At 32.2% G+C, this 72,089-nt stretch overlaps 2 protein-coding genes and 1 long non-coding RNA gene across 12 annotated transcripts; 1 reads left to right on the top strand and 2 right to left on the bottom strand.

Moving 5' to 3' along the window:
• Positions 1 to 16,858: 16,858 nt before the first annotated feature.
• LOC103502414 (uncharacterized) lies at positions 16,859 to 20,047 on the bottom strand. Of its 10 annotated transcripts, none has more exons than XR_007822415.1 (5): positions 19,771 to 20,018; positions 19,168 to 19,313; positions 17,869 to 17,887; positions 17,493 to 17,607; positions 16,859 to 17,192 (listed from the first exon to the last, which is right to left on the bottom strand). XR_007822415.1 is itself a non-coding variant. In XM_051087582.1 (5 exons), the coding sequence occupies exons 1-4, from the start codon at positions 19,798 to 19,800 to the stop codon at positions 17,495 to 17,497; spliced, it is 339 nt and encodes a 112-aa protein (XP_050943539.1). In that variant the 5' UTR covers positions 19,801 to 20,018; the 3' UTR covers positions 16,859 to 17,192; positions 17,493 to 17,494. The 10 variants fall into 10 exon arrangements, 6 of the variants coding, with proteins under 6 accessions (XP_050943539.1, XP_050943540.1, XP_050943545.1 ...); XM_051087582.1 differs by having other exon boundaries at positions 17,797 to 17,887; positions 19,168 to 19,272; XM_051087583.1 differs by having other exon boundaries at positions 17,537 to 17,607; positions 17,797 to 17,887; positions 19,168 to 19,272.
• A 16,553-nt stretch (positions 20,048 to 36,600) lies between these two features.
• Positions 36,601 to 37,437, top strand: LOC127150241 (uncharacterized). The gene is made up of 3 exons (XR_007822414.1): positions 36,601 to 36,672; positions 36,746 to 36,809; positions 37,418 to 37,437. It is a non-coding gene; the product is annotated as an uncharacterized LOC127150241 (long non-coding RNA).
• A 902-nt stretch (positions 37,438 to 38,339) lies between these two features.
• LOC103502415 (agamous-like MADS-box protein MADS2) lies at positions 38,340 to 47,032 on the bottom strand. The gene is made up of 8 exons (XM_008466354.3): positions 46,268 to 47,032; positions 46,037 to 46,115; positions 45,852 to 45,913; positions 43,608 to 43,707; positions 39,580 to 39,621; positions 39,430 to 39,471; positions 38,766 to 38,902; positions 38,340 to 38,688 (listed from the first exon to the last, which is right to left on the bottom strand). Exons 1-8 carry the CDS (start codon positions 46,450 to 46,452, stop codon positions 38,595 to 38,597), a joined length of 741 nt encoding a protein of 246 aa, XP_008464576.2. The 5' UTR covers positions 46,453 to 47,032; the 3' UTR covers positions 38,340 to 38,594.
• Positions 47,033 to 72,089: the final 25,057 nt, after the last annotated feature.

Genomic DNA, 72,089 nt, shown 5'->3' with positions numbered 1-72,089 from the left:
GAGTAGAAACAGATAGTATACTACTCGATGGTTCTACCTCTAAACACATGCTAAACAAAAATCGAGATATGAAAGAATGAGATGACCTCGAGTCAAACAACATAAATGCGAAGTGCCCCAAGATTGGGAGCATACCTGTCACCACTGTACCAGCTTGCTCAGCCTCCTCACGAGTAGTGGCAAAAACTCTTCCCTGGCTGCTTGCACTTGTAACAAACTCTACTTCTTACTAAGCAACGTCCTCCATGAGACCTCCCACAGCTACGACAGGTAGGTAACTCTCTCAAAGTCCTTCCTACTGCAGCAAGCTTCTAATGATGTTGCTGAAAAACACTATGGATGCAGCTCACTCCGTAGTTAGTACAAACGATGTAATACTGAATCGTTCATGTATAGACATGGGAGTGGAGGCGTCTTATGTAAATGGTTTGCATAAGACTGGAACCACGAAATAGTCACTTTTAGTTATAACACCGTAAACTATATAAACTGACTATTTCAATTATGATGACCTAGGTAACTTGCTCTTAATCCTGAGCTAACTATGAACTTTTGTTCATTCGGTAGAATCCTTAGATCTGCATAATTGAAGGCAGCTCATCTTCGCTGGCCCAATAAGCCTCTCATTTCAGAGATAAGACCGAGTTGATAGCTAGGGACATAGGGTGCAAGACACGATTCACTCCTATTCACTTCTGGGATAGTAGATAGGTTATTCCCTTAAGGACTGAATCCAAGTCTTGAACAAGGGACCCCACCTACTCATTGGCCCGAGAAGGATTTAGGTTTATAGGCTGGATCTTAAACCAATTGTTCAATAGTGGGTCAGTGGGTCTTAAGGAGCAAGATGTAATCTTGGTGGTAAAACGATATTTTGACCCAGCCAAGATTATGAACAACCTATGAAGGATCAACTTACTCATCATGGTTATATTAGGTGGACAGAAATATATCTATAGTAAGGGGAGTGCAACTAAGAGTCTTTAGTGGAATGACTCATTAGTTAACGAATGTTGATTAAGCTTGGTCTAAAAGAGTTTAGCCAGTTAATCTCGAATCGTTGGAGTCCATGATCTATAGGTCCATTAGGTTTCCCTATTAGCTCATATGGATTCAACTAAGAACAATATGTTGGAATAACTCGAATTGTTCGAATTAGGTAGAGAGAGAGAAACCGACAAGTGTATATGATATAAGTCGGTAAATATAAACTTCAAGCTTTATGTTTAAATATGATTTAAATAATAAAAATATAAATATGGATTTATATTTAGAAGCTTGAAAAGTTTTGAAACGGTCAATGTTGTAAAAGTCAACATGTTGACTTTTCACTTTGAAAGATAAAACTTTGACCGGATTTATATTCAAATATGATTTGAATTTTAGAAAAATGAATGCGGATTCATACTCGAGAGGTTGAAGTTAGTCAAGACAGATAAAATAGCAAAAAGTCAAAAAGTTGACTTCTAACTAAGAAAAGTCAAATTTTGACCTTGACTTAATTGGTCTAATGACCAAATTGTCCTTGGACTAATATATTTATTACTAAATGTTAGTGGGAAATGTGGCAGCTTGTAATGAACTTATAAGCCACTAATTCCATTAAGGGTTAATGGATTAATTAGCTGTTGAGATTACATAAAAGAAAATTGCATGTAATTTTCTATATAAACTTCCATTAAAGAATGCGAAGAGGATGATGAAAATCTCATGAATAACCTCTAAACGATACACCTTCCTCCTTCCATTTCTCTAAGATATCCTTCATAAAAACGAGTCCCACAACTCAGTTCTTAGTCCAGAGATTAGTAGGTCGTCATAGTGGTTGTCCTTTGCTCGTGATCTTTAGGTAAAGTAGAAGTTTTGGAACGAAGAAGAAGTTGAGAACTACAAAGGTAAGCTCATCGTTTACCTTCTTTATTCTTCGTTTTGGTCTGTCGTTTAGTTACAGCATGTTAATTTCTAAATCGTTTAGATGCATATAGAGTAAAGCATGATCCTTGTCTTCTGCTACATGTTTTTCTGATGTTTTTTTTCCATCAGTTGTGCTCCTGTCTGTAAAAAAGAATATTGCACACTGAACTTTTTGGTCGTTAAGGCACTTCATGTACCTGAAGATGGTCTCTACAGAAGTTAACCACATCTCAGCCTTGGTGGGATCATCCATGGACCCGTCAAACGTCTTGGGGTTGTACTTTCTGAAGTCTTTCAGATGCTTAGCCTGTGCTGACAATTAGTCTGGCACGATCTGGGGTTCCATTGGGTCTGAACAAGGGCTGGCAGGGTCTGTTATGCAACATGCAACTATGCCAAAGCATCTCTCAGCATATCTTGGTATCTCTTCTCCATTGCAGCGAGGTCTGCTTGAGTGACAGTTGCAGTAGGGTTGGTAGTTAGTACAACAGATTGCTCTTCAGGCTGGGTACGTCCAGCTCCTCTGCCTCTCCTACCACCTCTACGTGACGACATTTTTCCTAAATTCCATCAGCAGAAGTTTTCACAATGCGATCATAACATTCATACATTATCTAGTTTAATTCAGGCAAGGTTATATTCTTAACATCATCATAAATTATAAAACATACCTGACGATTCACGAAGGATCGTGTTAGCCATAAGGTAAAAACAAAAACAAAAACTTACTTCGTAAATCAGTCTGCAGAACCTAAAACTTAAGCTTTGCCACAAACTATAACGACCCAACTCTTTATACTAAGCTGAGATCATTACTACTCAATACTACTTAAAGGAAAATAAAATTTCTTAAACTAAAATAAAAAATATCAAATTTTCGTAATTAAAAAACTCAAATATCCAGTAAAATCATAAATAAACTAAAGTAAGTAGAAATAAATCTAAAAGTAAGTTCCTAGCTCGGGCCCTATCTATTTTTAAAATAGTAAAATAAGTAAAAGTGCATAAATACTGAAATCAAAATCTAATAACATAAAGCGAAAGCAAAAGTGTTCCCCTATGGCATGCCACGGTCACTTCTTGTCATTCTCCAACTTTCCTCTACTCTTACCTCTACCTCTGCCTGAAAAATTAAATATAAAAGAGTGAGTATAAAAATATACTCATTAAGGGACCTACTACTAGTTGCGTTAGGTGACTGTTAACTTTCTATTAGAGTCTTGTAAAGTGGTACCCTAACTGGCACGTTCTCGAACACGCGCAATCTGTGGTCCGGTAGGAACATCTGTGGTTTTTAGGGAACTCAAAGAAACACCTAGGACAAAATTGGTCTTCGATGAACACAAGGTACACCTAAGACAAACTGGTCTTTAGTGAATCTTGAAAGAAACACTAAGACAATCGGGCTGTGAGTGACCCCATCAAGTCACTTGTAACATATCATCTCATATTGGACTGGTGATCCTGTCAGACTACACAGTCATAAAAAGTTGGTGATCCCGAGGGACACCCGTGGGTATGACTTTAATAGATAAAGCTAACAGTACGATCTAACCATAACATGTAACATAATATAACATCATGGCATGACTATTAACCATAGCATTCTTAATCATGAGAATAATAATTCATGCGTAACATCAACATCAACAGTCATCATCAACATAACTAAGTCAAAACTAACTGTCATCATAAGCATAGACTAGTCATGGATATCAATCATCATAAGTCATAAACACATTATGCATATTAGCTACTTTAATGCATAATGGAAAAGGTTACATACAAGCTCATACTTCAATTCGAAGGTCTAGTAAGAGAATCTCTTACCTAGAGATTAACTTAAACCAAAAAGTATAATCCTGACAGTAAGGTCAAGCTTCCCAAGAAAATCCTAAACAATAAAGGTAAAATACTAAGATAATCAATTTAATGGTTGCTTAAAAACCCAAAAATCCATTTATTTCAACTTACCCAAAGTTGAGGTCAAATTGAACTTAACCTTGGTTGGGTAAATTCCATGGCTCAAACTTCTAGTTAAAATCTAAATAAATAAATCCAAAAATTAAATTAATTAGAGTCCAAAAGTCAATATTTGTTGGGCATTAACCAAAACCCGATCCACCTACCAAAATTATCTAAAAAAAGGTGAAAATGCCAAAAATAAGCTTGATGGCTCAAAATGACTTGACTAGAGGGGAAACTGGCTAGGCAGTTTGGCTGAAGGAGGGAATCAGCTGGGGGCTTGCTTAAGCATGCGCAACTCGGACGCAAGAGGACGGCTCGACTAAGGCACGCATGCAGCTCAACTCGAACGGTGATGGAGGAGATGCGGTGCGAATTGCGGTGGCTTGTGGAGACGAGGATCGGCTTAACGGTCGACGAACGAAGAGCATCGGCTTGTCCTATCATTCGTTGACGGTGTCGAGCGAAGGCCTGTGATGAAAGACGGATAACCGGTGACTTGCGACAGAGACGAAGATGCTTGAGACGAACGACTTGTTAGGGTCCTCGGCTCAGGTGGCTTCAACTTGGCCAACGATCGACAACTACACAGTGGACGACGGAGACGACATGATTCGTGGTGAAGGCTTCAACGGTGGTGGAGACGCAACGACTAGGGTTCTTTTTCTTCCTTTGTGATATTAGGGTTTCACCAAATGGAAGGGATGAAGTGCACAACTCCTCACGCCTTATTTAAATAAAGATAATAATATTATTACTATTACTATTTTTGTGATATTAGGGTTTCACCAAATAAATCTTCTTTTTAACTCTTCTCAAAATAAAATCAACACTTCTCTCTCCTCAACCAATCACATCACTTTAACCTTCCAAAATAAATAAATCAATCTAAATAATTATATTATTTTCATGATACAATTATTTTAACCTTAAATTCAAATAATTATATACTCCTATATAAAATTATTCAAAATTCTCTCAAATACTAAATCCCTCAACACAAACTACTTAAAAACAATCCAATTCAATCATTAATTCCAAAATTCAACTAATTAGATATTTTCCTAAAGTATCTAATTAATTCTAATTTCTACCAATCAAGGATTTCCACAGTTAAATCATATAACACCCAAAAATAATTTCAATAGTTACCAAAATTTAACTTAGGATAATTAAACTTAAAATTACTTACTTTTGGGCATTACAAATATAGCCCATAGTTGCACTTTTCTCATTGTAGATATATTTGTGTCCATATGATATAACCATGATTAGTAAGTTAAACCTTTACAAGTTGATTATAATCTTGGCTGGGTGAAATTATAGTTTTATCTCCGAAATTACATCTTTTTCCTTAAGCCTCAGGTTAGAATGAACTATTGGTTTATGATCCAACATAAACTGAATCTCTCTCGGGTCAAACAAAGAGGGGCCCATTTTTCAAGACCTAAAGTCAGCACTTAAGAAAACAACCTCTCTACTAACCCTACAAGCTGGTAGGAATGAATTCCACTTTGCACCCTATGTCCTTAGCTACCCACCTAGTTTTACCCTTGAAATTTAAAGTATATTGGGTTGACGTTGTTGAGCTACTCTCATCTACTTAGATCTAAGGATAATATTGAGTAAACGAGAGTTCATAATTAGATTAGGATTAAGTTCAAGTTACCTAGGCATCAAAGTTGAAGTAGTTAGTTTTAAATAGCAAACGATGTTACAATGTAAAATTGACTATTTAATGGTCTGGTCTTATGTAAGCTCTCCAGGAATGATTCATGATCACATGACTTGTACGAAATAAAAAGTGGGTCAATCTATAGTGTCTTCACAATAAAGCGTCTAACCTCATTTCTATATCATAGACCATTTTGGCTATTGACTTGAACTTAATTCACATTTATGTTACTACATAAAGTTCGGTACTCAGACAATTGTCAAGGAACTTTGTTTATTGAATTATGAGTTTATAACGAGAAAATTTCTTATTCAATAACAACTTATCAAACCATACGTTAATAACAAATTTATAGAATAATATAATAGTTTAACATTCACAAATCATGAGTTTTAGGACATAAAATCTAACATATGCATCACTATTAAGCATAAGAGTTGAAATCTTAGTCAAATTCAAAAAACAACAAGTTTATTAAAACTATAGCCCCATTTGGTAACTATTTTGTTTTCTTTTTTTTAATTAAATGTACAGACACTACTTCCACCTTCAACTTTCTCTTTATTATTTACTTTTTTACTAATGCTTAAAAAAAACCAAGCAAAATTTTGAAAACTAAAAGCAGTAGCTTTAAAAAACTCATTTTTATGTTTTGAAATTTTGCTAAGAACTCAACCATTGTACTTAAGAAATATGTAAATAATTGTATAAAATGGGGAGAAAATAGACTTAATCTTTAAAAGCTAAAAACTAAAAACAAAATGCTTACCAAATGAGGCCTAAATTTTTATTTTTCAAAATGTGACTTGATTTTTGAAAACTTGTGTAAAAAGTAGATTAGAAAACAAAAAGGAAAAAGAAGTGGAAGGAGTGTTTATAGCTTAATTTTCAAGATCTAAAAACTAAATATGAAATGTATACTATGTGGGGGGGGGGGGGGGGGAGTAGGAAAAGTTTTACATTCACTTTTTGCCTCTACATTTTTATAAATGACTACTTTTGACCTTGGTACGACTTTTCAATTGATGTCCATTGAGAAATGTTAAAACAGTAGAGACAATCTTATGTCGACTAGACACAATTTATTGGGTAATTTGTTGATTGTTTCTATTATAGGTGGTTAAACATCAAATGAATGTTGTTCATTCATGCATGGATGTGATCCACATAAAAAAGTAAGTTATCGTGTTTAGGTACTCGTTGCAAGATGTTAAAACAACAAAGGTTGTCAAGTATTTACAAAATAGATTTATTATATGTGAAAGATAACTTTGAAGTTGAATAAGTACATTTAATTATGTCAACATAACACTATTTGGGTGTAGTTGGTGTTACACATGGAATCCTGGCATCCATTGTACTAATTCTTCCAATTTTTATTTTTTTGGTCTATAAAAGTGATTTTTATATTACATATAATTATAAAGTACAGAATTATTGGAAGTTATTTCAGTATGCTCGAAAAGCATGATTTAAATTAATAAATATAAATGAGTTTTCAACCTTGACACTAAACCATTAAAACACAAATAATAATAATAATAATAATAAATAAAATTATAAATTATAAAATTTCGATAAATCATTACTAGTAATTAGAAGGCGAGATTAAAATATTATAGTATCACATAAAAATAGCTCATGTAACCATGTCCAATAAATATGTGGTTGGTAAAGTAATAATTTAGTGAAAGAAAATTCAAATTTTGGTTCTATTTGAGTTAATTGAGAGGTTCTGAGACTCAGAAAAATGTTTGAGTGAGGTGGAGATTGGCATCTACAATGCATAAAAGAAGTTTGGTAGTAGTGGTTTGATGAATTTATGAAGCTTAAGTATGGTGGGTGATCCTTTTTTGTTTAGTTTTTACTTATTTCAGTAATAATAAATTAAATACTTTCTGAATGGTCCCTCTTTCTGATTTTCTTTCTTCACGTATCCTTGAGCTGCTTTGGTTTTTCTTTTCATGCTTTTCAAATATTTGTTTCCTCATAGTTGAGATTGTTCTTAGGTTTGGTCCCATGTAACTTGTCTTGGTCCCATGTAATTAGTAGTACCTCTTTCCATAACTATTTTAATAATTATAACATTTTTATTTTCCAAACGTTATACAAAAGCACGGGTGATAGTTTTTTAGTATAACAATTGGGAGTGATGGATTTTAACCTTCTCTCCAAAATCATGTTTTGAAAACTAAAGAAAACAGTCTTCAAAGACTTGTTTTTGTTTTTCAATTAGGAATCAATTCAGAAACTGTAATACCCACGTTTTCTATCTCATTTGCTTGCTAAGAGTTGAGAAGAGGCTAAGAGTTTTGTCCAAAATCTCAGGACATAGTATTCAGACTCGATCCTGTTCGAGAGAGAGAAGACAAAAATAAGAATTTTAGGGCAACCTTGAGTAATCCTGGGCATGGTGGAAAAAAGAGAGCAAATCCTGGTACTAAAGTAAGAGCATCTCGGTGCTGTCGACCGAGTTGAAAAATAGAAAGGTTTTAGAGATGGGTCTCGAGCCATCTCGCCTGAGATCACTTATTGGACGAGCAATGAACAAATTTTCAAAAATTTCTATCGTGCGAGGTTAGCATTTTTCAGACATAAGAAGTGTTTTCAAAGACAACAAACTCGCATTTCTCTCATTTCTCACCATTTTCACTCCAAGGGCAAGATAGAGAGAAGAGGTAAAGAGAAGTTGAGTTGCTTGTATGTGTTGGAGCAAAAAAAGAAAAAAAAAGGCTCGTTAGGCGCCAAGTTTCAGTTGGGTGTTCAATCAAGGGTGTTGGCGAGCTTGAGCTAAACAGGAAGAGTAAAGCTTGAGGCTAGATCCAAGTAAGTCCAAGTTTCTCTTCCTTGTTTAAGAAGCTTAAGAGCAAGTTTGCTAAGTTAGGGCTTGTTGTGTTAGGCTCCAAATTTATTGGGAGCTCGTGTGGAGCTAGGCAAACTTGAAGAATCGGTCTTGAGCAAGCTAAGACCAATCAAAGAGTTCAAAGAAATCAAGGTTAGTAAGAAAAAGTTATCTTGAGTAGAAAAGGGAAAAAGCTAAAGTAAGGAAGTTGAAGAAGTTTCTCTTTGTTGGAACCAAAGTAACTTGATGTTTTCTTGTTATTTCAGGGCAAGAAGAAATATGACAAATCCATAAATCAAGAATCTAGCCAAAATTTGTGAGTGACTAAAATGAATTTCTAAGCTTGATTTAATAATTTATGTTCTAAAGCATTCTTTGAGTTTAAACATTTGAATATGCTAGACTTATGAAATTATTTACACAGCATGAGTTTTAAGTTTAGAAATGAGTTATGAGAAAGCATGATTGAGTTAAAGTTCTAAAACATTTAATTTGAGAAATGTTTCTTAAATTTAACATGAGATTTATGAGAATTTGTTTGAATCCTGAGTTTCTGCAAATATTTCAGCAAAGAGATTATTTGAACAAAGCTAAATTTGAGACTTGCTGAATGCAAGAGTTTTTCATAAGCATGCTAATTTAAGTGAGTTGAAGTTTTAGCATGAGGTTTCTAAATCTACTTAAGTCTATACCTGTCAAGCTTCCCCAAAATGCCACTTCTTGCAGCCAGATGGGGGACGTGCTACGTAGACACTTGCCGCGTATCTCACCACGAGATGATGCGATGAACGTCTAATAAGTGGATCAACTTACTCTAATTTGTTCAATCACAAGGCCTTCGCCTCAAACCTTAGACACTTAACTCATTGCAGCGAAAAAATCTGCACCCTTTAGACTTACTTCATCGCTTAGCACTATTGTCACAACAAAGAAATTCATTACTAAGTGTTAAGTACAAATAATAAGTAACAGAATAAACATAACTTCTTTTTTTATTAACTTGACACTTTACATAAAGTTCGACATAACGGTTACATTCCTTTCCTTGCTAGACACAAAATTTAAAATTGAGTTTTAATCCACTTTCCTTCCTCCACCGCTCAATGTTGCTCCTTATGGCTAGGTATTTAGATGTGCAAAGACCACATTTTCATCCTTCTCCTCTGTTGCCTAACAAGCATTTCAGGACAACCATCAGGGCTTCCTTTTTCTTACTTAGTTCCTTCACACTTATCGTCTTCAGCCTCTCCAACCTTAACGTATTAGATGGCCTTCTGATCTAAGCGAGAGCTTCTTGCATTAAGGAGTGAAGTTCTTACCTATTAACTCCTTAAACCCAAGGTAGAATGACATGAATTGGACAATGCAGAAGTTTGCATAACAACCCTCCTTTCCCTCCTTTACTTGGCTTCTACGCCCGACCTCCATTCCTTACTTGGTCTCTAATGCCTAACAACCTGGAGAGGAAAAACTTAAAACATAAGTCCAAGGCTTAGTGAGTGATGGGTTTAAGAAAACTTTTTTGGGAATAGAATAGATTTAATAACAACAATAACAACAATGACAACATCAACAACAACATTAAGCTTCATAAACTTGAGCTTTTTATCGCATCAAACACAGCCACGATAATTAAAATGATTCCACGTAACTGAAGCCATTAGAGCAATCGCTACTCATCACCGGAACCTGGGATTCTCCCAACGTCTAGACTCGGGATTCACCCTCACCAGAATCTCGCAATTTACATGGAATTTCTATCAGTATCTAGTAATATTCAATCTCATCTCTAACCTGAGATTCTCTTTCACTAGTGTCTTCACATATCATCTCTCCCTTAGATCTTGGATTCACTTTCACCAGCATCTAGCATTTCAAGAACAACTCATACTCGCTCAGACTTAGGACTCACTTTCACCAGCATTTACCTGCCTAGACCTGGGATTCCCACTGACCAGAGTCTTATGTTAAACTTAAGATCTCTACCAGTGTTTTGCGATAGATCGGTCTCCATTACTCATCACAACACCAACATCACACGAGAGGCATTAGCTCAACATATCACTTTCAACACATAACATAGATATGATACAACAAGCATCAACGAAACGATTACAAAAGAATGTTATTCATACAACATTCATAAGATAATTATCGGTTTGTTAAGATCATAAATTACAATGCTTATGTGGTAAACAATGTGCATTCATTTAGAAGGATATGAAATTATTTACAACAAACATTCGTTTTATAAGAGTCACCAAAACAACACTTAGCCTCAACTTTTTCTCTTTTTGACATCCGACTTCCTCTTCTTGTCTCGTGGTTTCCTTTAACTAGCTTTTGAAATCTACTCTTAATGACTCAATAGAACGTTTAGTAAATGTCTTTTCTTTTTTCATCTATTCTATAAGGTCCTATTTCTAGTGACCTTTCACACCCAAGGGTCATTTCTCTTCTTTACACGTGTCACCTTTTCATTTCGTCATGTTCTGCAGTCAACCCAAACTTGACACATAAGTCAAACGTCAATTACGAATAGACACTTTCCTTGAGATGCCAAAGTTATCTCCTTGAAAAGCTAAACTTCTTTAAGTGGCTTAACTCTCTACTCGGTAAACATGAGACTTTTACTCTTTCCAAAGGGTCATCTAATCACTTTAATAGAAAACATACCCCATCGCCACACTCTTAGGCATAGGCACTTTTCCCCGCATTGCTACTCCAATCGCCTAGTCCTTGGCGTTAAACAGAACTTCTTCTTTTTTAAAAGCCTCAACGAGTTACACGATGTCTCTTAAACTCAATTACTTCTTTTCACATCACACTTTCTCCAATCGCATCCTTCTTTGCAAAATGCTTCTCTCTAAACTTGGTCAAAATAACTTATCTTAACGGAGTTCTTCTTCAACAGGACTCCCTTTTGGAATCAGGGTCTCACAGTACCAAGATATCTTGATCTGATAGAAACTCTATGGGGGAGATTTTCGTATGCACAGAGGTCGTGGAATGAGGGTATCCAGTAGATGCCTAGAGTTTCCATCACATAGACTAGGTAAGAGACGAGGGCCTTTATGGATGCGTAGATTTTCCATCTTAATGATAGCTATAACGAGATAGGGTGCTACTGGTGCCTAGAGCTTCATCTCGCAGGTATCGTATCGAGGTATAGGGCTTTCATGCTTAAAATTTTGTCTCGTAGATACAAGGGGTTAAAGGTATAGCGAGACAGAAAAGAAAGTTTTAAAGCTAAATTTGAAGAGAAAGTTGTTTTGCTAAGTTTACATGTATTTTGCTCAAATGTTTTCACTAACATGTTTTTTTAAGTTGTCGCTCATTGGCATCCTTTCAATGTTTTATTTCTTTTACAGGTAGAGATCGTGGTTCTAATGCCTGTTAAAACTCCACCTATTCTGCTAGAAGTTTAGCTAGATTTTTGTACGACTCATTTTATGCATGCATGACAATTTGTAATTAAACTAATAAAAGGTTTAGTTGTCGTTGTCTGTAATAGACTAGTATAAGGGTTTGAGTTTTTTGAGTTTTTGTTTTGGTGTTGCCATGGTTGGAATTCTGAACTTAGTTTTTTCTATATAAGACTATGGACAGGTTGTCCCATGGTTTGGTAAACCCGAAATTTTGCAAAGATTTTAGTTCATCAATTTCAAGTTAAACTTTTCTTTTTGCATTTTATGTCTAAGTTTAAAGAAAAGAGGTAGATAAGAATTACAAGTTAATTAGGGTCAATAGGTGTTGTTAGAAGAAGAATGATGTCAATCGGCTTCACGCCACATCTCGAGCCTAGTGAGGAGGTGCCCCGGGTTGGGGTGTGAAAAAACCATGACCACCTTTAAATTTTCCAATTTGTTATCTACTTTCTACTAATGTTTTAAAAAACTATATAAAATTAAAGACTTTTGTTCTCCTTAGGGAAATTTTCATAAATATAACAAACTACTAAAATATTTACGGCCCGTGTAACAAAGCCCATAAAGTTAGCCATTTTTAAAATATTCTATGTTTGCTCTACCATCTTTCTTCTTCTCTCTAAGATTTTTTTATCGTCTTTATTCCTTTACTCTTCTTTTTTTTCGCTGCGATTTCTTTCCATCTTTCTTCTTTTCCTCTTCTTTTTTTTACTTCGTTTAGATTTATGTAACCAAGTTTGATTTCTTTCTATTATCTTTCTTCTTTTTCTCTTTTTTTTCGTTGCGTGCATCGTCTTTCTTCTTTTCCTCCTCTTTTTTTACGTTGTTTAGATTAGGATAATCAAATCTAAAAGATCGTGTATAAACAAAAAAATCGTTTAGCCAAATCTAAACGATCGTGTAACAAAATTTAAACGATCCTGTAACCCAATTAATTAAACAATAGTGTAACCAAATTAAACGATAGAATTGAAAAAATAAATCATTTAGATTTTGCTATCCAAACCTAAACGAAGTACCAAATATATTACGCGGTTGTTGACAAGACATTTTTTGTATTTTTCATTGTAGATCTGTGGACTTTTTTTGTTTTTAAAATTATTATATACAATGTAAATATTTTACCGCTTTGTTATATTTTTGTAAAGGCCCTTTTTCTTTACCCAAGTAGAAGAAAATGACTTTTTTTAATAACATATTTTATTTAGTTGATGAAATGGGCTCTTAACTTCTATTAATTAATTGGTTAAATTATAGGTCAATGAGTTTTTATTTTCTTTTTTTTTTTCCTTAAAAAAACAACTAATGAATTCAAAAATTGAAAAAACATAGACAACTAGTTTGACATAAAATTTGTATTATCTACTTTGGATTCCCATATGCAACTCTACCGCTAAAATATTATCAAGATAAACAAACAAATAAATAATGACATATAAATGGCCCAGGACATGAAATAATGTAGAATAAATTCTTATGATGCATGACTTCAACAAGTGAGAATGCTTATAATTTATATATATATATATATATATTATATTTACACTCTAACTTAGGTTAGGACATCGATTTGCAATGGCTAATTTCATAGTTTCTATATATGTCGAAACATCAAATCAAAACAAAAAATAACAATAAAGTTTTTGTATTAAATAAAAAGGAAAAGTCAAGAAAAGAAAATATATTATTTTTTCTTTAATTCTTTTTCCACACAAAAATAGTAACATTACCATCTCGTAATATTTTAATGCTTAAATTCCCTGAAAGTGTAACTTTCTTCTTTCATGTGTCTTGAAAATGATTTGCCGGATAAGGAAAAAGTGAAAGAGAAGAAGTTTGAAGGGCATCTCTCTTTCATATAATATAATATAATAACGTTTGTTTGTTCATTATGAATGGTTCATAAAAGCCAACCTCATTTTATTCCTTTAAACCCTAAAAAACAAAAAAAACAAAAAAAACAAAAAAAACAAAAAAACAAAAGAAAAAAAAAAGCTGTCATTAGCAACTTTCTTTCTTTTTCCATTCCTTTGCTTCTCCCTCAACATAAATTTAATAGGATAAGGACAGTTGCAAGTGAAATTAAATGTTATTGTTTTGTATATGTGGGTTCCTAATTCCATTGTTTATGAACTTGACTTAGGGGCTCATATTTTGGAAGAATTGGGCCAACTAACATTTATACAGGTTCATGTCTTTATACAATATTTTCTTTTCAAGCTTAAAATGGTTGTTATGATATTAAATCTTAGAATTCCTTCAATGATTCTTGAGTTGGGAACAAACTATATTGATTTTTAAGATAGCAATTAGCATTTGATTACATGAATTATGTTTGTCAAAAAAACGAAGGGATGACGTCACACACTTGCGAATGCCGCACGAAAAGCACAAGCAACAATAGAACAAGTAACAAGTAACAGTGAAAGAGACACAAAAGTTGGTAACTCAATTCGATGATATACCACGTATGTTTTGGGTGATAATATGCCCAAGAAAGATAATCTACTAATATTGAAAAGTTAATTAGTAGTTTACAACGTAATATTTATATGAAATACTCCTATACTACAATGACTCACGTAGAGCTCAACTTAATGATCATCTAGGTTCCTCTTAGATGTGAGACTTCCTTTAAGTATACCTAGGCTCCCTCTAAGTGTGTGGGCTCCCCCTAATAGTAAGTGTTGTAATACTCAGTGGTGAAATACATAGTGTCTTCACTTTGACTTCGACAATAAGCATGAGACACCTCTCATAGGAATATCTTTCCTTTAGATCAGGAAATTACCTTCACTGATAGACCTTAGGCTCCCCACTAAGATAGAGAATCTTTTCTCGTGGCTATGTTTTAGACACCCTTTAAGACTAAGAATCCATTCACAAGAATATTGGTTTAGGCTTCCCCTAAACCGTAAATATTTTAGCATGTTACAATCAACGAATGAAAAAATCTGCACAACGGTACAACGAATGAAGAAATCTGCACAACGGTACAATGAGCAATGAGTAAGAACACGGTGAAGAACACAAAATGGTCATAGAACAGAACAACCCTTACTCAAAGAACAAATCTAAAGTTTTAATTCTATCATTGATAAACACTATTAGTGATATTGATAGACACTGATAGAGGTCAATCAGTGTCTATTGATATTTATCATTAATAGAACGTGAATTTGTGCTATATTATATTTTGTAAATATTTTTAGGAGGTTTATCATTTACAATAACTTTCCAAAAATATATTAATGAAAACCAATTTAAATTTTAAAATTAATTAATAAAAAATAAAAATAAAAAATTCTAAAAGTGACATTAACGAATAATAAAAGATAAAAGCGTAAAATTTTGAAGCTTAACTACCATATAGGAACTAAATTCAAAGTAGAATTGTAATATTATCAAACTTATAAATCCAACGGAAATTAGACCCAAAACAAGTATTCATAGATAAATTTGTAATATTTTAAAACTTATGACTAATGAAAACCATATATACTCAAAACAAAGACAGATAGAAAGAAAGAAAGAAAGAAATAAATAAGAATTTCCTAGCTATGTACCAAGTGCCAAGAAAAACTTTATTTTTACGATATTAATTTTAATTTGGCAGATAATTCATACATCATATTTTTCTAAAGATGAAAAATGGACAATAATTGTATGAATACTAATTCAGTATATAGCGACATTTAAAAAAATACTGTAAATATAGTAAAATTGAGTGTAAATGATAAACTTTTATCGTTGATAGATTCTTACGATTTATGACTAATAGATCAATATTTGCAACATCAGTGATAGATTTCTATAGTTGATAAAACTTCTATTATTGATAAATTTCAATCATAAATAGACTTTAACATATTTTGTTATATTTGTAATTTTTTAAAAAATATTACATTATAAAATATAGTATTTGTAACTATCTTTTTAATTTAATTTTGGAATTGGCTTAGCATCTTAAGCCGAAACATTTATTTGGGGTCAAGTATTGGCTTCCTATACCCTAATTCTATTTCAAACCCCATGGTTACTTCACACTCTTTCTTATCATAAACTATTTTTTCCAATTTAATTATCATACTAATTTTTCTAAATATTCTCTCTCTTAATTTTTTCATGCATTTTTTAATTTTATTATTATTAATATTAGAAGATAATTTTTAATGAAACTTCCCACTTTCTTGATTTTATTCAAATGAAGAGTTGTATATGACATAAGATGCCGTTTTCAAGAAAAAGTTCTGTACATGACAATATATTTTTTTTCATTTAACTTAACAATCATTTCCACTTTTCTTAAAATACAGTAAAAACTGTTTAAAATATTGCTCAACCAAAACATAGAAATCGAGAATATTAAAATAAATAAAATATAATATATAATTAAAATAAAATAAATAATAAATTAAGAAAACTAAGGAAATAAGAAATTCTCAAAAATTCCACAATCTCTTTGTTGGTAGGGAAATTTCAAAATCCAACAACCAAATGTCATTATTCACTACTACAAAAACACATTCTCTTGACGTTTTTAAATTGTCAAGAATTATTATTCTTAATGGTTTTAAAATCATCGTTGAAGTCAGTGTCAAGAAAGTTGAATTTCTTGACGGTTGCTAAAAACGTCAAAAATAGTGAACGTTGACAGTTTAAAACCGTTAAGAGTATGAGTATTCATGAAAGTTCAAAACCGTCAAGAGTATGAGTATTCATGACAATTTAAAACCGTCAAGAATATGAGTATTCATGACATTTAGTAACCGTAAAAAAATTGATTGTTTAAGACATTGAAAAACCGTCAAGAATATACTCTTTTATGACATTTTAAAAATGTCAAGAATGTACTTTTTTATGACATCTTAAAATTGTCAAGCATGTTCCGAATTTTTTTAAAATTGTAATTAAATTAAATTTTTGTTCCTGTATTGTGCTCTCATTGTTATGTATAATGGTCCAACAACAGTTTCATAAATATATATAAACGACGATATTCATCAAAAATAGTTTCAAAATCGAACATAAATATGCACGAGGACAATTCCAAAACTTTAACATATATTAACATTTTACCATATATGTATCAACATTTCGAAAACTTTACATATTTGTTCGATATTGTCATATACCATTACTTCTATCTACCCAACCTAATATGATAATTCCAAAATTACAAAACTAATCAAACTATGTTGTTCCAAAAATCAGAAGACTACAATTCTAGTTCAAGAAATACAAACTTAACTAAAGAAGCTTGAAACTCAATAACTTTGGATAAAACTTGGCTTCAAATAAACTTGCATTCGCATCCTCTATCTTCAATTCATGAGCTAAAATAAGTACCACCAACAGAAGAGCCAATCTACAAGAAGAAGATAACATTACAACAACAAAGTATGTTCAAAACTTATTTAGTCAGAGAAATCAACTAACAATTATTAAAAATAAGCTGATCATACTACACAAATAAAATCACAGTTTCTATTCTCCAACAACCATAATGAATTTAATGCCTAGAGTTTCTTCCTGGCCACCAGAATCATCAACATAGCTGATCATTAATACTTTACATTGTTTTTTAATAGACCAAACGGTGCCTGTCAGAAACTGACCATAAAAATAGTCCTTAATCCAAGACAAAGACAAATAAAATCTAAATTACCTTCACAACATTATTGATATTTGCATAAGGCAAGCAACTCTAACCTCTTTTCTATGCTTTGTATAGCATTCATGCATTGCAAATTTGCTTTTGTATATGCATTTCTTTTGTAATCCTGCATTAGACAATCACCAACTCAAGTAAATGAACAATTCTACAACATAGTTCGTACTAATTTATTAAGGCCCAAATTAAACATCAAAAGTAAAACAAGCTAAAGAAACATCCCAAGCAAATAGAGCATAAACATCAAAGGAACTGAAAATACAAAACATATAATTAAGAATTGAAGGTTGAAACTTACCCAACAATGGCGCAGAAGAACAAATAACAGAGGATTCAAAGAGAAGAAACAATTCAGTAAAATCAAACTTACCCAACAATGGTGCAAAACCCTACGGAAGAAACAACTCAGTAAAATCAAAGATTTATTCCCTTTACCACTTCCAAGATGAATAAGCAATATTACTTCCAAAGATGTATCTGAGCATTATTACTTCCCTTTACTACTGCCTCAAATAATAAAACTACAAACATGGTACACAAAAATAAATATAAAAAAAGAAAATACTAACCAACAAATAGGTAGTTAGCAAAACTGCGTGCAAACAACATCCTAAGGAAAATATCTGATATGCACCAACAGATTTCAGATTACAAGCACCCAGAGTCATTATTGATAATAGGAGAAAAGATCGGATGCAATTAGAACACTAGAAAAGACTTGGTCATTCAGATATGTAGAGGGCATACGAACAAGAGAAGCCCTGAAAACATAATGAACATGCACGCAAAAGCCATTGGAATTTTTATTTTATACCTCATATACAGAGAGATACTACTTTCAGAATTAGAATTGTCTAAATCTCAGTTGTATGATTCCCAAAGGAGAATATGTGCCTCCCATCCCTGGTCTTTCAAGTTATAAAACACAAGCCGATTAAGGATTCGTTTTTTTTTTAAGACTCCCTGTTGAAAAAACCATAAAGGAACATTTCTTGAGCCCTCACTTAGTTACCTTTGAAAATTAGGCCTATGAACACTCACTACACCTTTAAATTTTTTGGTTTATGATCTAGTTTCAACCAATGTTTTCAAAAACTGCCAAAATTTGAGATTTATAACATAATTACATTTTCCTCCTCTTTGCTCTGTTCTTCAATATGCTAAATGATTTGTATCTCAAGTGAAATGAAGGGAACATTACACACTGAAGCTGTCACCATCTACCCAGTTAGAATCATTCTGAAGCTGTCCCTTTTTATTCTCATTACTTGGAAGGAAAGAAACATCAAAGTTCAAACCAAATAAATTAGCAATAATTTATGCATAATACCAATGAATTAGCAATAATTTACTCCATAAAAAAATTGTTACATTGTGGAGACCAAAATTTAGCTAAACCAATGGCACAAGTTTAATTGTGCTGAAAAATCACTCACATTGGTCATTTGCACTAGGAGAAGAACACAAAAAATTAGAACAAAAGCACCTTATGAATTAACATTTGATTTTGGAGACATTTGATCAAACATCTTGCAAGCATAAACAAAAAACTTGTTACATTGTGGATACCAAATTTACCAAAAATGGAAAATCAAATGATAACCAATCAATAACTTAAAGAAACAATATAAACAGAATTTCGTACTACAGTAGTTTACTAGATGAGTACCTTCAGAAGCACATTCAAGATTGTATCACAAGGCAAGAAGATGGATCCATCATTGTCAATCCAGCCACCGTGCTTGTGAATCAAATTTATAAGGCATTTTACAACCTATGTGCAAACCCAAATGCTCATTGATTAAGAACTTCAATCTGGCAAAAGTAATAAATAAAAAGTTTCAGAGTTCACAACACCAACATGAGGAACCAAAATATACATGTGCCCAGACGTTCCAGTTATATTTTGAAGGAAAAGTATTAGTGTCATTAAGTTCAAATTTAAGAAGTTTCATGTACATTACACTTCAATTTAGTCAAAGTTGTTAATGCACACATTAAACGAAACATTGATAAGGTATGCCCACTTGATAAATCTTGGTTCGGTTAGTATGATGAGGATACTACATAAACATATCCTCATGACGTCAACAAAAAAGATCAAATAGAAACATATTAACCCGCCCCTTACACAAAAATCACCACATTGCAAAACCCACATTCCCAAATCAATCCAACAACAGAGCGAATCCAATTACACAGTAAAACACAAAAGAACCCAAAAGCAGAACAAACAACAAACAGTTGGTGGGCGTGAAACATAAAGACCTACTTCTTTCTTCATATCGGCCTTCCTCGACATTACAGTCGCGAACGTATGCGGGTGGAGTGTCTACATGAACGTGAACATCCATGCGCGGTGGAACGTCCATGGTGCGAGATCGTTAGGTGACGGGCCGTCTTAAGGGATCATTCGTGGTCGAGAAGGGGAGCATTCAAATCGGAGAAAATCAGGGAAGAGTTAAAACTTTTGGGAGAAAATAGATAGGGTTTTTTTAAAAGATTGGGAAACAAAGGGACATTTGGGGAAAAAAAATAGGAAAAAGTTTGTTTTTAGAAATTGGGGAAAAGTGATTTAAGAGTTTTTTTTTAATTTTTTTAATTAATAAAAATTTTAATATTTTTTTTTTTAATTATTTAGTAAATCTTGACGTTTTTAAAACGTCAAAGGAAAATACCTTAAAGAAATTTGAAAAATGACCCCCCTCCGCTTTTTCATAAAAATTCTTGACGTTTTAAAACATCAAGAATTTAATCGATATTACTTAACATTTTAAAACGTCAAGGATAAGTACATATCATTTGACGTTTTTAAAACGTCAAGGATAAGTGCATATCATTTGACGTTTAAAAAGCGTCAAGAATGTCGAATTTATAAAAATTCTTGACGTTTTAAAAATGTCAAGATTGTAATAGATAATACTTGACGGTTTTAAAACGTCAAGGAAAAATGCATATTACTTGATGTTTCAAAATCGTAAAGAAAGCTGAAAATTGACTAACCTCCGCCCTTTTGTAAAAGTTCTTGACGGTTTTTCTTCTAAATCACCCCTTTCTTGACGTTTTTGAAAAAACGTCAAGAAATTAAAATTACAACCGTCAAAAAAGACTCTTTTTTCTAGTAGTGATTTATAGGCAATTTGGCAAGCATTAAATAAAATTACATGGCCACTAAGGATTGATATTTTCCAAATACATGACAAATAAGTTGAATGTGAAGGAAAATGACATATGACAATGTAGTAGAATATAGAGGGAGTGACACTCACAATGTACACTACATATGACGGGATCTATTTTACAAGTATTTATAATAATCAACTTTTTAAAATTAATTATGATTGTTTCTATTTTAAACTAGATTTATAATAAATTATTTATTTTCTTAATTTTTACATATTCAAATTAGTCCATTTAAACTAAAAAGGGAAACTTTCATAAATATAACAAACCGGTGAAATATTTATGGTCAGTATAACAAACTCATAAAGTTAGCCTTTTCTTAAATATTCCAGATTTGCCCTTCCATCTTTCTTCCCATCTTCGTCTGTTATTGTCTTTCTTCTTCTTCTTTTTTTTTTTCTTTCATCTTCGTCTGTTCCATCATCTGTTTCTTTTATTCTTCTTTTTTTCCAAATTGTTATTTGGTTCATTGTGTATTATCTTTTTCAAACATTCTTATTTGGTTATCCAAGATCGTGTAATAAATATAAAAGACCGAAAAAACGACGATTTAGGTAGCCAAATCTAAATGATCGTGTACAAAAAAAATAGCCAAATCTAAACAATCTTGTACAAAGAATCTTAAAAAAAGCGTTTAGATTGGGGTAGCCAAATTTAAACGATCGTGTACAAGAAAAATAAACGATCATGTACGAAAAGAATCTTTAAAAAATCGTTTAGCCAATCTAAACGATCGTGTACCAAATCTTGAAAAAGAATCGTTTAGATTTGGCCAAATCTAAACGATCGTGTACCAAATCTTGAAAAAAAAAAATCATTTAGATTTGGGGTAGCAAAATCTTAATGATCTTGTACAGAGAATTTAAAAAATAAATTGTTTAGAATTGGCTACCCAAATCTAAACGACCGTGTAACAAAATCTAAACCATCATGTATCAAACAATAGCCAAATATAAACGATCGTGTACCAAATATATTACGCGTGTTGTTGGCGATGTAGTTGACGGGACGTTTTTGGTACTTTCTACGGTGGGCCTCTAGGCTTTTTTCATTTTCAGAATTGTTTTATAGAGTTTAAATATTTTGTTGTTTTGTTATATTCTTTAAAATACCCCAAATAAAAATCATAAGAAACGTGATTTTAATTTTAGTTTTGGTTATAAAATAATTCACAAACTCAACATTTGAACTACGCACTTCATTTTCCAGGATTCTCAAACTTGCATTTGAATATATACTTAAACAAACGTACCTTAAAGCACAATATTTTTAGGGGTGTTTGCAAAATTAGCAAAAGCTCTTATGCTAACAACACCTATGTCATTACATTTTCTAAATTGCAAAAGTAGCAAATTTAAAAGCGAATATCCCTTTGATATTCCTATAATATATCTAATTTCTTGTCATATTTGCAATATGCAAAAAAGATTGCTATGGACTGTTTTTTTTTTTTTTTTGTTATCTGATGCAATTTTCCTATTTTTAAATCCAAGTCACCTAAACCTCATGTAAATCCTATGCTTAACATTTCTAGATCTAGAGTTTCAAACTTGTGCGTCAAACACCACTTAAAGATGATTGTCTCTTTATAAATGTAATTTTAATTCATAGATATTTATAACCTACAAATAATGTAGAACGCTACAAGAAATTTGACCTTTAATGTCAATCAAAAACTAAAATTATATAGATGTAAAATGTCGGAAATGACTAGCCAACATGAAAAAAGATGTAAGTCTCTGATCGCGTACCGCCAACACAAGTAAGGCCCTGTGGTAGGGATGTTGTGCGAAGAGATTTTTGATAGTGAAACGAGTTTCGCAAAAGAAATGTGTGCAATTAAAAGTCCTTACGCGACGAGAGTCACAGCGCGAAGCAGCTAGGCAAATTGACCTACCTCATAAGGAAATAGTGATGTGATCATGATGGCAGTAGGATGACGAGTGATTGGACCTCACCGCCCAATCCAAACTCAAATAAGTGTTGGGTAGAGATGCATGGAATTTCGACATTGGGCCACTTCTCACTGCTGGTGGGAGGGTAATCATTCCATCATGGGTAAATTCACCAAAGAGATATAGAAATAGAGGAATTCAGACCGTTTGAAGATGATTTTACCTTGCGCTCGTTAAGAAAGAACTAGGAAAGTTTCCAAGTCCTCGAGACGCAGGACGAACTCATTCAGGCAAAGAATCCAAAGAGTACAAGGGGACTCTTGACCAAAGAAGCTGGTTGGAAGGGAAAGTCAATTGTGACGGTGAGTGGTTCTCATTACCAATGTTTCCAAAACGAAAAGAATTTCTAAAATATGTTTGAATCGGTTTCCATAAAGATCATGATTTTATGAATTCTGTATGCTTTCAAAACGCTTTTGATTTACAATGAATTAGACTTACTATGATAAAACTATTTACAGAAGTATGGTATGTATGAGCTCTCAAATGAAAGAAAATGTTTTGAAAACGATTTCTTTGGGCCTTGTGAGGCGTTCATGATAAAACATGTAAACTGTGGTATTGAAAATGATGGTGTCATGTGGAGAATGGAAAAACCAATGTTCATGAAATAAGATCATCTTTGTACCCTATGTGATGTAATGCCTTATCCTTGTTGTGTGATGTGGGATAAGATGCTCTATTCTTGTTATATGATCTGGAATGCAATGCCCTATTCATGCTATGTGATCTTGAATATGATGTCTTATACTTGTTGTGTGATCTGGTTTGGGATGCCCTATTCCTGTTGTGTGATCTTGAATATGATGTCTCATAGTTAGTGCGTGATCTGGTATGAGATACCTTTTGTTGCTGTGTGAGCTGACATTGGAAGACGCGTTACGCTTAATAGAATTGATGGTACTTGTAACTTGGCAAAATACTGTGACAAACGCTTAAGTCGAGGAAAGAGTACAAAGACATAAATTGAATATGCATAATGATTATGCGAGATGGATATGTAGTATACGGAAGGCATACATGCGGTATAAATTGTGATGATTGAAAACACATGGGACATTACGAATAAGTGTTGAAATTTAAAATGTAATGATTGACTTGCATTTTGCTTTAATGCTTGTTTGGCAATGATTTGTACGATCTGCCAAACTTGATTTAATAAAGGCAAATGAAAAAAAAGGGTTTTACTTACTAGACATTTTGGTTAATTTTTCAAATGTTTTATTTTACCCCTGCCCCCCCTCCAAGTAGAGAAGGTCATCAAGCGTTGAACTTGAAGTCTTAATTGCCTATCCGCTTCCTTGATCGCATCATATTGGTAGTGGCAAATGTCTACTCCCATAGCATATAGTAGCTAGGCGGGAAGAATAATATATTGGTTTGAGTCATGTGTAATGGTTTTCTGTGGATGTTGTAAACAATATTAGAAGTACTTGCAATTAAAATAACAATGGAGTTTCCACAATCCAATTCCTAAATTTCACATTAAATTTCTTTGCAATTTATATTTAAATTTTCGCATACTAGGCATTCATCGCATTACTTTACAGGGAATATCGCGAACAATGTTTAGGCGTCACGTTTCCATCCCACTTCATGAAGTGAATTGGAGCGAGGTATAACAAGTTAGTAACAGAGCATAAGTTCTTGGGGAGGATCTTAAGTAGAGTCATGCATATACAGATGTGTGTAAGTACGGAAGTTTAATGTGATGATGCGATATAGGAACCATGACACCCAGAGGAAGGCTCAGCCAAGTCAAGCAAATGCAACGGGTGTTCCAGCTACTAGTAGCGCCATTAGAGCACAAGCATCTAATGAAGTGTCTAGTAATATGCTTTTTAGCTCAATAAATTCAACTTTGAATGGACAATAACAGTATAATTTTGAAGTTGATCCTCAAGCAAAGAGAGTTCAATAGCTTAAAAGTCTCGCTTAAGTAAAATTGTGCAAATTTTCTAAGCTTTTTTCTATCAAAAGAAACAAATGCATTATTTGAATTCAAACATGCAACACAGAGAATAACGTCATTATTTATTTTAGTAAAATGATTATTCAACTCTTGAAGTTGCATATCAATGACAAAATAGAAAACTTCAACACGATAATGATGCAAATTTGTAACTTGTTGAGATTTTCATCTTTGTCGTCCTCCGATTAGAAATAAGTCAGCCATTTTGCGGATTTCAATAGCATGGTTATCACAAAATCAAAAACCATACTTAACAACGAATCCCAATCAAGTTCTCGTATATTATGCAATCTTTCTTTATAAATTGTGACTAAACTCATTGCATTCACAAATATCTTGATCTTTTCTTTATAATGCGTGACACAACTCATTTATGGTTTCCAAGATAAGTTTCATACATTGTATATGAAAAAAATCAAAATATATGATCAAGCTTATTAAAATTTATGCTTCAGTTTTTTTTTTTTTTTTTGAATTTGATCCTCTTTGCACAATTGTCTCAAATACATCAATTATTGAAGAGAACATTGTAACCAAACTTTTCAAAGTGTAGTAATGTGATCCTTATCGAGTATGTCATGGTCGTTTAATTATTATCTCATGTTTTAATCATCAACCACTTGATATTTCGTCATTATTTAAAGTTTCAGACCTTTCCATTTTATGTTTCTCTCGTAGAATATCTCGATGTATTGTTGATGCCACAATTACATTCTCCACATTTGTAACAATAAAAAAACAAATGTCAATTAATTTCATCCTGTGATTGCAGTCTTACAAGTCTTGTTGTCAATTAATTTTATGAAGGACATCATATACAAGCTTTCCAATAAGAGTAGTTTGTTCGGTCAAGAACTCAAGGGTGAGTTGTAAAGCCACCCTCTTTGATCCCATCAATGATCGATGCATCTGAAGTCAAGGTGATCGCTTTGACACCATTTAAAGCGTGTATTAGTGACTCGGGACACACTAACAAATGTCACACGAAAAGTGCAGACAACAAAGGAAACAAATAAAACACCAACAACCCCAGAAAAAGTAAAAATAACACAAAGGTTGGTAACCTTGGTAATCCAGTTCAGTGCTTTACCGCCTACGTCTAAGGGTAGTGTACCCAAGAAAGATAATCCACTAATATTGAAAGCAAGTAGTTTACAACATAGTACTTATCTGTAATACACCTACTACAGTAACTCACATAGAACTTAACTATATAATCACCTAGGCTTCTTTAGATGAAGACTTCTTCTTAAGAATACGTAGGCTCCCCAAGTGGAATAATATTAGTGTCTTCATTTTGCCTTCCAGTAATGAACATGAGAGTCCCTCTCACGATGATATCTTCCTCTCTAATTAGCAAACTCCCTTAGCTGATAGATCTTAGACTTCCCATAAGATAGAGAATCCCTTCGGGTGCCAAAGTCTTAGGCTTCCTCCTAAGAATGAGAATTCTCTCTCGATGGCAAAGGTTTAGGCTCTCCCTAAATCGAAATATCTTCAGCATGTTGTAGACAATGGATGAAGAACTTGCAATGGAACATAGTGAGAAACAAGCCAATATACAATAAATTAGAAACACAATAGTTGTAAGAAGAATAACTCTTATTCAAAGAACAAATGCGACTTGCATGAAGAACACTTATTTTCTTGCATAATAAACAATTTTGGCAACTATATATATATATATATTTCAAAACTTACTTTCAATAACCGAACTGATTAAAGGAAATAATATACAATAGGAAAAATTCAGTCGAAATCCCAAAATGGAAAGGATATACAATAAAATAATATAGTCGTTTATTTTCAGACTTTATGAGACACAAATGCATCATCGATACACATAAGATTCTTCTATTTTTTTCTTTTAACAAAGAACTAGAGTTCAAGAGATCAACTGGCACACACCTAGATTTGTAACTAGGTTACCCATGTATCATTGTTTTTAAGAAAAACTAGATATAAAAGTCATTGCAGACTAAAGAAAAGTCTTCCAATAATGGTATATGAGCCACTCATAATCCTCAAATTTTTCTCTTTTTGAAAGATGAAGCCAAACTATCGCAACATTAACCACTGCCTATCGGAACACCTGAGACTCAGTAACTGGAAGAACAGATATGGTGGCTGCCCCCATCAAATCTCTAATACCTACCGGCATTTACATAATTCAATATGACAGAGTCCATGCAAGCATCTCTTTAAAAAGGTACACATTCTCTTGTCTCTTTACCATTTTCAGCAACCTTCTTCTTTTTATCATTCAAATATAAAAATATTCAAAAACCTCCCAAGATCTTGCAAATTTGAAAGAAAAGAATATGTGTTATCTTTGGATAAGATTTCAAAGAAGCTGCAATATTGGTTAATAGAGGTAGGTGCCCACAAATCCTTTTTAGTAAAGGTTACTCCAAATGCCTTAGATTGGATTAAGGACACTTTCAAAACTCTGATAGCCACTCCAAGCTCGAACCGTTCCTTCCTGAAAACAAGATGTGAAGATCACGTTCTTTAGGTCAGAAAGGTTAAAAATAACAGTGGAAGCACAACAGAGATATTTAGAGTAGATTGTAAGGGTAGAAAGTCCTATATCTTTATCCCTAAAGGAATAGAAAAAAGTGGCTAGGTGTCCTTTCTTTCAATGATCATGCCAAAGGTTGAGGTGGAAGCTAAAACCAAACCACTTTATACATTTATAGAAGTAAATTGAGATTATATCACTCCCTTTCGACTCTGATACCTATAAGAGAACATATGACAAGGTTTTCTTCGAAAGCAGTCTAAGTGACTAAAGTTCATCCTCAGGTAAACAATCACTTGATTACATAAATCCTCTGATTATTGAGAATGTTTTTATTGTTGTTCGAAGATTTTCTCATGATGATTGATCTAAAATCATGGGCAATCTGAAAAAGAAAATAGAGGAGGATTTCACTTTTAGACCTTTTCATACCGAAAAGGCCTTAGTGCACTTCATAGATTTTGTTTGTGCAAAGATCATTTGTCATAATAGAGGATGGACGGTAATGGAAAAATACTTCATCAAATTTGAGAAATGGTCATATGTACTTCATGCTAACCCAAAAGTGATCCCAAGTTATGGAGGATGGACTAAGTTCGGAGGAATACCCCTACACTTGTGAATACAAATACTTTCCACCAAATTGGAAATGCATGTGGACGGTTCCTTAAAGTTGTCAAAAACTAAAAATGTTGTGGATCTAATTGAAGCAAAAATAAAAGTCAAATATAACTACTCGAATTTTTTGCCAGCATTCATTGGGTTAACAGATGAAGAGGGAAATAATTTTTTAATCTAAAATGTTGCTCATTCAAAAGGTACATGGTTATCAAAAAGGAATGTTCAAATTCATAGCACTTTCAAAAGACAAACCACCGCCAACTTTGATGAATACAATCCACCGAAAAACTTAGATTCCGACAAGAGCAAAGGCATGCGTGATGAGGTGACACGTGCATTAAAGTCCAACATTGTCATTAATGAAAACAAATCCACATTCTTAAAGGAAGATAAGTTTATATCTCAGGCATTCAATGAAGTAAATCTTCAAATGGAAAATGGGAACAATCCAAAGCAACACAATGATAAGTTGTTGGAAAGGAACTAATGAACAAATCCAATGATAGGAATAAATCATTTATTAAGGGGAATTCAAAAGGAAAAGTTTCTTTCCAATCTGCAAGGAACAAAACAACATACTATAATCTCGACAATGCCCTGCAATGCAGGCCCACAACAAAAATACACCAGACAAAAAGCAAAATGTCAACGGGGAGAGGCCTACCAGAAAAAAGGCTCCAACTAAGCAGTATCGTGCGAAAAGCAAAACAAATTTTGGTTTAAATATCCAACATAGTAGTATTGAAAACTCCAATCAAAAGTGACTCTTCTGAATGTAGGCAATTGAGAAGAAAATGAGGAAATACTCAAAGAGGACAGAAGAAATGATGAAAAAGAGAAAGATGACGTGGAATTCAATGAGCAATTGATCAAATGGCTCAAAGAAAACAAGCTGAAGTTGGCACCAAATTATACTGTGGGAAATTTAGAGAAAAGAGAGAGATCATAGGAAAGTAATCCCTTACGAACTTTCTGTGTAAAATAAAAATTCTATCTTGGAACACCAAAAGGTTGGGCTCTCACTAAAAAAAAGGCCTTAATAAAAGATGCAATCTCATCCTACTCCTCAGATTTTGTGATACTAACTGAAACCAAATTGAAAAAATGTTGACAAATATATCATCAAATCTTTATGGAGTCCTTTAAGCATCAATTGGATAGCAAAAAATTCAATTGGCAATTCTGGTGGAATTGTTATTCTGTGGGATGACCTAAGGCATAAGTTGAAAAATCAAATTGAAGGCATTTGCACTGTCGGCAAACTTCATCACAAACAGTAATAAACTTTAGTGGTTAACTATCCTATATGGTCCGGCTAAAAGGAGAAACTATATAGAATTGTGGGATGATTTACAAAGTCTTCACCAAATGTGTCATCAGCCGTGGTTGATTGGGAGGATTTCAATGTTGTGAGATGAAGGGAAGAAACCACTGCAATTAATCCAACCTAGTTTAGTATGAAGAACTTCAACAAGTTCATTCAAACAAACAATTTGATAGACTCTCCTTTAACAAACAATAAGTATACTTGGTCTAATTTCAAGCTGAGCCAATCCTCTCTCGTATTGACAGATACTTGTACAATTCAGCTTGGAAAAAATTGTTTAACCCACACACCTCAAGAACCTTATCCATAACCACATCAAACCATCATCTCTTAGTTCTTGATTCCACGGAGATCAGTTGAGGCCCCTTCCTTTCCGGTTGAGCAACAAATCTCACAATGATACTGATTTCAAAAGAAACTTAGATAGGTGGTGGGAGAATACAATCCAAGTAGGTCATCGAGAATTCACTTTAATTCAAACACTCAAAGACCTGTTCAAAACAATTAAAATTTGTTAACCAAGAAGAAGAAAATATTGGTTAATACTAAGGCAAGCCTTATTCGGGAGATTGATATTATTGACAAATTAGAAGAACAAGAAGTTATGAGACCAAATGACAATAGTAGAAGGCTATCTCTCAAAGGTGATCTCAATCAAATTTCTCTCGAAGAAGCTAAGTACTAGTCTTAAGGAGCAAAAAAGCTTTGGGTCAAAGATAGGGATGAAAATACAAACTTTTTTCATAAAGCTTGCATAGCTAACCAAAAAGAAACCTTATCACAGAGATCATTGATAATAATGGCAGCCCACTAACTTCCAAAGCAACAATTTTTTAGAGCTTTATTAGTCACTTCAAAGCTTTATACAGCGGGGGTTACAAGTAAAATCTTCTTATTTAAAATCTAGATTGGCATCCCATAGCAAGCTCTATGCATCCATCTCTTTGTGAGCCTTTTCAGGAGGAAGAAACCAAGAAAGCTATATTCTCCTTTAAAACAACAAATCTCCTTGTCCATATGGTTTCCCTATAAATTTCTACAAAAAATTCTGGTATATCCTCAAGAATTCTATTATTTATTGTTTTAGGGATTTCCACATGAAAGGCATCATCAACAAAAATGTGAATAACACATTTATTGCTCTAATTGCTAAGAAGAAAGAGTGCACTTTACCCAAGGATTTTAGGCCTATACCACAGCCCTTTACAAAATTATAACAAAGACATTGGCCAACAGATTGAAAGCTACTCTCCCTGAAACAGTCTCTAAAAACTAGCTAGCCTTTGTAAAAGGGAGAAAAATAATAGGTGCAATCTTAATGGCAAACAAAGAAATTGACTATTGGAAAGCAAGCAAAACCAAAGGCTTTATTCTAAAATAGGACATTGAAAAGGCGTTTGACAAAATAAATTAAGACTTTATTGACTACATGCTCAAAGTCAAAAACTTTTCTACTACTCAGAGAAAATGGAAAGGCGTTTGATAAAATAAATTGGGACTTTATTGACTACATACTCAAAGTCAAAAACTTTCATACTACTTGGAGAAAATGGATCTTGGCTTGCATTGGAAATGTTCAATTCTCTATACTCATTAAAACCATATGGCCAAATCAATTTAAATAGAGGTATTTGCCAAGGAGACCCTATCTCGCTTTATCTTTATTCTAGCAATGGATTACTTCAACAGACTTTTAGCACATCTAGAGAGAACAAAAGCAAATGAGTCACATTCAGCAGGCATTGTTCTTTAACACATATTCTTTTTGTAGATGACATCCTTCTGTTAATAGAAAACAACGATTCCTATCTCAAGAACCTCTATATGGCAATAATTCCTTTGAAAAGGCTTCTGGTCTAAACATAAACATATCAAAGTCAACAATTTGCCCCATAAATGTCTCTGAAGCTCGTGCAAATATGGTTGCCAATGTTTGGAAGATCCCATTTTAACACCTTTCTCTCTCATATCTAGGGGTTCCTCTAGGTGAAAAACCACATTCAAATCTTGAATTCTTTCTTTTTGAATAGCTTTGGCTTCCGTGTCTTCCTTCCTCAGCATTTTGAGTTTTTCAAGCAGTAGATCTTCATCCTCATCATTATCAGAATACTCACTATCATCATCAATATTGATTTCTGTAATACATGATGTGAAGGCATTCATGCCATGATCAACTTCGGCATCATCAGAGTCTTTATCAGACAAGGTAGCATAATAGTTTTTCTTTTGTCTTCTGAGAAACGTGGGGACATTCAGCCTGATAATGACCAAATCCCTCACATTCTCTACATCTAAAAGACCTCTCTACATCTTCCTTTTTCTTACCATAGTCGTTATTTCTTCTGTATGAGAAATCATTAACCTTTTTTCTAGAGTTCTCACCATCGTGTCTTCCAATTTTAACTGTTGTTCTAGCAATATTCACTTTTGAACTTCCTGGTCATCTTAGAGAATTGTTTTGTTAAGAGAGTTATTGACTCATCTTGATTAACTTCATTATCAAAATGATTTACAGTAGTCTCCTATTCATATGCAGATTTAAAAGCAATCCCCTTACCTTTCTTGCTTTCTCTATTTGATATAGTCATTTCAAAAGTAAGTAGCGACCCAAATAATTCATCAAGCTTTAAAGTTGTTATATCCTGGACTTCTTCTATGGCAGTGACCTTCATGTCAAACTTCCTTGGTAGAGAGCGCAATACTTTGCGAACAATTCTAGACTCAGGTATCTTTTGACCAAATAGTAATGAATCATTAGCTATCTCCAGAACCCTTTTGTGATATTCAGAGATTGATTCATCTTCAGTCATTTTCAAAGCTTCGAATTTTGAAGTTATCAACTGCAGTCTGAATATCTTCACTTTAGAAGTTCCTTCATATGCAATTTTCAATATTTTCCATACTTCTTTAGCAGTAGTGCAGAAGTTAATAAGTTTGAACACATTTAAATCCACATCATTGAAAATTGCATTTATAGCTCTAGCATTTCCAACCAAAGCTTGTTCTTCAGCATCTGTCTAATCAACTTCAGGTTTTGGCACTAATACTCCATCCATAGTAACCATTGGAGGTTCATAACCAGCAACAACGGCTCTCCATGATTTTTCATCTAATGTTTTAATGACGAATATCATACGAGGCTTCCAATATGAGTAATTTTTTCTACTCAGTACAGGAGGACGAGAAGTCGATGGTCCCTCTCTGATTATCTCCATGATCTAGCAACCCGCTCTAATACCAATTGAAAAAACAGTGAGATAATTAAATCTTCAGTTAATACTCAAGCTAATAACTTTTGTAATAGCTAGAGGGACAACATAAGAGAATAACACAAGAAACTTTGGTAACCCAGTTCGACCAATATTGCCTACATCTGGAGAGCTGCGCACAGCCCTGATAAGTAATCTTTATTAATATTCACTTAAGTCAATATACATCAATACATCATATAGAGCTCTATTCAATTATATGACTTAATAGCATGTGTCTTGACATCAGACTCCAGACTCCCCCTGAATTACTTTTCTTCATGATGTCTAACTTCAGACTCTCCCTGAACACATGAGTGAATATCTTCGACGACCTCTTTAAATCCCTCTAAAGATCTTAGTGATCACACATACCACTATCTTGTCTGTTACGTTACTCATCGATTATTTCAACTTAGATCAACATGCTGATCTTATAGACATAAGATCATGATACCTTTAGGTTCCGGTAGCTTCTGCAGACTATTCTCTGAGAGAAACTTCTGACGTGAACGATTTTCTTCAACTTCTATTTTTTTTCACTCACCAAAAATAAAACCTATTTATACACATATATTATATGTATAAATCTTTTTTTTTAAAGATAATTAACAAGATTCCTAAATTAATGGAAAATCTTTTATCCTTTGAATATCTCATCTTTTAATTAATTCATTAATCAAAGATATATCTCATCTTTTAATTAATTCATTAATCAAAGATATTCCCATAAAAATATTTTAGACAAAATCTTCAACAAAAAGCTTTTTGGGAAAACATTGAAGAGAAAATTCATATGAAGCTAAAAAACTTGAAATATTCCCACAATTCAAAAGGAGGGAAGCTCACTCTTATCAAATCAACTCTCTTCAGTTTACCCATCTATCAACTTTCTGTCTTTAAAGTCCCAATGACAATGTATAAAAACATTAAGAGATATTGGAGAAACTTTCTCTGGAAAGGGAACAAGGATACTAATGGCTCACATCTGATAAACTGGTTAAAAATCACTGTTTCTAAAGAAAAAAGGTGGGCTAGGGATTACAAGCCTTCGACATACAAATTTCACGCTACTCTGTAAATGGATGTGGAGATATCAAACGAAACCAAACGCTCTTTGGAGGAGAATTATTCAGGCTAAATATAAAGGATCTCGCCTTGGCATAATCCCAACAAATGGCAAATTCAGTTCCTCTAGAGCTCCATTGAGGTTATTATTAAAGGTTTAAATTGATCTGAAGACCACTATACTTGGGAGTTAAACAATGGGGAGCTCATTTCCTTTTGGCATAGAAATTAGAGCTTCAATGGCCTTTTGTCCATTAAATTTTCTAAACTCTTTGCCCTTTCCAATAACAAAGATGAATTTGTAAAGGAAATATAGAACAACTTAGAAGGATAATGAAACATAGCCCCAAAAAGAGACTTGAATGATAGAGAATCAATTCTTTGGAATCAGATAAAAGCAGATCTTCCAATTCCTCATGAGGATAAAGGGATTAGCAAACCTTTATCGAGTCTAAAAGGTGACAATCTTTTCTCTATCGCAACAGTAAAAGAAGTTGTGTCTAGATAACCTCTAAACTGTAATAATGGCTTCGAAGAACATAACTTTAAGTTCCTTTGGAAATTCATTATACCAAAGAAATGCAAGTTCTTCATATGGTCCATTTTACATGACGGTTTAAACACAATGGAGGTTCATTAAAAAAAGGATCCTTCAATCCTATCTCAATCCTAACTGGTGCGTTATGTGCTTTTTAAGTAAAGAGAATAGCGGTCGTCTTCTTGTTCATTGCAACTCGACCAAATTCTTATGGTCCACTTTTAAACAATAAATAGGAAACCATCTAATAGTCGAAGATATCAAATCTCTTTGCCACTCCCTTTGCCAATTAAAATCAACAAACAAAAGGAACATAATCACGTTTAATGCTGCAATGGCCATTCTTCGGTGTATTTAGTCAGAAAGAAACAATTGAATCTTCACAAACAAACATAAAAGTATATTAAATTTATGGAAAGATGCTTGTAACTACCTAGGTTTATGGTGCAATAGACACCCTATCTTCAAAGACTATGAACTTAGTACTATAGCATTGAACTTTAAAGCTTTGCTCAACTAGGAGTTCTCACATTTGGGCTTCCCTCTAACCTGGCTTATAATCGCTCTTTCCTCATATTAATAAACCTGTGTCTTGGAATTGTTTTAGGGTTCCATCTTGGGCTTTCCCTAAAGCTCTCCCGGACGCTTTGTCTCCTTTTCAAAAAAAAAAAAAATTGCGTCATCGACACTGTCTTTGAAAAAATATAATGCCAACTAAAATCTCCAACATTTATGGATTTGTAACTACCTGTGTGGATTTTGCTAGTGATCAAAATAGAATAGAGGGAACAATATAGCCACATTTATTGCAAATTGAATTATAGGTAGCTAACCTAACTAGGCTCTAAGAAAGTGAATATTCAGTTACAAATGTAAATATTGTTAATCCTAGAGTTAATAGTATTCGTAATAACTATAAAAAACATGATAAGCAAGTAGAGTAACACAATCAACTTTGGTAACCTAGTTCGATGATACAACATTTACATCTGGGGTGCCTTAGACCTATGAAAAGAGATTATATTACTCTTGTAAAGCTTAATGATTACAATGTTATGACTTAAGGTTTAGCACTCAACACATTTTCTTGTGCTAACCACAAACTGGTGCATTAAATCAGAAAACAATAAAATCATAACATGAGAAGGATTACTCCCCCTAAATCAATGTTCACGGACTACTTCAGCTTCATGCTTTCTTCAACCTGTAAATTAATCTCTTACTTCCAATATGCTAGAGATTGCCTTTAATCAAAATTTTCTTCAATTCTTTATTGTTCAAGTGCGTGCCTTTTACTACACATTCTACTCTCTCTAAATAAAGTTGAAGTTGAGCATGTTATTAGTAAGACCCAAAACAATCTTAATTTAAAGAATTTCAAAATATCTTAACCCAACCATTTCAAAACTATTTACTTTCCACTAATTACGTGAATAACAAATAAAGGGAGCGGAACCATACTCCATTATTCGTAACCAATGGAAGCTTATTTCAGAAATGATCAAAATTAATTTTCACGCAATCTTGTTAGAGGAGAAAGTGTAACGCCCCAGCAAATTAGAGTTTCATTTGTTCATCTCAATAGTATTTTTTTTTTATTCAAATTGTTATGGAATTGGATTATTGTGGACCTTATACTTAATTTAAGGGTAAAGTTTTCCTTGGTTGATTATTTTAATTATTGAAGTTTAAGGATGAAATAAACTAATTAATTGTGAAGTAAAAAATTAATTAATTGCTTTGGAAAGGGTCAAATGTGGCTTTAATGAAGAGAGAGAGAGGAGGGTTGCCATGGGATTAAAATAGAAAAGAAAATAATAATAAAAGAAGAAAAGAAAGTTTTTTTTTTGTGGGTTTTATTTGATTTTTATTTATTATTAATTCTTTTAAAAAGGGGGCATTGGGAGGCGTGAAACTCATCACCTTCCCAAGAAAAAAAAACCCTAGCCCCACCTTGCTCCCACCATAGCCGCCGCCACTCTCCACGCCGCCGCCGCCGATCGACCAACGCGCGCCACCGAGCCGACGCCACCCTCCCAGCCGCGCCGGAGATCTTTAAACCGAGTCAAGCCACCGCACGCCTAGGATCAGCTACGCACGCCGCGCCGTGTCTGCCAGCCGAAACTCGTCGCGCCGCTTCGATCCGAGGCAGAGCAGCCGAGCCGCGCCGCGTCGCTCCAATCAGACGCTGAAGAGCCGCAGCCGATCTGTCAGCCAGCCGCGTTCGCATCGCCGACGTTCACCCCAGCCACGTCGCGCCGCTTTGAGCCGACGCAGCGCAGCCGGAACGTCCGTCTGAAGCCGTCGCGCCGTCGCGCCGTCCGAAACCCAGAAGCCAGCGCCTCGCGCGCAAAGATCCGACCCGACTGAAACCCCGCTCCGCGACCCGATCCGACGCTTGCCTCCGACCCGAAGCCCGGCCCGCGCCGCGTGTACCCGTGAGCCGAGCAGCGCCCGCGTGCGAGCCGCGCGTGCGTAGCCTCTGCACTGAGCCAAGCCGAGCCGATCCCTGTCCTTTCTCCAGCCGAGCCGCCAAGACTAATTTGGCTCTTTCCATCCAATTTGTGGTAATTAAATTAATTATTTTGGCATTACCCAGTAAGACTCAATGTTTTGGACACTAATTAATTTAATTTGGAACTAAATTAAATTATTTTCCTTAAGGGACGTCTTGGACCAAGTAACTGCTGCAGCGTGGGATTTCTTCAGTAGGGGCTCGAGCACTGCAACCTCTTTCTAGGGTAAGTCATTTCAAATGAGTCTTGAACCGTTAGTCGTTGGTGACCTAATTACGAATTTTGGCGTATTAAACAGTTAGGACCTCGTCGCTTGGAAAGCATACTGCCTCGCGGTTAGGACTCGTCAAGTAAATCTCCAGGTAAGAGATTCTACTACTAGCTCCATGTTTAGAATTATGAGGTCACGTATACCTTCAAATGTGCATGTTGAGGACTAGACTGTACGATGCATGAAATCAATGATAGTATGATGCAAATGATGATATGGTTATATTATAGCATGTTGTTGTGATGACGAGAACTGTTATGGCTGTACGACGGGTGTCGAGATGGAGAGCGTAATGATGATTTATCTGTTATGTTATATGATGACGCCATGTGTATGTATACTGCGATTAGGGTACCTGTTAGCTTAACCTGTTAGAGTCGTACCTACATGGGTGTCCTTCGGGATCACCACCTATTTAGGACTGTGCGGTACGACGGGACACCAGTCTAGCATGGATATAGATATGACTCGAGTGACTCGACGGGGTCCTCGCATCTCGACTGTCCTAGGTGTCCCCCGGGGCACCGAAGACCAGAGTTACGTTCCTACGGGAGCGCATGTTGCACGTGTTCGGGAACGTGCCAGAGATTGGGTACCAGTTACAGGACTCTGACAGGAAGTTAACAGGCGCCTAGTGGGACTAGTAGTGGGTCCCTTACTGAGTATTTTATACTCACTCTCTTCATGTCATGTTTTCAGGTAGAGGACGAGGCAGGGGCAAGGGCAAGCTGGCGAGCGACCCGAAGTGACTGTGGCGAGCCGTAGGGACTTCCCCTTCTGCTTATTCTTGTTTTTTTTTTTTACTTTAGTACCTGAGTTTGAGTATTCTTCATTACTTACCATCTTTTTATGTAGATAGGGCCCGAGTAGGACTTTAGAACGCATTTCACTTTTTTGCATAACTACCTTGTTTGGGTTTTCATAAATAAAATTTTTCAAACCTTATGCGTTTTACTAAATTTTATGACTTAAACCACTTGTTCTATATTTAGTAATGACTTCGATTCAGTATAAGGAGTTGGGTCGTTACAGAAAGGGTGGTGGATGTGGATGGCACACAGGGTGGAGACAGTGCTTTTTTTATTCAACTAAATATGCTTTTGTATAAGCTTACAAAGAAATTTCAATAGATAAAAAAAAACCATAAATATTTTAACTCTCGGAACTTCTGAAACTCCCAAAAAAAAAAAAATTCAATGGACACAATTTAATATCAAAACTGCCAAAAAGTCACAAATCAATTCAATTCCCATGACCCTCAAAATTCTCACTAATAATATGAAGCTTTTATGTTCACAACAAATCTTTGTGGACCCAATTATTTGTTTTTGAAATTCTTTAAGGGCATTTGAATTTGATATTCATCTCCGACTCCCTCACGATTTTCTATCTAGCCCCTTTCTAGCTTCGTCTTTTGCCATAGAATTAGCTATATTTGTTTGGTCAACTCTCTACCTACATAAAGAATGTTATCATATAGGATTCAAGAAAACAACAATAATAATCTCCTTCAAAGAAATGAAGTGCCAAATTGGGAAATTCCGTTTGTTATACCCTTTTCAAAAGACGAAAATTTCACCCATGTAATCTCAATATACAAAGCACAGAGAACACAAAACAATTCAAAATTCAAAGCGTCTTAAATCTTAATGTTTGAAAAGGATACAGGTAAATATGATAGGTTTTCAATACAAGTCCTTCAAATTTTGGGATTTTCTTTCAAGTTCTAAAATAAGAGTAAAATTATATAATGCTTATTAACAATTATGCATAGTGTTGGTACCATAGCACAAAAGAAAAAAGAAAAGTAAGCAACAAAAAGTAGAAAAAAGATCTAGAGGGTTTTTTTAATTTCTTTTTTGTTTTGGGTGTTCAATCAAAGCATCCAACCAGGGAGGAAGCCATTGACTTGTTGGGCATGAGTTGGAGTAGTAGTGCTTGTAATTTGGTCTGATACTGCAGAAGTGTACCTAATTAAAACCCAACACCAAATTACTTACCCAAAACAAAAAATTCATCATTTAAATTCATTAAAATAAAATGTTACCCAATTTGCAAAGTGGGGTTGCAATCTAGTGGCTGAAAGAAGCCTTGAGTTTGGGCATTTTGTGTACCATATGACATGCTTTGATCTCCACCATCCCATGGATGCCTTATATTATTTCTTGAACTTATTTCTTCCAGCTGATCAACCATATATTATTCAACAAAACCAACACAAACATTTCTGTTAATACTCTAATTCATAATCATCTTAGTTTTTTCTATCAACATATTAGCCACCATGTACGTTCGACTACGATGTGAAGTATATCAACATTTCCGCTGTAATATTAAAGATTCCTGACATTTTATAACAAAGATATCACGACTAATTGGAGAAATATATTCATCATTTTAAATATATGATATAATTTTTTAAGTTTCCATCATTAGTTTCATCATTAAGTAGATGGGATTTAATAAATGTTATCCAGAGCAAGAGATTAATTAACGCAAATACATCAACATTAGGACTGTGAGACAATTCAGGTATAGACTTTCAAACATTCTCAAACATACCTTAAAACTGCTACACAATGGGAACTTCAATATTGTCGCATAAGAAAACTGTTCATTTTTTCTTTTTCTTTTTTTGTTTTAGTTTGAGATTCAGTAAATTTCAAGGTTAGGTTGTGTTAGGAATAAAAATATTGATATTGATTAATTACCTTCATTTGCAGAGCTCTGTTGGTTTCAATCAGCATTTGTTCCTGTACTTGACAAAAGATTTAAAAACTAAGCATAAATATGTATTATATATAACTCTAACAAAATGATTTTGAATTCACCATTAAAACTTGATAAGAACTCAACCCTACCTTGTTCTGAAGATCAGATAGTTGGTCCAGCATGTACTGAGTCTGCAAAGTTCCAAATTTCAACAATTTGGTCATAATTGACAAATTATACATGTCCTTAGCTAAGATATAACGACCAGTCAATCACAAAATAATTATTTTTTAAAAAAATACGGGAAGTATTTTGTTCATACTTTGATTTACAAATTACATAAACCTCGGTTTTTTAAGACAACATAAGATATAGGTCTCTTAAATCACCTTTAAGCTAGCAGGGGAAGATAAATTAATTATATATCATCTAATAGAGAAGAGTTTGGCTCATATACTAGTCCTGTATACTTCTCTTTTCAGTCAAACATTTGCTTTTATGGATAAACTTGGAGTGAAAAACTGTAAATATTTCTTCAATAGGTATATGGTTATTAGAAAACATGTATGTTTTAGAACCTTCATCATTCAACCGTTATTATGAGACATTCAATACTGAATAGTTTTATTACCTAAAAAGAAGCTCAACAATGAAACCACAGAAAAATCGAACTAAGTAGCCATATAACTAGGAGCTCAAATACATATAAAAATATCACCAAGCTAAAGGATGATTACAAAAATACTCAAAAACCCACGCACAAACAAAAGCATTTGTTTGGTTAAATTATTAAAAAAAAAAAAAAAAAAAAAAGTCTTATCATTTAAACAGAAATTAGCCCTATGGTTTGATGAAGTCTCATAAATAACTTTTATAGTAAAAGACTATTCGTGAGATGATTTTATCAAATCAAATAATAAGATTTTTATTAAATCAAAATGCTGCATTTCTGAACTTTTAAGACAATATTAGGACTAAATTCTAAGCCTAATAGAAAATAAATTTGTAATTTGAGGCTTTTAATACTGGTGGTGTCATATTAAAATCTCAAAACTAAACACAATTACACAAACTACGACGTTTGAATAATCTTATCAAGATCAACTCTACAGCTGAGTAAAACAGATTTCCCACAAGGCATAAGTTAAAAGAGTGCGTTGAACTTTGTAGCTTTAAAACTTTTGGTTAAAAACCAAAAAAAGTGGAAGTTTAATATGGGTATTAATTAAGAAACAGAGCAACTGCAGCCAGCTTCTGGTTAAGCATATTCAAAGTACAAAAGTGAAAAGCTTCAATAATTGTCTTTTAAGAACGGACAGAGACACACCACAGCCACATAGATACTGTTAGAGAAAAGACATTCAGACCTAAGTTCCATAATTAAAATAAAAGTTCAATAATATTCCTCTTTTAACGGGTTTCACGTCTTTGTTTTGATTTTTGAAATCATGAATAAAAAGTAGATAACAAAACAAGAGATTTAAAGATAAATGAGGTGTTAATAGTCTTAATTTTAGAAAAAAAACAAAAAAACAAAATTGTAATTGTTGGATTACTAATTGAAATCAAGTTAGTTAGTTTAGATAATTATTTTGGTTTATTTGATTACTTGGACCCTTTTTACCCCCCCCCCCCCCCCTTTTTTTTTTTTTGTAAGCATTTGAATTTTTATTTTTGGTTTTTGAAAATGGAATATAAACCCTCGTTCCCCTATAAATTGTTTGCATCTTTATCTTCTTACTACTATTTAATTTTAAGAAACCAACCAGAGCTTTGAAAACTAAAAAGTAATTAATTTATTTTTTAATCTAGCTAAGAATCCACTTCTTCACTGAAGAAAGAAGGAAGCTTGGGTAAGAAGTTGGAAAAAATGAGCCATTTTCAAAAATAAAAAACTAAAGGCCCACTTAGTAACTATGATTTTTGGGTTAAGCCTACAAATCTCACTTTCAACAATTGATTTTCAAATTTTGTTGATTACAGTAAATAGGTATTTTTAAAAATCAAACCAAAATTTAAGAACTAAACAAAGTTGTTTGAATGTTTATTTGATGTTTTTTAAATTTGGCTAACAACTTCATTTTTATTTTTTTAAAACATAAAAGAAAAAAAAGACTATAAATGGAATCGAGATGCATCTAACATCTCAACAAGGTTGTAGATAGTGAAAAACAAGATAGAAATAGACTTATAAAAGGGGTCTTGATTTTTTATTTTTAGTTTATAAATTTTAGTAGCTTTCTCACCATTTCTTAACCATGGTTTTCAACTTTCAACCATTTTTTCTTTTGGAAAAAAAATACATGGGTTAGTAGGTGGACTCGGATATCTCCAGTGAGTGGACACCTCTTACACCATCATCATTTTTACTTCATTTTTAAAATCTAATTTTTAGGTAAATTTGTCGTTTGATTTTCTTTTGTTCTGGAAAGTTATGCTTATTTTATTGCAAAAACTTTTATAATAGTTCTTTGATCTTTCCTAAATAAATACATGAATTCATAGTAAAACTCCAAATTATAGAAACAACAAGGAAAATAATTAAATTAAATAATCCAAGAAAATCAACACGAAGGGAGAAGTAATGGTAATCAAATGAAACCTAATTTAAAAAATTTGACTTAGGTTTTGAAAATATTCAAGAAAGGTATACAAACAAAACAAAGAAATCAATAAAGACAAATAATCTCTGAAGTTTAATTCTCAAAAATCAAAAACAAAAAATAAAATATATGTAAAAGGTCCTTTCTTCCATGTTTGGATAGTGAAAATGTTGTCCATTTAACATCTATCACTTAAATTCAAACAACAATTTCATGAAAAGCATATTAAAACCATTTAAAAATATTATGAGAACTTATACTCCAAAGACTCCCAAAGCTATTTTCTTCAATATATTGGAGTGTTAAAAGATTAAAAGTAATTACACCAAAATATCATTCCAATTCTACATACAAAATCAAATTAGAAAAACAAAAAAATCAAAATGAATAAATGAATAAATGATTTGAATTAAAATATATATATATATATATATATATTTGATCTGTAAATTTTGAATATGAAATGTTTTTAATCTATAATCTAAAGGAACATTCATATAGATTCAGGTTTCTCTGTGTAATTAACTATGCATTAATTTTAAAATATTGTAGACAAAAAGAAGTTATTCGAAACTAATCCTTCAGAATGTCGAAATAATTGTGTACTCATTGTTGACACATAATAAATCCATTTTATGAGTAAAAGCAGAATTAAAAAGCAAAATATGTTGATGTTTTTGAAAATAAGAAAGTAAAATCAAATTGGCGAAAAAAAATTATTTTTCAAGAATCTATACAAATTTAATAAACTAAAATCAAACAGACCTAATTCTAAAAAGTTGGCAACAAATAACAAAAAATATTGCATATTAATTGATACTTTAACCATAAAATTTCATCAAAATACTATTAAGATTTTGTATATCTACTTGGCTCATTACCCAAAATCGTACTTTAAAAAAGAAGAGAAAAATAACATCATATTCATAGGTTAGATAAAAAAATTGTTATCTTACTCCATTTTAATTTCTAATAGGATTGCAAACACACATTTAAATATCCAAACAATTTTTATTTTTTCTGAAAAGAAAAAGAATAATAACTAGACTTAGGCCTATATTTGAAAATTATTTAAAAAAAGTAGTTTACAAAGTAAAGTGAACTAAATTTATTTTGTAGCACAATTTGATTTTTTATTGAGTTTTTTCTAAGAGTCACGTTTATAAACAATACATTTATAGTATCTATATAAGTTTCTTAACTTTATTTATCTACTTCGCAGCGATGTTTTCAAAGATTAGTAAAAGTTTTTAAAACAATAAACTTATCTAGTTTTATAAAAACTTCATTTTAGTTTTCGAATTTGAATAAGTTAGAAAAATAAAAACCAACAATTTATATCAGATAGGCCTTTAATTTTGGTTTTTGGTTCTTTTCAAATTGTCGTTGAATTCTTAGAATTTTTTATCAGGAGTCTTAATCAAATTTAGAAAATTAAAATAAATATTCAAAAACTATTTTGTTTTTTCAAAACTTTGACCAAAGTAGTGTGTTTATAAGTTTAATTTTAAAAATCAAATAATTATTCCTTAAACACAATATCAAGTTTCTGAGTTGTAAAGAATTAAACGTACCTTGGTAGACCTAACTTGCTTCAAAGAAGACTCAAGCTGACGCTCCAGCTGCTCAAGCTCTTTTGAGTTCAATGGACCCAAGTCCTCCCCAAGAAGATTTCTGCCATAAACACAATTAAAATTTTTTAACCCTACCAACTATATGGTTTTGGTTTAATTTTGTCAAACTCACTTTTGTATGGTTTCAAACCACTTTTCTCTCAAAAAAATTTCATGCTTTGCAAGTAACAATAAAAAACTACTATATCCAAATTAAAAAAAGTCCAAAGTAATTGCAATTATCTTGTAAAAAAGAACTTACAGAGTTGTTTTGGGTCCAAATGCTTATTTATGAAGTACATTTAATAGATCAAAAAACTGAATTGTGCCCAACAAAGGCCTTTAAACTAAACATTATCTTTGTGATTAGAAGTGTTTATAATCAATATATGCTTTTGCCTAAGAGGTTTACTCTATAAGCATTCTCAAACATACCTATTTCTTTCTCTAAGAGAAATGTGAGAGAGATCAGCACGTTCATGTTTATCTTGATTGTAAATTAGAGGTACATTTTTGTTTTAACTATGAGAGTATGAATATTATTTAGAATAATAGAATAATCCTCAACATTTTTTCAGGAAATTTAATACATTCCAGTAAGCAAAAATCAACCCAGAAGAGACAAGACAGAGATTAGAAGATTACAAAATCTTCCATCAATTAGCTTTCAAATTACCAATGTATTTTAATTTATTTATTTTTATAATTAGTTGAACAACTTCAAAATGAGGCTTTATAGTGAGAACCCTAGATTTCATCCTTTCTTACCAAGATTTTGTCTTTTTTTTTTTTTTTTTTTCGTGAACTACTTAACCCTACTACATTTGGTTGTCAAGAACAATATAAAATATTGAATCATGGATAAAATCTTTTCAACAACTTTGGACACGCTTGTGCACTATTTGAACTTTTATTTTTAGTTTTTGAAAATTAAATCTATAAATACTTATTCAAACTCTAAATTTCTTGTTTAGTTAACTAAAAGTTAAAAAAAAAAAAAAAATCAAAAGAACTTGTTGTCTACTTTTTCTCAATCTACTATAAGCACTCATTCAAACTCTAACTATATGGTTTTAGTTCTAAACCCAAAAGAACTTGTTTTTAGTTTAAAATTTGGCTAAGAAATGAACTCTTGTAATTAAGAAAGATGCTTGTTAGGTTAAGAAATTTTTTTAAAAAAATTAGGCTTAGATTTCAAGAAACAAACGTAAAAACCAAAATGATTGCCAAAGAAGGGCTTAATATTTCAAATCCACCCATCCTTTCACATGAGATCACTTTCAATATGAAAATACAAGTTTACAAAACCAAGAACATTATATAACCAAAACACAAATATGGTAACCGCACTCTCATGACCATTGGATATGATGAGATGTATCTTTCCTTTATATGCTGGTTTCCTTTTAAAAATTATTTTATATATATAAATATATATGGACTTACCCATGTTTAGAGCTACATTTGATCACCATTTCGAAAATGCTTGTAAAAATAGATTTGGAAAAGAAAATGACTTGTAAAGATACCATTTTAAATGCTAATATTCTCAAAGAAAATCTTACCATCAGTTTTCTTCTTTATTACATATAGACATTTTTGAAATCTTTTTTAGATTTCAAGAATATAAAAACCTTGAAAATGGGTAATTCACATTATAAAATGAGCTTCAGAAATTAACAAGTTTCAACATTACTAATTAAAAAAAGAAACAAATTAGTTTCCAAATAGATCTGCAGTTAGCTGGTTTAGGTTTCTTACATAGTTCAAGTTTTGTAATTTGAATTAACTATCTAGAATAATTTGTATGTAAATATTATTTGTTTTTGAGACAAAACTTTATTAACTGTTTGATTTTTTTTTCTTTTTTTTATATTATAAAATTTGTTTTTATTTTCTTTTAATTTGTTATAATAATTTGCAACTTTCTTAGGCTAAAGAGTCAAATTATTTGCCAAATTCAAAACAAAAAACCAAAATTTGAGAAACTATCATTTTAATTTTCAAAATTTGGCTTGAAGAAAGAAAGAAATAAAGGAAGAAATTCAAAGGTGAAAAAAGTGTTAGATGGTTTTATTTATAAAATTAAACAAGAAACTACCAAAAATAAAATGGTTTCCAGTAATTAGGTAAATCTGATTATTTAGATGTAGAACTGAAGAAAACTAAATATGATGGGAAGAAAAAAATGGTTATAATAGTTACCTCTGAGTTCTTTGTAGAGACTCAAACCTAGACTTCAGCTTCACGTACTCTCTATAACTACTCTGCAAAAATAAACCCAAAAAAGAAAAAAAAACCATAAATCAAATTAAGATCTAAATTTTTAAATATTTTATAAAAATTGAAAAAAAAAAAAAGAAGAAGAAGAAAAAAAATGTAAAATTAACCTCGAGTTCTTTAGCCGGTTTTGTGACCTCCACCGCTCCATAACTGCATTTTTGGTACCTCTCCAGTGTTTTAAGCATACTGATATGGATACAAACACACATAACAACCCATATTACAACTAAAAACATCATTAAAATCCCTAATTTTTTTTCAGCTGAGAATAGAAAAGATTAAACTCAAACCCTAGAAGAAAGAAAAAAGAAAAACAAGGAGTTGGAAATCATATATACTTGGAAGTACTACAGAATTCATAGAGCTTGCCACGGTTGGAGAAGATGATAAGAGCAACTTCAGCATCACAAAGAACAGAAAGTTCATAAGCTTTCTTCAAAAGCCCATTTCTTCTCTTTGCAAATGTTACTTGTCTGTTTATTTTGTTCTCTATCCTCTTCAACTCTACTCTTCCTCTTCCCATTCTTTTTTTTCCTCTTTCCTTTTTTTCTTTTTTCTTTCTCTCTCTTTTTTTTTTTTTTTTTTGTTAATAAAAAAAATTCCCACCCCTCCAACTCACCTGCTCCCTCTTTCAATTATTTACCCTAAATCTCCAAACTCCCCTTTTTATTTCCTTTCTTTTTTCTTACCCCAAAAATTCTTTCTTTCTTCTTGATTATCCCCCTTTTCTTTCCTCTGTTGGTACCATCCAAGTGTAGCTAACTTTGTGACACTCTGTTTTTGGGATTTCAGGAAAAAAAAAAAAAAAAAAAAACACGAATGTGAGATGAGGTCTTTGAAAATAAAAAATAGAATTGGAGTTTTTTTTTTTGGGTGGGAGGGATTTGGGGGTTTAGGTTGGTTTTGTTTCTCTCTTTCTTTCTTTCTATCTTTCTTTGTTGTTGTTGTTGTTTGGTTGGGTTTTAAGAAGTTGAAAATTTCCAATCTTCACCCAGAAAAAATGTGAAGAAGTGAGGGTTAGGGCTGTTCTTCTAGTTTCTACTTTGATATAAAACAGCCTGGTTTTTCTTTTTTCCTTTTCTTGAGATGCTTTCTTCTCGCCTCCTTCCCCGCGTGTGCTACACGTTTACCTTGTATTCGACAACCACTTGATATTTTTATCTTCATTTCCACGTGGGACCTTTTTAGTTGGTCACCACCTTCTATCCTGCTGCTCTCCGCGTGGGATTGCCTTCTCATACCTTTTAATAACACTCACCCATTTCCTTCTCACATTGTTGTATCAATCAGCCTAAAGCCCCATCACAGATCCATCACAACTTCGTCACCAACCTTAAAACGTATCTCCACCTGTCCTTTTCTTATTCGTCTAACCACTCTTCTATATTTATACCAACACTTTTTTCTTAATTTTATTTTCAATTTCTTCATTCTCATCCTAATCTCCTCCTAATTATTGTATATATATTCTTCTATTCCCAATTTTAATATGCCTAATTATTAAACCAAACATTATTTTCAACTAGCATACCATTTTGTCACTCCTATTCCACTAAAACAACATAACTCTCCTAACATATTCACTTTTCATCACAAAAAAAAAAAAAAAAAAAAAAACTAGAGTTTGAACTTCTTTAAAGAAGTTAGCTATACGTTTTTGTTCAGTTAAACTTACCATTCTTTATCTTGATTTTCCTAAATTTGAACGTGGTTTTAATTTCGTCTATATCATCATATGACTTCATCAAAATTTAATTTAATTTTTGTATTCTTGGCTTAATTAAACTCTTTAATCATCATTAGTTATCTTTTATTTTATTGGAAAATCCTATTCATTAACATTTTAAACAAAACTATTAAGCCCTCAAAAGCCTATGGCAGTCACTAAATTAGTTGGGAAAATTCAATATGTAAGGTTTGACCTAAAGAGTACAAACATAAAATTGGAAATATGAAAACTGCTAAATAAAGTTTAATTTAAACTCAGACTAAACTTGAAAATTAACAACGAGGGTTTAAACATTGTAATTAGAAATGTTAGGTAATTTTAAAAGTTTTAATTCCCTCCTTTTTTTTTTTTTTTTTTTTGGTAAAGGATCAATTTACTCCTTCAGTGCATTTAAAAGAAAAGGACTTGGAAAATAAAACAAGTCATTGAGTTGATGGAGATTAATATCTTTAAATATTGTCATTAATATTGAATTCAAATAATCAAAGATAAGAAACAAACGCAATAAGTCGTAAAGTGACGGTTATTTAGGTGGTACGATTAATTAATAGAATGAAATTAAAACCATATATATTGTTACCTAGCTTTATAGTCAAATATTGTATCGACTAAAATAATAATATTTGAGGCAAAACAATTAATAATGACATATAATTGAAAATAAAGAGTACTAGAGAGAGAGAGAAGGGAAGAAAGAGAAAAAAAAGAAGTTTACTAGAATTGTTATATCAGTGTGTGAAAGAAATGAAATGGAGGGTTTAAGAGTGCAAGAGAAACTTTGCCTTTATACAACTTGTTTGAGATTTGTCATTTTTGTTATAATACTAAAAATTTCATATTTTGCTTCTCAAAACAGGGATTCTCACCTCTGCCTTCACCAAAATAATCAATATTTGGAAAAACATATATATTTGTGTGTGTGTGTGTGTGTGTGTGGTTGGTGAGATAAGGTTAATCTGGTCAATTACAAACAAAATATTTTATTTAGCATATTTTAAATGTGTAGGTTGATAGCACCCTATTCTAAAACAGGCAAAATGATGGTTATATGAGTGTATATATACACACATGTATGTATGTATGAATGAATGAATATATATATATATAAGAGGATATTTGAAAAAACCATGATATACTGTGAAAAACTTATTTGAGCTTTTGAAAAGTTGATATGAAATATGAAATAATAATCATGTGTAGAAAAGAAGGAAATGTAACTGTCCATGATTTATGACATATATTTATGAAACTGTCTCCTTTAAAATAATATGTATATATATATATATATATATATATAATTACTAAAACGTTTATTTTTATTTAATTTCTTTAAAAAAATGAACTAAAAAAAATCAAAGAAAAAACACAAGAGGTGGTTGAGAGAATTCTCAAATGATTAATTAAATGGTAGGGTACAACATTGTGACCTCGAAATATGAGAAATACGAACATTTATGAGTGATCTCTTTTGTGTGGCTAGAAGAGAAAAAACCCCTACATAACAAAGTGTGTATTATGAGATAGAGAAATGTGTGTGTATATATAAGACGTAGGTTCTACTCACTACCACTTTACCATATCTAATATTAGCTTATATTACGAGTTTAATACTTAACATTATTTTAAATATGAGTATTTAGTTGGTAACCCATCTTTTATTTTCTTTGTTTCATCAACCCTATCTAAACCTAAAAAAATATTTAATAATTAAGCTCATCAATTTCATTTTTATCTACAATATACTAGATCCATGAATCTTAGATTAAAAAAATATGTCAACATATTTTCACTTATTGTGATCAATTTTGTATTCCATATGTAGCTAAACATCTTTGATCTATTTAGCATTCTCTTTTAAATTTACTAACCTAAAGGACATAAAAATAGAAAGTTTAAGGTCTCACATAAATTGGAATAAATTTTAATTATTTGATATATCTAGTGGATAAGTTGATTTTGAAATTTTGAATATATAGAGAGTTTATTAAACACAAAAATTATAATTTTTGGACATATTGGAAATTTTTTAGTGGCCTACTAAATATAAAAGTCAAATTTTGAGATTTATTAGATTGTTTTTTTAATTAAATAGGTACAAATAAATATTGGAAATTAAATTTTGTTATATATATATATATATATATAGATATACATGTACATAAATTTATAAATATATTTGATACGTAGAGTTAAGTTGAATTGAATAATAATGATAATCTATGTTCGAAATGTATATTGTTTTTGTTCAATTGAATTGAATTGAATAATTTTTCGTGTTTGAAGTAGAAGTTAAAAGTATTTTGTAGTTTTTTTTAACATAAAAAAGGTAATCATTTTTATCATTAAGTTTTTGTTCCATCATTCAATTACACATATACATTTCCAATAATTTAACTTATGTCATGTTACTAAATCCATAATTAATGAAAATTATGGAAGTAATGATCATTGTGGAAACTGATTGATGGACAAAATCGTTATTGGGCCTTAATCGTAAAGAGACGGTTCCCAAAGCATGTTGACGATAGTTGAGTGCGATGATCAATGGATAATGAGAAAAATCATTGTAAATATTAAAGGAAGAGAAAGAGTCGAAGTCAGTTTACTAAAATAACCTACTCAAGTCTAGCATTATTCAAAATTGATATATGTATCAAATCTTGAATCGATAACTTTTACCAACTCAAACTCATACAACTTTGTATACTAACCAAGTATGTTTCCGCTTTTGCTTGTAGCTTCCAATTATTATCATTATTCTATATATATATATATATAAAATTGAATAGCATACAAAACCACTCCTTTTGAAATCAACACATCGACTTGACCTCTATGGATAGTTAGAATTGCAACTTGACCTCCATGGATCGTTAGAATTTGCAAGATAAAAATGAAAAGAATATAATATTTTTAACTTCAAATCTTATCTCAATTATATTGAGCCAATAAATATGTGTATGAGAAAAAACTGATTTAAATAATAAAATTATTGAAAAAATATTTAAATATATAACAAAATATCATAATCTATTAATGATAAATTGTAATAGACTGGTTACTATTTGGGTCTATTGTGACACAAATGATAGTAGTCTATTGCATTAAGTAAAATTTTGTTATGTTTGTAAATATTTTTATATATTCATTTTGTTATATTAAATATCCTCTATATATATATATATATAACAAGAAGACTTCATTAATAAATCAAAATAAATAAAACCAAGTTCCCATTGAAGGGATAACTAAAAGAAAATGAAAGTCCCAATAGGCATCATGCACTCCTTACTGAAGAAGAAAACATGGTACCTAAAGAATCATGAAGAATGAGAGAGTAAGCAGCTAAGCTACAAAATTGCAATAACGTTTACAAGTAACGAAAGAAAAAAAAACAACACCGATAAGACCATCAAGCTCGACTGTAGCATTAGCCACATTTTTTGTCTTTGAGAGATTAGTTGATGGCTCATTGAAGACACATATAATTTCGATCGAATCATACTTCGAAGATGAGGGTCGTCTTTAGAAGCCTAGATGACTGAATAAAGATTAGAGATCCATTCTAATGGCTTTATACCTTCCAAAGCGATTGAGGAGAATTATTTGCAACTCTCATAGACCTTCAATCTATGTTGTTTTTTCACTGCTCCAAGGGCATCAACATTAAACTTCCAACACCTTTTTGAAAGGGTGACTACTGCCTATTATGACTTGTGCAACTCTCGAACCTCACTAGCACAAGGAAACAAACCTTCACCAACTTGTTCGTAGAGAAAAGAATTATTGAGCAAATGAACCACTACTAGAAAAAGGGCCTACAATGATAGTTAAACGTTGTCATAGTAATATTTCATGACAGTTATTTGCAGTCATTGTTCCAGCAGTCATGGAAAGTATTTTATGACAGTTCGAAAAAATTGTCATTAAAGGTGTTTTTCATGACAAAAAATAAATGTCACGAATCTTTTATTGATGACAGATAATAATTGTTATTAATTATATTTTATGAAAGATAATAATTGTCATTATTTATAATTTATGACAAATAATAACTGTCATTATTTATATTTTATGACAGATAATAAATGTCATTATTTTTAATTTATGACAATGATTATATGTCATCATTTCACCTACTATAACTTTAATTAACTGTCAAGAATACATTTTCCATGACAATATTTTTTTAAATTCAAATGTCATAATTTTATTTTCAGTCCCTGTTTTTATTGCCCTATTTTTTTTAATCCCTGTTTTTCTTGTTGTTCTGCCATTACACAGACCAATTCAATCACAAAGTACTATAAAACACACTCATATGGAAAGAAACCGTGAACGCTTTAATATATATATATATATATATATATATATATGTTAACATACACTTTGTAATATATGTACAATTGTTGGTAAAAGGTTTCTATAGTGAAGAAATGAACATACATGTTTTGGTCCCAACAAGCTATTTAAATAAGTAAATTTGAACCAAAATTTTGCTACCAAACCTACAAAAGGGCATATAAATCAATCAATTGCCGCAAATATGGCTTCATTACTCCAATGGATTCTTGCAAAACCTAGCAAGAAAACAAAATGAAATTTTAGAGTATGACTCTACACATCAAAATAAGAATATAAGGAAGCTCTACATTTAGTTACATTTAGTTCATTTAACTACAACACATTCACATATACAACACATTCACATACACAATACATTCACATTCACAGCACATTCACATACACAGCACATTCACTTCAACAACACATCACATTCACATACACAGAACATACACAACACAATCACATACACACCACCAGTCAGGAGGACATATTGCTAATGTACCATGAACTCCTGCACGAGCACATGAGGGAGAACACCTTAAATATGAAAAACATCTAGCATAGTATATATAAATCAAAGATTAATTTAAGATCAAAGACAGAAATGAAATAAAAAAAAGCAGTAGAAGCATAAAAATATCATCAATCTAAACCAAAATATTCTAAAAGACAATACTAAAACTCACAAGAACCAAAGTTTGGAATAATGTGTAACAAGAAACAAACTATAATTTGGAAGTGATCCACATAGAGCAGGATTCTTGGTGATCCTTTGGAATATTAATTCAAACTTAAAATATTGTCAATATGAAATTTGTAAGGTAATTTCCAAAGAGAAAAGACAAAATAAAAAAACTTGAAATCACAATGTCAATAGCAGTTTTCTGATCTTTACGACAAATAAGAGACTTCGTGTCAGATTAAATTAAAGTCTTACAATTGAGTGAGTAAACTAAGTAGAAAATACTCACACTCTTCAAGATTCATTCAGAACATCATCTACAAATTCAAGCAATGTCATGAAGCAAATAGATGCGAAGGTTGAATTGTAGTCAACAAGTGACATAAAATTTAAGGAATTATTATATCAAAATAAGTCGATAAAAACTAAAAGAACCTTTGCTTTCATTCAAGAATATATAAAAGAATGTACTATGTAAAAAAACAACAACAACAACCACCCAACAAATGAAACTCAAAGAACTGACAAAAAGTTTGATGAATGTCAAAATGTTTAAATATCATTCCTTAAGACTTATAAGTCTTAATCTAAGTAAGCATCTTATCACTGCCCCATATTCAAATCCATAAATAATGTATAATATTTTTTCGAAAAAAGGAAATCAATGAACTAAATAAATGTAACAACATAAAATTTTAGTGGCAGTCAACAAGAAAACTGCCTACAAAACTATGTACTCCCCCCCCCCCCCACACACACACACACATTTTAAATTCAAACTTAATGGAACGACTCTCTGTATGTCAATGAAACATAACAATACAAAACTTAAACAAATAAAAACAAACTTATGAAAAGAAATAAATTCAGCAAGACAATGAAACTCATAAACTAAATTAATCTTAATAAAAACTAAAACTCAAATCTCCAAAGAAAGAAATTTCCAATTTCATAAAGTAATATTTGATAATTGTTTTAAACAGTGAAACTGTAAAAAATATTTATAAATATAGAAAAGACAAAAAAGTTTGGGAAATTGCCAAAAATAGATTAAAGAAAGAGATTTAAATGAATTTTGGGACAAGTTTTCAAAAGAAAGACTTTTAGGACAATTTGGGTGTGAATGGACAAAAATGCCCTTCATTAAATTTCTATCGCTCTCTATTGATTTTTCGCCTACCCACGTTCGCTTTCCCTTCTCTTTCGCATAGAACACCTGAAGTAAAAAAAAAAAAACATCTCCTTTCGTTGGCTTTTGAAATTTCCCGCTTTGCTCTTCGAAGATACTCCGACTGTTCGTCTGTCGTCGGTCCTTTAGTGCATTTCGTCGCTTCTCCTTTTCGAACCTAAGAATCAACTTTGAGCGTGTTCTCTTATTTTAGTGAGTTTTATCTGTAACCCATTTTCAATATATTTGCTGGAATTTGTTCTTTTTTCTTCAGGCTTCAATCATGACATCGACTTCGACATCGACCGACGGACCCTTGTACAAGATTAATCCTTCCCATCATTTTTATTCCCTAGTAAGTTGTTTGTCTCATTTGGAAAAGACAACACATAATATTAAGGCCAAACTCAAACCCGATCAATTAGCCTTATTTAGGAAAACAAAGTTTGGGCACTTTTTGGACCTAAATATTGTCTTTAATGGGCCACTCATCCACTACTTAATGTTAAGGGAGGTGGAAGATGAAGGAAAGGATTCTATAAGTTTCTTACTAGGGGGCGTTGTTTGTACTTTCGGTAGGAGAGAGTTTAACATCATAACTGGACTATGAGGTCCTAAAGAGGACTATATTCAGTTGGTTGGGAATAGTCGACTGTTGGAGAAGTTTTTCAAAGACAAGGAGTGTGTTTATGTTAGCGACTTAGAGGATATATTTTTGGAATACGAGGGTGATGACGATGATATTGTGAAATTAGCTTTAGTCTACTTTATAGAGATATATTTGTTGGGAAAAGATAGGCGAACCAAAGTGGACATTGGTTTTTTCAAGATTGCTGATGATTGGAATACATTTAATAATTATGATTGGGGTCGGATTGTTTTTGTACGCACGCTAAGTGCCTTGAAAAGAGCCTTGGACAAGCAATATGCCAAGGGAAAGAAGAAATCAACACAGACAAAAAAATATACTATCAATGGATTTCCGCATGCATTACAGGTATGTGACTTCTTACTTCTTACTTCAAAACTTTAAAACGATCGTTTAGTTATTTTAAACGATAGTTTAGTTATTTAAACGATAGTTTAGTTATTTAAACGATCGTTTAGTTGTTTTAAACGATCGTTTAGTTGTTTTAAACGATCGTTTAGTTGTTTTAAACGATCGTTTAGTTGTTTTAAACGATCGCTTAGTTGTTGTTTTAACGATCGTTTAGTTATGTTAAACGATCGTATAGTTGTTTTTTAACGATCGTTTAGTTATGTTAAATGATCGTATAGTTGTTTTCAAACGATTGTATAACCACTTGTTTATATATCTATATATATCTTGTGGCACTTCCTAAACTTGTTTGTCAAATGTCGAATAGGTTTGGGCATATGAGTCTATACCAACCATCATTGGATGTGGTGTAGATAAAGTAAACGATCATGCCATACCACGAATGCTGAGGTGGGTGTGCCAACAATCACCAAAATCCCAAACTATAAGCCAGGTGTTTGACTCGCCAATGGTAAGTAGCAAGCAATAGTAACTTACTTAAGGATCGCGTGATTTTGTGCTTATTTCTTTGTCCTAAATACATTTGCCTTTTTCTATTTGCAGTTTATAATTAAGGCGGTCATTGAGATGACACCTGAAGAACTAAGCGATTTTTTGTCCATTCACACCCAAATTGTCCTAAAAGTCTTTCTTTTGAAAACTTGTCCCAAAATTCATTTAAATCTCTTTTTTTAACCTATTTTTGGCAATTTCCCAAAAGGTTTCAATGTTTATCGATAAGAGATAATGATATACTCTGATAAATATCTACCAAGACCAGTATTCAATGCAAATTTCAGACATTTAGAGACACAAAATATTAGTTAGCTTTCATTTCAGGAATGCCCAAAGGTCAAAGCTGATTACATCTAATATTAGCCAGGCAGTAGAAACAACTATGGAGGATTTGGGCAGTTTATGGAGATTTCAGAAAAACATGGAGGATTTGAAGCAAAAACTCCTACAGACAACTTTTGAACTTGAGTCACTAAAATGGAAGCAAATGAAGAAAGTATTAAGAACAAAGAGGAAATGAAGAACTTACTTCTTCTACTGCAGGCAACATATGAAGAAAGAGATGAAGCAAGAGATCAACTGTAGAAATTGATGAACAAGATTATGCCAACTTCACTTAACTTCATTCGCCATCATGCTAATCAATCTCAACTTCAATTTTTTTTCCTCACAGCAGAAAAATATGACAAGAAATAGTGACAACAAACTTTAACTTCTTGTACTATTATCTAAATATAACAACTAGTATTCAATATAAAAAAAAAGGTTCATTACATCTAAAACACACTAAAATGATATAACATTCTACCATAGTAGCTGATAAAGATATAATATTTTACATGGCACTAAAAGAACATAATTTGACAGGAGATTAGCCCAACAATGAATTTGTTAAAACATGGAAAATCAATATCATGCTGAAAATTCCTCTATCCATTGTGCAGTAAAATATAATGAAAAATAATTCACAGCTTGCATCGCCAACCAATTACTTATTCAGAAAAAAGGAAAGAAGACAAACCAATATGTCAAGTACCATAACTTTTGTTTTTCTTTTTTCAAATTATATTATATTATTGTATTAACGTTTTTTTTTTCTTATCTATATAAATTTTCAATTCATGTTACAAACTAACCTGTCGAATTCATTGCCAGCAGTATGCAATTGTTGCCCCATCTTTCCACCTATAGCATTGAGATGAATTCAACTATAGGATAACGATTTTCCTGCATTTCTCAAATTAAAGTGGTGATATAGCATAACCTAGGATTTAAAATGAAAGAAACAGAAATACGAGCAAGAATTAAAAGGCTGGATACTTATCTTTTAGCAGCGTAATTTCGTTCTTGCTATTATCAACCCATAACAAAGACTTAAAATGCGACCGTGTCGTAATGAATATGTTCAAATAGAATACTTAATGATAAATTTAACTAAAAGAAGAAAAATGAGACGACTTTGCTCTCTATCTGTGGATATCTCTACTTACATGGTTCGTTCTTTGTTATAACCTAACAACAAAGAAGAAGGGCGAGGGGTTACTAAGATACCATTAAATGAGAAAAGTGTATTTGATCATCGACATGATTAATCAAGGCTGGAAACACAATTAAAACACAATTAAATATTTTTGCTAAAAAAAAAGAAAGTTAAAAAGCTGGAATTCTAATGTTGATTCAAAGTGTAATCTTGTTTACTAAATATAAATATTACAACATGGTACTGATCTTCCAAGTTTAATATTGTAACACCCCTAAAATTAAGATAATTTTGGAGTTAATTATCTAAATTTTGTTTAATTAGATTTAATTTATTGGGCGTTATTTTGAATTCATTTAATAAGAATTATTTCATTTACGTGGGAATTGAAATTAATTAAATATTTGTTGGATGAATATTTAATTAATTAGAGGTTTTGGCATGTGGTGTTTGTTGAGATTTTGATTAAATGGTAGGTTAAGAGGATTAAGTAAAGTTGTAGATTTTTTAGTGTTGTTAAAGTTGAATTAAATTAAATAATTATGGATGTTATTTAATTAAATTGTAGAGTGGAAAGTTTGTTGGAGATTTGATAATTATATGTATATGTGGAAATATATATATAATTATTATGTGAAAGGAAAAGATAATTATATTTGTTAAAATATAATTATTTAAAGAAAAGATAATTGTATTTTGGAGAAAGATATTTATTAAGGGAGAAAAAGTAAACTAATTATATTTTGGGAAAATATAATTATTTGTAAAAGGATAATTATTTTGGAGAAAGATAAAATAATAATTAATTATTGTGGAAGATAATTAATTATTTTAGAGAAAGATAAATAATAATTAATTATTGTGAAAGATAATTAATTATTTTAGAGAAAGGTAAATATTGATTCTGGAAAGAAGTTGTTATGATTGAGTAAATAAGAAAAGAGAAGGAATTGGATTTTTTTTAAAACGAAAATTGATAATTATATAATGGAATATAATTACTGGGAAAAGGAATGTAACATCCCAAATCTAAATTATTTGGGTGTTAAATTAAAGATTGGAATTATAATTTAATGGTTGGATTAAGATAACTCATGTTGGAAGTTATGAGTGATTTATTGGAAAATATGTGATTGATTAAAAAGAATTAAGGATTTAAGTTAATTTGAGGTACTTGAGGGTAAAATTGATTTTGGTGAAATTATATTTAATTGAGTATATATATATATATATATATATATATATATATATATATATATATATATATAGATTAATAATTTGGATTTTTGTGGGATACGATATTAATTATTTTGTTTTGTCTAAATAATTAATATGAAAAAATAAAGTTAATTATATGACGAAATATAATTATATTATTTGAAAAAGATGATAATTCATGAGGAAAAAGATGATTGATTTGATTGGACGAGAAAATATATATTTATTTAGAAAAGTGAATGATGGTTTAAATAAATATATATGTTTATTATAAATTTTGGTGAGAGAAAAATAATAATAATAAAGAAGTATTATTATTATTATTATTATTATTATTATTATTATTATTATTATTGTTAATGGTTATAAATGCCTAAGATTTTATGCATTTAAGGAATTTATTTAGAAAAGTTAATGGGAATAAAAATATATGTATATTTTGGTATTATATATATATATATATCCTAAAAGAAAAATGAAATAATAATAATAAATATTACTGTTTTATTTGGGTCTATAAATAGAATTAGAATGCTTAAGTTGGAAAGAAAAGGAAAAAGAAAAAAAGGTTCTTCATCTTCTTCTCTAAGATAACCATCTGCCGCTGCCGCCTCACCAATTTTAGTTAAGATTGGTCTCTTTGGCAAAGCTTGAAAATTTAAAGTGATGAATTTTTTCCATCAAGGATAAGAGAATTTTTCAACCTCCATTTGAGTAACCTTGGTAAGCTAATGAAATTAAATTAATAATTTGTTAATTTAATTTTGGATCTATTTGGGGTTTCTTTAAAGGTTCAATTTACTAATTTTTTAAGATTTAAATCTTGGATTTTTCCCAATCAAGGTTGAATTGGTTTCAATCCCAATTTTTAGAAAGTTAATTAATTTGGGAGAATTTTGGATGTTAACCAATTGCTAATTTCATTAATTAAAATACTGAAATTTCCTTTTATGATTAAGATCAAATTAATTGGAGAACTTTTACTGTCAGCTAGAGAGTACTTTGTTTGGCTAAAATCTCAAGGTAGGAGATTCTCCTACTAGACCTTCGAACTGAACTTAAGAGCTTGCATGTAATTTTCCATTATGCATTAATGTAGCTAAGATGCATAATGTGATGATGTTGATGATTGATGATGATGACTGATATTATGTTTATGACTGATTTATGTTTATGATGATGACTGATTTACGTTGATGATGATGCATGGTATATTAATCACATGTTTAAGGACGTTAAGATTAATACTCAAGTCATGTTTATGATATTATGATGAGTTGCATGTTATGGATAAAGGTGCTCTGTTAACTTTGTCTATTAGAGTTGTACCCACATGAGTGTCCCTCGGGATTAGCACTTTTTTATGACTGCGTAGTCCAACGGGACCACCAGTTCAGTATGAGATGATATGTTTATGAGTGACTCGACGGGATCACTCACAACCCAATTATCGTAGTATTATTTTTGGGTCCATTAAAGACAAGTTTGTCCTAGGTGTTCCTTTGGGTTCACCGAAAATCAAAGATGTTCCTAAGGGATTACAGATTGCACGTGTTTGGGAAAGCGCCAGTTTAGGGGTACCACTCTATTGGACTCTAATGGGAAGTTAACAGACACCTAACGGGACTAGTAGTGAGTCCCTTACTGAGTATATGTTTACACTCACTCTTTTTATGTTTAATATTTCAGGCAAAGGTAAAGGTAGAGGAAAGCTGGCGAGCGACAGAGAAGAATCCGTGGCATGTAATATGGGGACTCAGTTTTGCTTCCGTGTATATGTATCGGTGCTTTAGTATTCCGTTTTTAATGAAAATATAATTTCCCTCCTTTCAAGAAAGTGTCTCTTGTTATTATTTCTTTTTAGTAATGATCTCAGCTTAGTATAAAAAGTTAAAGTTGGGTCGTTACAAATATTGTTTTTTACCATAAGCCATGGTGGACAGTATCAATACTAAATCTCAACTAATCCACTCGCTCAACTGGAATTCTAATGCTTCCCAAGATTACTGAGACTCATCAATGCCAAAAAATTGTCTCCAATGGATATATGAAGAATCTATCTTTGAATTCTTACTTTATATTATCACTTTGAAGAATCTCCATTTTAATATCTATTTTTATCCAATCCCTATTTTACTTTTCAGTGTAAGCAAAGATTCTATTAAGATAAACAAACATAATCAATAATGAATTGTGAGAGAGGATAAAAAGAATGAATGAATTACCTGGGCAAAGCCAGTAGTTGCAAGATAAAAAGAGCAATCATTCCCCAAAACAGAGACAAGTGCAACAAAGAGATGAACATCTTTATTGCTCAACCCAGATTCGACATGTCGAAGTTGTTCAAACAAGTTAATTTGTGTTGTCATATTTGGGAGAGGAACCGACATGTCAAAAACCTCTGTTTAAACAAGTTAACAGCCAACTGTTGCAGAAGAATCATATGATAGTATAGTTATCATCTAATTTTAAGCAATATTTCTACATTTCTCAAATATTACTTGAAAAGGTATCTTTGTATAATCAATTTGAAGAACTTATCACTTCTTACATGCACAATGAAGATAATAACTATTACCAGAATGATCATCGTCGAGTACACCTGATAGGGATTAAACGAGCAGGACGGAAGAAAGACCGAAATTCTACCCTAATTGCAATTAATTAACAAAAAATCCTAAATCGAAATAAGGTTAAAAATATGATTTTTTTAAGAAAAACTTACGTTTGAAGCTCCAATTGATGCTTAAACCACCAATAGGGTTGACCTACTATCCTCTGGACTCAGAACCAGGTTGTGGAAACCGTTGGATGAAGGAAATTGAGAGAGAGAAAGAAGATGGAAAATAAAAAAGAAATAAGGGTTGGGTTTTTATTTATTTACTTATTTTTAAATTTTTATAAAAAATAGCAGCAGCAAATCGTTTCTTTAGAAAAAACAAACAAGCCCCAACCTTAAGGCCCCAAGAGCCCATTTTATGGAGAATTCACATGCAAGGTTGCATGTACATGTAATCACATGGGCCAATAACACATATCTCACTAACCATTAGTGGGCTTAATGTTTTCATAGTTTGCTAACACCTAGCCCACTATAGTTAGTGGGTTTATCCAACAAAATGTTGGATTTTTCCACTAACTTTGGTCAAAGGGTAAAATTGTCATTTGGTCAAAGTCAAACTTTGACTTTTCAAACCAACAAGTCAACATTTTGACTTTTAACAATATTTTTCATCTTGACTAATTTTGACCTTCCAAGCATGAATCCACATTTATTTTCTCAAGATTCAAATCACATTTAAATATATTGCAGGTCAAAGTTTGACTTTTTAAAGTCAAAAGTCAACATTTTGACTTTTTACAACTTTGACTATTTCTATTTTTTTAGCTCTCGAGTATGAATCCGCATTCATATCTTTAATATTTAAATTTAAGCATAAAGCTCTATTAGTAATCTAATAATCGACAGTTATATTACATATACTTGTTGGTTTCTCTCTCCTTTCCAAAATCGAATAATTCAACTCATTCCATCATGTTGTTCTAAGTTTATTCCATATGAGCTAGCAGGGGAACATAATAGGCCTATAGATCATGGGCTTCAAAAATCCGAGATTAAGTGGCTAAACTCTTTTACGTTGAGCTAATCAACATTTGTTAACTAACAGGTCATTTCACTAAAGTCCCGTAGTTGCACTCCCCTCACTATAGATATATTTGTGTCCATTTGATATAACCATGATTAGTAAGTTAATCCTTCACAGTTTATTTGTAAGCTTGGCTGGATCGAAAAGTACCGTTTTACCTCTAAGACTACATCTTTCTCCTCAAGTCCCATTAATCCACTATTGAACAATTGGTTTTGAAGATCAACCTATAAACCGAATCCCTCTCGGGCTAATGAGAGGGTGGGATCCCTTTGTTCAAGACTCGAATTCATGTAACGATCCAACTTTTTATACTAAGCTGAGGTCATTACTAAAAAAAAAAACAATAACAACAGACACTTTCTTGAAAAGAGGGAAGAATAAATTTTCACTAAAAACAGAATACTGAAACACTGATACATATACGCAGAAGCAAAACTGAGTCCCCATATGGCATGTCATGGATCCTTCTCTGTCGCTCGCCAGCTTTCCTCTACCTTTACCTTTGCCTGAAATATTAAACATAGAAAGAGTGAGTATAAACATATACTCAGTAAGGGACCCACTACTAGTCCCGCTAGGTGTCTGTTAACTTTCCATTAGAGTCTTGTAAACTGGTACGTTCCTGAACACGTGCAATCTGTGATCCCTTAGGAACAAATTTGGTCTTTGGTGAACCCTAAGGAGCACCTAGGACAATCTGGTCTTTGGTGTACCCGAAGGAAACACTGAGACAATCGGGCTGTGAGTGATCCCATCGAATCACTCGAATCATGTCAATATCAATGTCAATGCCAGACTGGTGATCCCGTCGGACTACGCAGTCCTAAAAAGGTGGTGATCCCGAAGGACACCCATGCAAGTATGACTCTAATAAACAAAGTTAACAGAACACCCTATCCATAGCATGTAACATATCATAAACAAGATATGAATATTAATCTTATCATTCTTAATCATGTGATTAATATATCATGCATTAATATTAACATCAACAGTCATTATCATAATATCAGTCATCATCATCAATCATCAATATAATGACAATCATTATCAATAGCATCAAGTTATGCATTTTAGCTACCATCAATGCATAATCATAATTACATGCGATCTCTTAAATTCAGTTCGAATGTCTAGTAAGAGAATCTCTTACCTGGAGATTTTAGCCAAACAAAGTACTCCCTAGCTGACAGTAAAAATTCTCCAATTAACTTGATCTTAATTATAAAAGGAAATTTCAGTATCTTAATCAATAAAATTAGGTTGAAACCAATTCAACCTTGATCGAGAAAAAATCCAATATTTAAATCTTAAAAAACTAGCTAATTGAACTTTTGGATAGTGTGTTATTATTGTTGTTGAAGTTGAATTTCATTAAATAATTATGGCTGTTATTTAATTAAATTCAACTTCAACAACACTAAAAATCCACAACTTTACTTAATTCTCTTAACCTACCATTTAATCAAAATCTCAACAAACACCACATGCCAAAACCTCTAATTAATTAAATATTCATCCAAAAAATATTTAATTAATTTCAATTCCCACCAAAATCAAATAATTCTCATTAAATGAATTCAAAATAACGCCTAATAAATTAAATCTAATTAAACAAAATTAAGATAATTAACTCCAAAATTATCTTAATTTTTGGGGCGTTACAATCTTCCCTCCTTTAAGAAACTTTCGTTCTCGAATGTTCTAATCTTTGAACAACTTAGGATACTGGGTTCTTATGTCTTAATTAATAACAATTTATATCAAACTCCATAATCTTTAATTAAATATACACACCCATGTATATATATTTAATTAATCCAACACAAAACAACAAATACATTCCTTAACTTCGAAGTCCACTTAATGTAGTACCCATAATAAGTTCCCTAAATTTATGGGTTGTTACAATTCAGTCCTTAAGGGAACAACCTATCTATTAACCCTAAAGCGGGTAGGAGTGAATTCTGTCTTGCACCTGTTTCCAACTATCCACCCGATTTTACCCATAAAATCGGAGGCTTATTGGGCCAACGCTAATGAGTTGCCCTCACCTATGCAGATCTAAGGATAATCTCGTGTGAACAAGAGTTCACAGTTAGCTCAAGATTAAGATTAAGTTACCTGGGTCATTAATAATTGAGGTAGTCAGTTTTAAACAGTAAACAACGTTATAACATAAAAGTGACTATTTCATGGTTCTGTCTTATGTAAACCTTACATAGGATGCCCCCACTTTCATGTCTCTACATGAACGATTCAGGATTACATCATTTGTATTAACTACAAAGCGGGCTGCATCCATATTATCTCTAAATAAGACGTCTAACCTTTATTTATATACTATACACTATTTAGGATATTTACTCGAACTTAATCCATATTTATGTCTCTACATAAAGTTCAAGTTTACTCAAAATAGCCTTGGATCTTAGTTTATTGGATTTAAGATTATAGTATTCAAATTCTCAATAACAACTTTATTGAATAGAATATGATTACAAACTACGAGTTTTAGGACATAAATTTCAACAACACCACTGCCGACTCAAACACCGTCTAAAAAACCATTTTCCGTCACCAAATCAACTTCTATATATATGAAACCAACATAGATAGTAATGGAAAGTAGACTGACAGCAAATATTTATACATTTTTTTCATTTGGTACTTAAAGCAAACACTTAATGTACGTTTGATAAATTCCAGCAGAATACTAAACAAAAATATAAAGATGGCATATGTAAAGACAAAATTAATTAAAAAGACAAAATCAGGCAGTAATATCAAGAAAAACAATCAACCAGTGCTAAAATGAAACTGAAACAAATTGCTATGAATCATCACCATCCAAGCTGAAAATCTTGAGCTCTTTTGGCCGCTTCAATGTCTTCAGTGGAATTAGAGTGACATCCCAATCACTCACTTTTGTATCCTCTACAAAAATTCAACATTTTTTCATTAAAACATTCCACAATCTCAAACAAATCAAACCAGAAGGAAGAAACAAAGCAATATATCTGAGAATATGAAACTCAATGGAAAACAAATCTCGTCATAGGGTTTTTTTTTCTTTCTTTCTTACCTTGTAATTTCTTCTATATATATGGAAGATAGTGGCATGAGAGAGGAGAAGATTATGACCAACAATGTAAGGCTCGGTAGTAGAGTTGCCATCCTGACAAGTTATGTGACGAAGAATGGAGCAACGTCCCAATGCTTGGAGATTGAGATCGTAGCCCTGTGTAGTGAAGGTATGTTCGTTGAAAGTAATCTAATGCTTGACTCGATTGTCGAACTCCTAAAAGCATGTTTCGGCGAAAACCACAAAATCATTTTTGCAATTTCGAAGGTGTGAATTGAAATGGAATTGGGGTTAAGGTTAAGGTTAGAGAATTACTTACATGATTTGGGGACTGAACCAATCAGTGTATTTTTCTTCTAGGTGAGTGGAAGACAAAAAGTGGGAAACTAGGGCTTCGGGAGAAGAAGGGATTAGAAATGTTGATGAATCTAAGAGATGAGGAAGAAGAAGAAGGAAAAGGGCAAAAGAGGCAGAGAGATAAAGAGAAGAACGAAACGTTGTTCCTATTCTTCCTTGGGCGAGAGAAAGTAGTGGATAAGAATTTGAGGATAAATGTTTGGTGCATAAGAAAAGATCGTACAAGTGGCTTGGTACCCTTCTCTTCTTTTCTTTCATTTGATTTAAAATAAATATGTATTATTTTATTATTTATATTTAATGACATTAAAAAATTTTCATAGATTTACGACACTTAAAAACTGTCATAAATTCTTCACATCCAAAGAATTCTGCATTTTCCTGCCAAACACACGCATTTTGACTTTTTATGACATTTGTTTCTTCCCTCCTTTCAATTTGGGATGGAATGAACTGTCATAATAGGTCCATTTTCTTGTAGTGCTTATTGAATATCAAAGTTCATGCAACTAGATCTTGAACTAAGAATGACGCATTGTGAAGGAGCATGTATTCTGGCTAAGCAACACAAATAAGGAAAATACACGAAATAAGGATAGATGATGTGCTAAGTTAAGATAACGGGAGAAGGGTTGTGTAGTAACGTCATGAGCTAGACGAGAAAAGGGTGGTTCATTAATTCAAATTAATCAACTTCTTATGTGTTGGGTTAGAGTTAAGCATGATTAGAGAATATATTAAACCTACACGTGTAAGGCACTTAGTAGGAGCTAGCAAGCTAAGATGAGTTTAAGGATAACTAATCTAGTTTAGCATTAATATAAATAGGAATTAAAAGTTCAAAGGAAGGAATAAGGAAAATTTAAGTGTGAGACTTATGCTAAAAAACACAAGGCAAGGAGAAGAAGAAGAGAATTAAGAAGGGAGTTAGTAGGAAATGTATAGTTTTTGTGAGAACCCTTCTAAAGAGAAAGAATAGAGATTTCCATAGCTTTTCTTTCAAAGTCATGTTATGTTATGTTCGGTTTAGTGCATGTATAATCTTGTTCATGATTTATAAGAAAAACATGACCATTTAAAAGTATGTTTCCAAGTTGAAATGCTTCCAAGTTAAAGTATTTCATTTTGTGATGTTTGTATGAAATGCTTGTATGAGAGTAAACCATTAGCTTTATTCATATCATGAGCTAGCTATTATGTGCATATAATAGTCAAGGCAATGGTGACTCCGCTCATGTTGAGTGCGTTTAGACTTAGTTTGTGTGGTAAACTATTTTTCACAATGTGTCATTGATTCAAGATCATTGCATATAAAATGCTCCTTGTGAATCTCTTCATTATGCGCGCAGACATGGTCATTGCATGTGACATGCTCCCAATGTCTTTATTCGTCATATTAAAGCTAAGTCCTTATCGTGTACAAGTTTTTCTATTATTTGCCCAAGTATAAGCAAAATAATAGGTTTATCCGGATGATCCATAGTCGAACACAGGAAACTAATATCAACAATTAGTTCTTGAAATTACTTATCAATCAGGCGGTATAAAAGAATAATGAATAATTAATAAATGAATGTAAGCGGAATAAAAACTACTAAGTACTCTAGAGATTATGTAAAAAGAAATTATATGGATTCAAGATGGTGATGCAAACTAACTTGTATGAAGAATAAGGAATGTCTATGCATGACTAAGCGATTAAACCATGAAAATCTTGATGCGATATGGCTCTCATAACTAGCTTATGATTAAGGTGAGCTCCTCTTAGAATCTTTATACACCACAATTGTCCTCCTTTCGAAGTGCAAATGACTTAACCTAGTTAGGCAAAATATATCGAAGAAATTACTTATAAAACGTATAGAGCTTCGCGATTAAGGATAGCAACCTCTCGGTGCCTATTGCCCACACTTGTCCTCCTTTCAGGGTACAAATGCTGGAAGTTATTTCGCCAAGGTAGACAAACTCCTCCTATGCACGTTAGCCATATCCTTGCTACTTGCCTTCTCGGGTAGTTGGCGATAAGCACTGGCCAAGTGATGAAAATAGCTCAACTAACGCGATAAGAATTATAAGCAAGCAACTTATCAAGAACTTATCATAAGACCGAAGTACAAATAACACATTGACAGATGAGCAGTAAAGAGATGAATAGATTGAAAAGATATAAACATATAATATATATTAAAAAATGTAGGCCATCAGCCGTTGTACAATATGAACAACATATATTACAAAGAATACAAAAATGGGAAGAAAAAAGAAAGAAAAATGTTTACAAGTTAGAGGAAGTGGGAAATGAACTTCCTTTCCTTCAAACTTTAAGCTCTCACTCACTATTTGGTCGAAGAATCAGGGGATCACTTTTACAGACGGCGAAAAGGCTACTCCTTTTCGCCACTCTCTAGACTTTTGCTCGTTGAGGCGCTTTAGATCCATTCAGACCTTCATGACCGAACATAAGCATATGACTTTTCACATAATCTACCTTTTTTTCTTGATGGTGATGGGGTTCTTTATATAGGCAACTTTCAACGGAAAACTTCTATTCTTCTAATTATGTCAGCATGGAAAGCCACCATTGTCAAGTTACATCATCCCTAACTACCATTTTTGTTTTCTAGTGAACTGTTCTCGCGTAATGATGAAGCTTCTCACCTAGTATTTGTTTTATCCAGACAGGCTATTCTCATGTAGCTCTTGCGTGATATCCTCTACAATTTATTAATCTCTTCTTTTGCTTTTATTATTGTGTTAAGTCATTGAAACACGGTAAAACAAACATGGATGTTTATGTAAAGTGTATTTCTAAATACTTATGCTTTTTCAACATAATCATGACGTTTTGATACACTTCTTCTACATTTTGGCCTTGTTATTCTATAAAAGAGGCTACACTAACTTGTATTTCTATAAGTTATCAGGTAACCATGTGTTGAGAAGTTACATGGTGATGAGAAGAGCTAAATGCTAGAGTAATTGGAATTGAACATGTAAATCTCCAAAGGATGCTAATGATGATACGGGTCGTCATAATAGTCTATACATGGGAATGGTTCAATGCTTTGGTGAAATAAATAAGTAGAGGCCAGTATGGTGTTTATTGTTTTTTTAGCGCATAATGAGGCGTTGTGAAAATGATTTTGTAAAATGAATTTACTCATTTACTTGTATTCCCCAAAGGTTTTTCTAAAATGTCACTCACTAAGCATTAGGCTTACGTTTTAAGTTTTCCCTTCTACAAGTAAGCGCGAAGAAACTACATTATGAAGGCGAGTCACTTCGTCGTGCTAGGCGTTAAAAGTTGCGCAAGGTGTTGGAGTTTAAGTTTAGAAGTTTAAAAGTTCAAAATTTATTTAAGCATAGACTTGTAATTGTACTAAGTTTGTTAAGGAACGAATAAAGTTGTCAAGTTCTCTCAAGACTTTTGTGTTGTTTTTCCATATCGCAAGGCATGTTCTCTTGAAAGTAATCTTAAGAGTAGGTATTCTAGTGATAAGTTTAAGTTTAAGTTCGAGTGTTCTGACGCCTCATTAGATGTGAGGGAAGGACGCTTTTCGGGTAGAGGTATAATAATATATGTTAGTGGTACAACTGATACCATTATCGTCAAGAACTCATTTACACAATTCCTTCTTTGTCTAACCATGCAAACATTATGGAAGAAAGCTTAGCTTTTCCAATCTTTGAGTTAAGATTTTTTGCATCTCTGAGCTTAGAATTTAGTTCCTTTGAGAGCAACTTTGTTCAAATCTGCTTTGATGGATGTATAAAGGGAGCTATCAATATCATTTATTTGGAGGTTTGCCTACAGAGAATCAATCCTAAATTTTTGCTAACCAAGCTTTCTTGTCATCTTTACTTATTACTTTTTGGTTTTTCCATCATTCTCCAACAATTATTTAAGCCTTCTAATGAAAGAGTATTTAGGATGGCCTAGTGTTGGGGGTATAATTGTAGTGATTTTCAGAATCTAACTCTCCCCCATGATTACATATATTTACTAAATTCATCTTTTTGTAAAGAATAATAATCTAGACATCATAACAAGCCCTGAGCAACGAGAATCGCCTAAAATGAAGTTAAAAAGAGCAAGAATTGGCTAAAACGAGTTTGAGGGCATTATCATAATTTTAAAAAAGAAGCTCATCTTGGAGCACTATTACATAGTGCTTGAAGGCCGAGAGCAACGAAGGCTTATGCACCGTGGCACGAGTGTAAAAAATGAACAAGCGCCACAAATGAGGCATGTGAAAACGTGCGCCTTTGCCAAAATAAGTGCCAATTAACCCTATTCGCTTTCACTTCACTTAATCATTTTTTAGATTTGTAAGCAAAATTCTCTCAAATTTTTGTACAAAATTCTCTCAAATCAATAAATAAAATCATCCATTTTTGCTGCAAGAATGGCCTCATTTCTCCATCAGTTTTTCTTTATATCTTCAGGTTTAATGATGGGCTAAGGTAATTTAGGGTAATCGGGGTGATCTCAATTTAGTTCTATGAGATTCCTTGTTTAATTTTGCTTATCAATATGATCTTTGGTTATTCTCTTTTCTTTCTTTTTTTAATAAAAGATCCTTTATGCATTGGATTGATCACCCAATAAATTTAGGCTTTAATCTTAAAATTTAGAAGTGTTAAACTCATTGTTGAAGCTCGATTGTTAATGATCTTGGAATGAATTCTTTAGCATCTATGAGGATCCTATTAAGTTTGTTTTTTATTGTTAATTTGAGAATGTCCCAATGAATCTTTTCAAAGATAGTGGCTATCCCTGTTTGAAAAGTCTCAATTCGAAATTCTTCATCTTAATGCAATTCAATGTAGTTTTGTTGAAACCACTAAGATGGATACCTAATTACATAAATTAGTATGAAAGTTTTTCTTTTATATTGTTCATTAAATTAGGGCAATTGATCCTAAAAACAACAATTGATTTAGGATCAATTTGAATGCAAACACCCTTTTGTTTCGATGATTACAATTAGAGTGAATCACCTAATTACCTACTTCTTTAATCGAGAGAAAACTCCTACTTTCTATTTCTTGAACTCTTGCTTACAATTCAATTGGACATTTTCAAATTTCTTTTCTTTTTCTTGTTTTCAATTTGTCACAATTAAACACCCCTTTACTATTACTATTCTTTTAAATTCTTGAAATTACTAATTTATTTGATTTCTTTATTCCAAGTGCTTATCAAGAACTCTCTTGGGACCGACCTCAAGTATACTACTTGCAATCTTGTTGAGTAAGTTGGGTTAATTTTCTTGAAAGAGCTTTTTAAGTAGAAAATTCTTTTACCCAATTTTTTTTGCCTATTGCATACTCTTATTGAATTTAGATTGATCCCTTATGTGAAATAGTTATTAATTCTTACATATTTCTTATTCTTTAAAGGGCCTACCATCTTATCACCAAGTTGGCTGGTATTAGTTCACCATTTTTTTAAAAGGTATTGTAATACAATTTGGAGGTAAGAGATTTGAATCTGGGACCTCTTGTCCTCAGTTATAAATAGATGTCAGTTGAGCTGAGTTGATCTGATGTTGGCTATTGGTTCACCATTCACCAATTCTATTGTTAAATCTCAAAATTTCAAGATTTTGATGTTGTCTCTTTTTCAAATCTTGCTTTAAATTTAATGTTTAAATTGATCCATTAGATTAGACTTGATCAAGCTAATTAGAGAGTGAATTGTCTTAGAATCTTAAAGCGGGCATAAAAAATTCTAAGAGTAATACATCTTTCTAACTAAGCTCTTGGTTGGAATCATTTTCTATGCTACTCGTCTTATTTGTCAACGATTGTGAAGATCAATTGTAGAAGGATCCTCTACCTTTACATTAATCAACTATTGTGGGTGTTTATCACAAAAATACTAAAATGATAGATAAACCTCAAAACTCGAGGTCAATAAACACATAAAACACCATAACTACAAGGAAACAAATAGAGGCTAAAACCAACGAAACACAAAAATAAAGCACAAACAACACAAGCGAAAAGATCTCAAGGAGAAGAGGTCATTTGTGTTCCCACAAGAGAATCTCGAACCACTTAAAATAACAAATAAAAATTTCAAACAAAACAACGTGACTAATCACATGGGAGCATAAAGGAGCACCATGGACACACATATTATGCTCACGCTAGACATGATAAATAACTGCACACCAAACAACTAACTCTTCAAACTCAACACTTTAGCCTATTACCATTGCTCAAGTAACAAAGCTTGGTTGAGTTTCACATGTCAATGTGGGATATCCTCTCTCATTGTTCCTCAAAATGGCATTACCAAATGGATTGTACATAACATAATTTCTTGAATGGGTAAATGTAACATCCAGGCCCAGGATTTGGAATTCGGATCCTCAATATTCCACTACATCTCTTGCGACCTAGAAACATCATTCTTACTTGTCTTAAAGGCTTATTAGAGTGAAAGTTATCCCCACAGACCAACACGAGTTCTTTCATCATGCTTTGTCCTCACTCACATGCATCCTAGGAAATTTCCCAGAAGGTTACCCTATATAAGATTGTTTCAAGCTAAGCACATTTTCTATGATTGAGTCACCAAAAAGGAAGGTCCACCTTGTTGGTATAGGTAGAAACTTTTAATTCTCTAAAGTCTTTCTTAACCATACTTTCATGTCATAAGGATCTCTCTCATTCATATGTGATATCGGTTCATTCACGTTTCCCTCCTAAGCTCGGGACGTTACATGCCCACCAGCTTTTGCTTAATTCCCAAATCACATCTTACTTGGAGAGGTTCCCTTTCTAATGACTACAACACTAGCCAAGATACTCCAAGTATCCTAGTTGAGAAGCTTGCTTGCCTTCATGGTTGAGATGATTTTGGGTAGAACCACAGTCT

The sequence above is a fragment of the Cucumis melo genome, chromosome 7 (genome assembly GCF_025177605.1).
Source record: "Cucumis melo cultivar AY chromosome 7, USDA_Cmelo_AY_1.0, whole genome shotgun sequence".
Classification (NCBI taxonomy): domain Eukaryota; kingdom Viridiplantae; phylum Streptophyta; class Magnoliopsida; order Cucurbitales; family Cucurbitaceae; genus Cucumis; species Cucumis melo.
The sequence above is the reverse complement of the archived record's forward strand: the minus strand, read 5'-3'. Positions and strand labels throughout refer to the sequence as shown.

Bases quoted from the DNA above. Each gene is read 5' to 3' on its own strand.
- LOC103502414 (XM_051087582.1), bottom strand. From the start codon at position 19,800: ATGTCGAGGAAGGCCGATATGAAGAAAGAA. The intron at 19,273-19,770 runs GTAGGTCTTTAT...GTTTGCACATAG, and splicing joins AGGCCGATATGAAGAAAGAA to GTTGTAAAATGCCTTATAAA. The intron at 17,888-19,167 runs GTACTCATCTAG...TTTCTTCCGTAG, and splicing joins TCTTGAATGTGCTTCTGAAG to GGTTTTGCACCATTGTTGGG.
- LOC103502415 (XM_008466354.3), bottom strand. From the start codon at position 46,452: ATGGGAAGAGGAAGAGTAGAGTTGAAGAGGATAGAGAACAAAATAAAC. The intron at 46,116-46,267 runs GTATATATGATT...TATCCATATCAG, and splicing joins GAATTCTGTAGTACTTCCAA to TATGCTTAAAACACTGGAGA. The intron at 45,914-46,036 runs GTTAATTTTACA...TTATTTTTGCAG, and splicing joins AACCGGCTAAAGAACTCGAG to AGTAGTTATAGAGAGTACGT.